General features: G+C 45.9%; 1 protein-coding gene and 1 long non-coding RNA gene across 10 annotated transcripts; one reads left to right on the top strand and one right to left on the bottom strand.

Annotated features, from left to right (window-relative positions):
* Positions 1-9569: 9569 nt before the first annotated feature.
* On the top strand, positions 9570-13610 carry LOC121848893. Its single transcript, XR_006085029.1, has 3 exons — positions 9570-9793; positions 11396-11571; positions 13584-13610. It is a non-coding gene; the product is annotated as an uncharacterized LOC121848893 (long non-coding RNA).
* Positions 13611-24236: 10626 nt separating this feature from the next.
* LOC103186766 (uncharacterized protein C21orf62) lies at positions 24237-49862 on the bottom strand. 9 transcript variants are annotated; one of them, XM_042334670.1, is made up of 4 exons: positions 48986-49862; positions 40592-40645; positions 32113-32156; positions 24237-25082 (listed from the first exon to the last, which is right to left on the bottom strand). In XM_042334670.1, exon 4 carries the CDS (start codon positions 24951-24953, stop codon positions 24285-24287), a length of 669 nt encoding a protein of 222 aa, XP_042190604.1. In that variant the 5' UTR covers positions 24954-25082; positions 32113-32156; positions 40592-40645; positions 48986-49862; the 3' UTR covers positions 24237-24284. The 9 variants fall into 9 exon arrangements, with proteins under 9 accessions (XP_042190604.1, XP_042190605.1, XP_042190603.1 ...); XM_042334671.1 differs by lacking the exon at positions 48986-49862 and adding an exon at positions 40737-40862; XM_042334669.1 differs by lacking the exon at positions 48986-49862 and adding an exon at positions 40767-40862.
* Positions 49863-72089: the final 22227 nt, after the last annotated feature.

The raw sequence follows: 72089 nt of genomic DNA, 5'->3' as shown, positions 1-72089 counted from the left end.
TGTCACACTGACTACTGACTGTCACTAACTACTGACTTTCACTAACTAACTACTGACTGTCACTGACTGACTACTGACTGTCACACTGACTAACTACTGACTGTCACTAACTAACTACTGACTGTCACTGACTAACTACTGACTGTCACTAACTAACTACTGACTGTCACTGACTAACTACTGACTGTCACACTGACTAACTACTGACTGTCACTAACTAACTACTGACTGTCACACTGACTAACTACTGACTGTCACTGACTAACTACTGACTGTCACTGACTAACTACTGATTGTCACACTGACTAACTACTGACTGGGACTCACTGACTAACTACTGACTGTCACTGACTGACTACTGACTGGGACTCACTGACTAACTACTGACTGGGACTCACTGACTAACTACTGACTGGGACTCACTGACTAACTACTGACTAACTACTGAGTGTCACACTGACTGACTACTGACTGACTACTGACTAACTACTGAGTGTCACACTGACTGACTACTGACTGACTACTGACTAACTACTGAGTGTCACACTGACTGACTTCTGACTGTCACAATGACTGACTACTGACTGTCACTGACTGACTGACCACTGACTGTCACTGACTAACTACTGACTGTCACTGACTAACTACTGACTGTCACTGACTGACTGACCACTGACTGTCACTGACTAACTACTGACTGTCACTAACTAACTACTGACTGTCACTGACTAACTACTGACTGTCACTAACTAACTACTGACTGTCACTGACTAACTACTGACTGTCACTGACTGATTACTGACTGTCACACTGACTAACTACTGACTGTCACTAACTAACTACTGACTGTCACTGACTAACTACTGGCTGTCACTGATTAACTACTGACTGTCACTGACTAACTACTGACTGTCACGACCAACTACTGACTGTCACTGACTAACTACTGACTGTTACTGACCAACTATTGACTGTCACTGACTAACTACTGACTGTCACTGACTAACTATTGACTGTCACACTGACTACTGACTGTCACTAACTAACTACTGACTATCACTGACTAACTACTGACTGTCACTAACTACTGACGGTCACACTGACTAACTACTGACTGTCACACTGACTAACTACTGACTGTCACTAACTAACTACTGACTGTCACTGACTAACTACTGACTGTCACACTGACTAACTACTGACTCGGACTCACTGACTAACTACTGACTGTCACTGACTGACTACTGACTGTCACTGACTAACTACTGACTGGGACTCACTGACTAACTACTGACTGGGACTCACTGACTAACTACTGACTAACTACTGAGTGTCACACTGACTGACTACTGACTGACTACTGACTAACTACTGAGTGTCACACTGACTGACTACTGACTAACTACTGAGTGTCACACTGACTGACTACTGACTGACTACTGACTGGGCTTCACTGACTGACTACTGACTGTCACTGACTAACTACTGACTGTCACTGACTGACTACTGACTGTCACTGACTGACTACTGACTGTCACACTGACTGACTACTGACTGTCACTGACTAACTACTGACTGTCACTGACTGACTGACCACTGACTGTCACTGACTAACTACTGACTGACTACTGACTGTCACTGACTGACTACTGACTGTCACACTGACTGACTACTGACTGTCACTGACTAACTACTGACTGTCACTGACTGACTGACCACTGACTGTCACTGACTAACTACTGACTGTGACTGACTGACTACTGACTGTGACTGACTGACTACTGACTGTGACTGACTAACTACTGACTGTCACTGACTAACTACTGACTGTCACTGACTGACTACTGACTGTCACTGACTGACTACTGACTGTGACTGACTGACTACTGACTGTCACTGACTGACTACTGACTGTCACTGACTGACTACTGACTGTCACTGACTGACTACTGACTGTCACTGACTGACTACTGACTGTCACTGACTGACTACTGACTGTCACTGACTGACTACTGACTGTCACACTGACTGACTACTGACTGTCACTGACTAACTACTGACTGTCACTGACTGACTACTGACTGTCACTGACTGACTACTGACTGTCACTGACTGACTACTGACTGTCACACTGACTGACTACTGACTGTCACTGACTGACTACTGACTGTCACTGACTGACTACTGACTGTCACTGACTGACTACTGACTGTCACTGACTGACTACTGACTGTCACTGACTGACTACTGACTGTCACTGACTGACTACTGACTGTCACTGACTGACTACTGACTGTCACTGACTGACTACTGACTGTCACTGACTGACTACTGACTGTCACTGACTGACTACTGACTGTCACTGACTGACTACTGACTCCCAGTTGGTTTGTTTTGCACAATGTTTGACAGACACGAACCATTCCCCCTCTCCACCAACATCTCCATTTACAGCATCAAAATACAGTGCAACCGCCACTGTCCTTCAGATGAGATGCGAAGCCGAGATATTTTGCAGATGTTTGAGGTGGACTTCACACATCCCACAGACCATTGGGAAACAGAAGGGAGTTTTCTCTCCCCTCATGTCTTGGCCAATACTCCTCCAAATACGCTTGGTTAGTCACTTCATGGCTGTTTGTGTGCGAATGGCTGCCTCGTTTCGCCCACAACATACTTAACAGTATATTCTGTGAAGCATTTTGAGACATCGCGATGATGTGACAATAAGGATCTAAATCAAGTAGTAGTAATCTTTGCATCTTCACAGGATGCAAATACCTCATTCATTCACAGCTGTGAGGGTGAGAAAATATGAAGCTGATTTTTGAAGGCTGGCAATGATTCTGAAAGTAGACTATTGTGTGCCATTAATTTAGAAACAAAAATTGGTAAACAGAACAAAAATTCCTAGAGAAGCTAGGATTATTCTCCTTGGAGCAAAGAAGGTTAAGAGGACTTGATAGTTGTTCGGATCTGGAATGCATTGCCTGAAAGGGTGATGGAGGCCAATTTGATAACAACTTTTAAGAGATAATTATTTTGGGAGGACAAGTTTGCAAGGCTATGGGGAGAGAGCGGGGCAATGGGATTGAATGGGAACGTGGAGCAGGCTGGAGCCAGCTGAGCGGAGGGAGCGGGCAGGTTGATAGGGGGTTAGGAGGTCGCAGAGGTAGGGTGGGGTGAGGCCGTGGAGGGCTTTGTAGGTGAGGACCAGGATCTTGAACTGGATCCTCTGAAGGATAGGGAGCCAATGGAGTCGGGCAAGAATGGGGGAGATGGGGTCCTGGAGTTTGGTGCGGGAGAGGACACGGGCTGCAGAGTTCTGGATTATCTGCTGCTGTGGAGGGAGGAGTTGGGAAGGCCGACAAGCAGGGCATTTGCATAGTCGAGCCTAGAGGTGATGAAGGCATGAACAAGAGTTTCAGCGCCTAAGGGGTGAGGTAGTGGCGGAGTCGGGCGATGTTACGGAGGTGAGGGAAGGCAGAGCGGGTCATGGCTGGGATGTGGGGAAGAAAAGACAGTTGAGGGTTGAACAAGACACCGAGGTTCCTGACTGGCGGTGAGTTGAAGTGAGCAGCCATGGAGGTTGATGCTGCCAGAGCCTGAGGTGCTGAGGCGCTGGCGCGAGCCAATCAGGAGGGCCTCAGTCCTGTTCACATTCAACTGTAGGACATTTGATCTCATCCAGAACTTGGTGTCTGACAGGAAGTCTGTCAGGACAGCAGTGGTCCTGGAGTCAAGGGTGGAGGCAGAGAGGTAGATTTGGGTGTCATCCGCGTACATGTGGAAGTTGACCCCATGTCTGCGGATGATATCACCAAGGGGGAGCATGTAGATATTAAAGAGGAGAGGGTCAAGGACAGAGCCCCGGGGGACGCCAGACGTGACAGTGCGGGGGCTGGAATACAGAATTGTTGAAGAACAAACTGGGAAGAATCCCTGCACCCAGTGATTGGTCTGCCCCTCAACTCCTCTGCTGGGACATGACAATTAATCAGTCCTGTAGCATATTGATTAGAGCACTCACCTCACAAGCGAGAGGACCCAGGTTCCCAGGCTGGACACAACCTGTTTCCTTACTCCACATTGCTCTGTTTGCTTAGCAGTATGTCGGAAATGGGTTATTAGACAATTGGCAAATCACTTTCTGTGGGTAATAATCACTAAATAATTTTTAAAAATAAGAATTTGATCATTCAATCCATGACTGTTTACAGGGCATTGCTGTGCACAACTGATTGCCAAGTTTTGCCCACAAAATATACAGTCAATTCACTTTACAGTATATTCTGTGAAGCCCTTTGAGACATCCTAATGGCATAAGGCACTATATATCAAATGCAAGGATTATTATTAATACTATTATTATCCTCCCTCTACTTTATGTAGTTGCTCCGTTGTGTCTGGCAAATAAATATGATGATCTGTCACCCTGAATAAACAACTATAACCTTTGTTCATTGGAAACATAATTGAAGTTGCTACTCCTGCAAAGTAGCTTGCATCCTCTTTTTACTTCTCTCTCCATCTGTACCTCAGAAGAAAAACAGCCTGCACTCTGGCTATTTTTGTGTTGCCCTGGTTTGAACGTTAGCATTGACATGGGGCCACTCCGATCAGGTACTCACCCTGGCTGAAGGTACTATGTTACAAGATCAACATTGTGTTTACAAGATCACAAGATTGGTTTGGATCAAGGAGGCCATTGGGCCCATTGATTGCATTCCTCCAGGTGTCAGCCTGGCTCAATTGGTAGCACTCTCACCTGAGTCACAAGGTGGTGGGACATCACGCCTCATGTTGGGACTTTGAACTCATCTAATCAAGGCTGACACTCTCATGACGTGATGGGAGTGTGCTGCAATGTTGGAGGGGGCTGTCCTTTCAAATGAGACACTGTTTCAATGCCTTGGTACGATGTGAGAGGTGCTGTACATCTGAATCCATTAGAATATACAGCACAGAAACAGGCCATTCAGCCCAACTATGCCGGTATTTATGCTCCACATGAGCCTCCTCCTACTCTTCCTCAACTAAGCCTTCAAGCATAACCTTCTATTCTTTTCACCCTCATGTACCTATCTAGCTTCCCCTTAGATATATCTATGCTATATAAATGCAATTTGTTTGTTTTGTTCCAGATTTTAAAGTTCCTGTGGCACTCCTCCAAAATAAATGTTTCTTCTGCCACAGGTTTTCAGGACAGACATTGGAAGTATTTATTTACCCAGAGAGTATTTAACAACTGGAACAGGAAGGGAGGGTGAGGCAAGGTCAGTGAACTCATTTAATGTTGTGATGGGACGATGGTAGTGTGCATATAATAATAATTATTCTTTCATTTGATACAGCATCTTTCATGTAGAGCTGATGTCTCAAAGCACTTCATAGGATACAATACAACACAAAATGACATTTGTAAAGCGCCTTTCACATCGGGAGGACGTCCCAAGGCGCTGAACTGTCAGGGATTAGGATCCGAGCGGGGGGTGTGGGGGTTGAATTCAGGGAGGGTGTAGGGCAGAGAGGGCAGGAGGGTGGCAGAAGACACGGTTGAAGAGGAGGGTCTTGTGACGTTTCTTGAAGGAGGCAAGGGAGGGAGCGAGGCAAAGGAAATGTGGGATAGAGTTCCAGAGGGTGAGGGCAGAGAGGCTGAAGGCCTGACAGCCGATAGTGGGCTGGCCGGGCTGAGGACATGGAGCCTGCTGAGCAGAGCGAGCGGACAGGTTGATAAGGGTTGGAGAGGTAGCAGGGGGCAAGGCCGTGGAGGGCATTGAAGGTGAGGACAAGAATTTTAAGCTCGATCCTCTGAGGGATGGGGAGCCGGGGAGCCGGGTGAGGGTGGGTGTGAAGGGGTAATGGAGCCTGGTATGGGAGAGGACCCAAGCTGCAGAGTGAGTTCTGGATGATCTGTACCTTGTGGAGGGAAGTTGGGAAGGCCGACAAGCAGGGCGTTGGCATAGTCGATTCTGGTTGTAATAAAGACATGTATGAGGGTTGCGGTAGCCTGAGGGGTGAGGTAGTGGTGAAGTCCAGCAATGTTGGATTTTGTAGGTGAATGTGTCAGACAATTTGATGAAAGCAACATCTCACACACAGCCATGGGGTGAGTGACTGATTTTATCTGAGGGTTTCTTAATGTTGAGGAAACTTTATTTCAGAGAAACGTCACTACTACTACAACAACAACAACTTAGATTTATATAGCTCCTTCCACTCCGGACGGCGTTTCAGAGCGCTTAGAGAGTGTCTGCGGTTGGTGTGTAAGCACAACAGATTTGTTTGAAACAATTCCTGTAAAACCACTTCATTTTTTAAAACGTAATTTATTTGTTTCGCTCTCCTCACCCTCCCGCCAGCCATTTCATGGAATCCTGTAGCTCAGTGGTTAGAGCACTCGCTTTGCAAGTGAGAGACCTAAGTTCAATTCCAGGCAGAGGGCGAAACCTTGGGCAAGTTTCCTTACTCCACACAGAGCCTAATAATAATCCCTCCAATAAAACCAAAAACAATAATAAAAATTGGTCATTTTCAATCTACGACTGTTTGTGGGACATTGCTGTGCGCAATTGGCTGCCGCGTTCGCCCACAAATATACAGTCAATTCACTTTACAGTGTGTTCTGTGAAGCACTTTGGGACGTCCTTCCGACGTGAAAAGCGCTATATCAAATCCAAGGATTATTATTATTATTTCCACCTTTAAATTAATTTCCTTTCACAGGAAACGGTCTTTGTTAATCGTTCTAGCAGAGATTGAAGGAATTGCTGTTCTTTAGCAGAATGTACAGAGGAAATGTGACCTCAAAGTGCACATATTTGTGCGACAGTTCATTTGCGTAATGAATCCTTGCATTTGATATAATGCTTCACGTCTGCAAAAGTGTCAAAGGACTTCACAGTGAATTCAAGTGAATTGACTGTGTATTTTGTGGGTGAAAAGTGGCAGCCAATTAGGCACAGCAGACAGTTGTGGATTGAAGTGACCAATTTATTATTATTGTTTTTGAAGGAATTATTACCTCTGGAAAAACATTCCGCCAACTGACTAACAAACCGGGTTCCTACTTACTGATAGATAAACAGAGGCGTGTGTGCGGAGTAAGGAAACTTGCTCAAAGTTTCGCCCTGCCAGGAATTGAACCCAGGTCTCTCACTTGCGAGGCGAGTACTCAAACCACTGAGCTACGTGTACAAATAAGTGGAACTTCAAATGTGTTTGAGGGAAGTCAATACTTTGAGACTGTCATTGCTGTGTCAAAGGTTCTTTGAATGTGGGTTGATGTGGTTCACTCACAAAAAGATGTTCTGGTAAAACTCTGTACAATACATAGCTGCTTTCCTGTCCTGTGTGTTCTTTATGGGTGGCTGAGGGCTTAAACATGTGCTAGTTGGATGGCAAATGACCAACTAATGACTCTACTCCTTGGTGGGGGAAGTAAACAGGAGTAACATGTTTGGCGGAATTGATTGTCGGAATTGAATAAATCCAGTGGTTGTCCAATTCCTGAGCCAGGCATGTCTGCAGTACTCCAGGTCACTGCTGATGACAGAACAGCTACTATTATAATAATAATCCTTGCATTTGATATAGTGCTGTGGAGTGGATTCCTGTAGTGTAGTGGTTAGTGCACTCATCTCGTAAGCGAGGCACCTGGGTTCGATTCCCAGCAGGGCGAAACATTGCGCAAGTTTCTTTACTCCACACGCCTGTTTACCTAGCAGTATGTAGGAACCCGGTTGTTAGTCAATTGGCGCATCACTTTTCCGGGGGTAATAATTCCTTCCAAAAAAAATTGGTCACTCAATCCACGACTGTTTGTGGGGCACTTTTTTGTGCTGATTCAAGCCTGTAAAGTAACGGTGAGATGCAATCTCAAAATAATTTGTACTTGTGACCACACATCAAAAAACATCTTGTGGTTTAATCAAGAAATCAATTTGTGTCGGTGCAGTTTAACAGTTCAGCGAATCTGCTCACTAAGCAGCTCTCTTAAATACTTTTGGTGTCTCAATAACACATCTTTAAGAGAAGATTTTTTTCACGTTAAAGGAGAAAATTGCAGCCGGCTTTAAGATTTGGATGATCGAGGTAAGGAACGAAATGGTGAATGTGTTTTGAGTGGAAAACGTGTTGAGGTTGGTGTGGAACTCTAGTGAAGCCTCTCTTCGCTGTTGATGAAACTGGCTGATTTCTACTGCTCGACATCTCAACATTCAAAGCAAGCCAAAGCCCTAACATGTAGGTGGTCCTAGCTGGAGAAGCCGTGGGAAAGTCTGCCAGATAACAATATCATTGGCAAGCTATGAGGTTTTAACTGGTTAGACTCCAGCAGTTACCCCAATGCACACTCTGGGCTCCCCCCAAGCCTTGGTTCTTGCCAACCTGTGCCTAGTACTTTTTTGAATTAGCTAAGCAGGATGCAGGGAGAGAGTGAGAGAGGGTGAGAGAGAGAAAGAGAGAGTGCACATTCCATTCCTACAATGTGTCTCTGGGATTTTCCATGTGCAGATGGGATGCATGGAATTCTGAGTTTGGTTTGGAGACTCTTAAGCAATGGTGATGGGTTTCCACATGTGTCCGTAAGGAAAAGGTGGCCTGAATTCAATGAAAATACTGACAGTCAATGATTTCCCTCCTGGTTGCTCAATGCTTTTATTTCCTCTAGTTGGTTTTTAGTTGCCTTGTTTTTCTTTGTTGCAAGACTGAGAAGAAGTTTGAAAACGACAATATAGTATATTTAAACCATGTCACCAAATGACGTTACAAATAAAGTTTCTATTTTGTTTCAGAGTGGAAAAAGGAGAGACAGGAGCATGAAAACTGTTCTGTTCATTGCTAGTAGAATGTTTGATGTTCTTTGTCTTTTGTATGTTCAGCAGCTTTTCAGCTCTGGTAAGTAAATAATGCTTACCTGCTTGTAAAATAATAATACCAATCCTTGCATTTGATACTGTGCCTTATATATTGGGAGGATGTCTGAAAGCGCTTCACAGGATTCACTGTAAAGTGTAGTGACTGTGTATTTTGTAGGCAAACACAATGGCCAGTTTGTACCCAGCAATGTCCCACAAACAGCCACAAAGTGAATGACAAATTTTATTTGGGGTCAGGTCCCGGGATAGAAAAACTCCTGCCATGGCCATCCAAAAAGGCAGATGGGATTAAATGAATTAAAACAATTCAATGATGTTCATTGAATTGGTTTAATGTCCCATCTGAATAATGGCACCTTCAACAATGCAGAGCTGTATTCGAGAGTCAGCCTGAACTGTGTCCCGAACTGGAACTTGTACCCACAATCTTCTGACTCAGAGGCAAGAGTGTTACTGACTCAACCACATCTTAATATGCCAGTAACTCCTTATGGATTCCCAGAGCAAGTGCAAAGCTCAATAGAGCCCCTCTATATCCTTCTCCAAGACATAACGTATTTCTACGTGTAGATGGCATGGATGGAATCCTCTTAAACATGTGTCAGACACCCGGCTGACCAAAACAACATGCAAAACACAGTCCATTTTGACTTTATATCTCTTACTGTCAAGTTAATAAAGAAAGGGAGGACATTGAAAAGTGCTTTTGCGTAGCTTACTCGCGAGTACATAAAATGCTATCTGATATTTGTGCCAACGGTTAATATAGACGTTCTACTTTCAGGGACAGCTGACCTGCCGCCACCTTGCAATGTGTCATTTGTGTCTGAAAACTTTCAGCATGCTCTGAAGTGGGAAGCCGGGGACCCTGGTTCAGTTGCTACAAACTACACAGTGGAATATATATCTTTTAAGTATGTTTTCTATAATTTTTGTCCCCATTTTGCAAGGCTATTTCTGTATCAGAATTTATTTTGTTTTGGTCAGCCTTGTGTCTGTCCCATACAGAAACCTATCATCATGCTTAAGATGTTCCAAACGTAAGAACATAAGAAATAGGAGCAGGAGTAGGCCGTTTGGCCCCTCGATCCTGCCCCGCCGTTTAATCAGATCATGGCTGATCTTCTAACCTAATTCCATTTACCTGCTATATCCCCATATCCCTTAATCCCTTCAGTTTTGAAAAATAAAAAATATTGTTTTAAAGTTTTGAAAAAATCCCTCAAACCTGACTGAGGGGTCCATATATATGTGTGTGTCACATAGTAATAAATAATAATCTTTCCATATGATATAGCACCTTATCATGTCTTAGAGATGTCTCAAAGAATATACTGTAAAGTGAATTGATTGTGTATTTTGTGGGCGAAACGCAGCAGCCAATTGTGCACAGCAGTAGCCCAGAAACAGCCGTGGATTGAGTGACCAAATTATTATTTTTATTTATTTTGAAGGGATTGTTACCCCCAGAAAGAAATCTGCCAAACAACAAATAGCTGGGTAAATAGAAGTGTGTGGAGTTAGGAAGTTTCCCTAAAGTTTTGCCCTGCCTAAGAATTTGACCCAGGTTCTCTCAACATATCTCATTTTGAAAACACGTGTGTTGGTCACATGGAAATTTCCCTGTGTTTGGGATGGAATGGGCAGCCGCTGGTTTCATCCATTACATTTCTAATCCCTGGAATTCCCTGTCTCAACCCCTCTATCTATCTTATCTATCTTTAAATCCCACCTGAAGACCTCTACCACTGGTTCTACAGTGGAGGAGTCCTGCAGCACACCGCCCAAAAAACTTTTGGTCACTCAATCCACAACGGCTTGTGGGGCACAGCTGTGTGCAATTGCCTGCCCACAAGATTGTGTCCCTGATGGCTCTTTGAAAGAGCTGCCCAAATCAATCCCACTCCCCCACTCTCCCCATAGCCCTGCAAATTTGTCCTTCCCAAATATCTATCCATTTCTCTCTTGAAAGTTGTTGTTGAATTTTCTTCCACCCTTTCAGGCAATGCATTCCAGATCCAAACAACCTGCTGTATGAAGACATTTCTCCTCACATGCTCTACCCTCTGGTTCTTTTGGCCACTATTTTAAATCTGTTGTCCTCTGGTTCCCGACCCACCCTCCCACCAGTGGAAACAGCTGAGGTCTAACCAGTGTTTTATAAAGGTTCATCATAACTTCCTGACGTTTGTATTCTATGCCCCTATTTATAAAGCCTAGTATTCCGTATGCTTTTTTAATAGCTTCATCTATCTGTTCTGCCACCTTTAAAGATTTACCTGTGTGGACCCCTAAACATTTAGAACATTATTATTTATAATTATTATTACAATCACCTCCTCCTCCCCCTTCTCCCCTATTTGGCATCTGACCCCACCACCGTGTAGCGCTCCCAGGCGCTATCCTGAGTGAAAGGCGCCATAGAATACAAGTTATTGTTGTTCATAGATCTGATTTCAAACGTGGATGAGTTTTGATGCTTTTTTTTACAAATATTATATTTTCAATCCAAGCAGCAATGGAAACGAATGGCAACCAGTACACCACTGCTCTCATACCCCACAACAAATGTGTGATTTAACAGAAATATTTCCAGCGATTTTGAATACTTATTGCATTCGAGTTAAAGCGGTTACAGAGGCTGAGGACTCCAAGTGGATTTCGACGGATGAATTCCAACCATGCAGGGATAGTGAGCTTTTATTCTTTATCTTTACCATCGGTGGCCACACTTTCACCACGCCCTGAAACTCTGGAACCCTATTCCTCTATCCCTCCGCCTTGCCCCTTCCTTCTATCTATTGACACCTGATCATGTTTTTGGGGTCAGCCACATGTGTAAACGCATCACTGTTGCTTAAGAGTATCCAAACCTAACTGAGAGTTTCATGCATCCCACCTACACATGGGAATCCCAGAGCTAGATTGTTGGAATGGAATACGCTCTCTCTCTCTCTCCCCCCCTCTCTCTCTCTCCCCCTGGAAGGACTCGTCCTTCTCACCTAATTCCAGAAAGTATTAGGCACAGGTTGGCAAGAGCGAAGACTTGTGGGGAGCCCAGAGTGTGCGTTAGGGTAACTGCTGGAGTCTCACCAGCTAAAACCGTATACCTTGCCATTGATATCACTGTCTTGCCAAGATTTCCTGCTGCTTATTCAGCTAGGATCACCCTAAGCCATTAGGGCTTTGGCTTTGCAGAGAGCGACCTGTCTACTTTCTGGAATTAGGTGAGGAGGATGCATCCTTCCATAGAGAGAGAGTGCGTATTCCATTCCAACAAAACTAGACAAGGAGCGACCTGTCTAGTTTTGCCAAGGATTTTTCCAACAGCCAGCTCAAACACAGGGAGATCATAATTACCTCTATATACCCATCCACTTTGGCTGCAGGGTTATCAGGAGCTGAGTAGGAGGATTCCATGCCCCCAGTGACTGGTCGACCCTTCCAGATCCTGCCTATGAGCCAGGCTGGGCTGTGCTGCCATCAGCAGTGAGTGCCCTGGAATACTGTGGACCCAACTGGCTCAGGAACCAGACTAGAGACCGGTGCAGAGGGCTGGGTTCCAACATTCTGTTTCCAAACATGTCACCTTAGAGCCAGATCAGCCCCAAGGAGACCCCACTTACCTTCCCCCACCCCCTCACCCCCCCTCCCTGAAGGAGGTGGATGCCTGTTTAATGGGTAGTGGATCCAGCTTATGGATCAGGAGCTCACTGGTTTGAATCCATGTCCATGGTGAGTTTACTGGTCTTGCCAGGGCTGTATGTTGAAGCTAATATGGCTTCCCAGCCTTCCTAGGGTTAACAAGGGCAAAACATGTTTGAATTGAGTTTCCTGTTTGAACCCTTTAAAGAACCCTCTCTTCTGGTCCTGTGTGTGTGTGTGCGTGTGTGTGAGTGTATGTGGCAGCTAGCTTCAGGCTTGGCTGATGCTCTCTGAGGTGGAATGTCCTGCCAATGCTCACACTCTTCCTCTGTAGCTCCGCCTTGCCCACGCTGGGATAAGGCGCTATATCAAATGCAAGGATTATTATTGTCATGCTAACAAGCTAGGCATCGCGGCTCATACACTTCCAACAAATCTTTTTCACCTTTGTTCACCTAGATGGACTAGAATCATAGAATATTATTTGGCCCATCGTGCCCGTGCTGGTTCTTGAAAGAGATATCCAAAATTAATCCCACTTTATTTCTTGTAACCTTTCAAGTGCAGATTCTCTTGTTTGGTCAGTTGGGTGTCTCACTTATATACAGAAACCCATCACTATATTTAAGAGTATCCAAACCAGATTCATGTGTATGGCCATTTATGAACAGCATATTTAAGAAATATTGGGGGGGGGAATAAAAACATATTCCAAAGAAATATTAATTATTTTATTCTTCTGTCCATTTCACATTTGCGTTGTATTTCCATGGGGCACACAACTCTCTATCGCTTAGCTTGGATAGGGTAGAAAATGTGCAGTCACTACACCTGCTATGCACAATTGGCTGGGTTTTGCCTACAAAATATCCACTTAAAATAGCCTTTACAGTATTTGCAACGTGATAAGGCACCATATCAAATGCAAGTATTATTATTTACAGTAATTCTGTAAAACACTTTGAGAAGTTCTCCTGACGTGAAAGGCCCTACAGAATATAAAATGCAAGGTATTATTACTCCAATATTGCAACTAATGGCTTTAATTTTCTTCCACAGCAAAACTACGTGCAGCCAATGCTCATCTTGTAGATCGCAACGGAAATCTTCAGATTCGATTTGACTTTGCTGAACTACCTCCCATTATAAAAAATGAAGGAATTGACTCTTTAATCGATATCTTTGGGAAATTGAATTATTATATTACCATAGCAAAAGATGGAAAGGTAGAAAAGGTAAACAACAATAATAATCCTTGATATAGCGTCAGGAGGACATCTTAAAGCGTTTCATAGAATGTGCTGTAAAATGGAGTCACTGGGTATTTTGTGGGCGAACTTGGCAGCCAGTTTGCCCACACTAATGTCCCACAACAAGGTTAACAACAACTTACATAGCGCTTCTCATGCAGGGTAGGGTCCCAGAGCGCTTGACAGAGGCGGAGCACGACGCTGAGCCGGGTGGGAGGGATAGCAGAAGAGTATTGCTGAGTTTTGGAGGGTAGTGGGTTAAAGTGCAGCTACCGATGGCGGAATGGAGGTTAAAAGAGCTGATGGCTATTTTAAAATTAAGATTGGAGCAAAACAGCAATCAATGAGTCAGGATTTTAGATGAGGACAATTTTAGAACAACAACAAAATTACATTTGTATAGCGTCTTTCATGTCAGGAGGACATCCCAAGGCACTGGACAGTCAGTGTTTCGGATCCGAGTTGGGGGTCGGGGATGATGGAGGGCAGGAGGGGAAGCAGGGTGATCAAAAATACAGTTGAAGAGGAGGGTCTTGAGATGGATCTTGAAGAAGGCAAAGTAGGGGGCGAGGCAGAGGGATTGCAGGATGTTACGTAGGTGGGAGAAGGCAGAGCGGGTCATGGCACGGATGTGTGGTAGAAAGGACAGTTGAGGGTCAAACACCAAGATTCCAGACTGGCATGGTAACTTTACCAGTTAGGCAGTGTGAGAGGTACGATCTGAACCATTCAAGGATAGAACAATGAAGGTTGAGGTGAGAGGCGAGGCGGTGGATGAGGATAGAGTGGTCAATGTCCAAGGCAGTAGAGAAGTCAAGGAAGACACAGAGGCAGAGGGAGCCCTGGTCGAAGATGGCCAGAATGTTATTTGTCACTTGGACCAGGGCTGTTTCTGTGCTGTGGGTGGCATGAAAACCCAATTGGAGTGGTTTGAGAAGGGACTGGCGGGAGAGGAAGGAGTGAAGCTGGGAAGCAATGACTCATTCCAGGACCTTGGAGAGGAAAGGGAGGTGGGAGATGAGGTGATAGTTTGAGAGCACAAATGGGTCCAGGGAGGGTTTTTTTAAGGATAGGAATATTGACAGTCATCTGTAAAGGGGTGGGAATAGTACCAGTGGACAGGGAGAGGTTTATGATATCTGGGAGTAGAGGGGCAAGGAGGTGGAGCAGGTGGTCAGTTTCATGCGGGTTATAGTGAGAGAGGAGTGAGCGACAGGTTCGAAGCTGTAGAGGGAGGGATGGGTGAGGGCCGGGGGTGAGAGGGAGAGATGGGAATGGGGTAAGAGACGGAAGGGCAGAGGTAGCTGAGAAAGTCCAGCATCACCTTGCAGTTGGCATTGGAGGTGAGGATGGGCGAGGCATGAAAGGGTGGGCGGAGGAGTCGATTGGTGGTGGAGAAAAGGAGCCTGGGGTTGTCCTTGTCTCCAAGATTGTCTTGGAGTGGAATGACTATTTAGTGGAGGCGAGGGCAGAGCGGTAGAATTTGATAAGGTCCAGCCAGATCTGCCGATCGACTGTTAGGTTCGATTTACCCCCTTGCTCAGTGTCCGCTCCCGTCATTGTGCAAGTTCTTTCATATTTTTGTTTGTGATGAATGTATACTAATCCTTGCATTTGACATCGCACCTTATCAGGTCGTTGAGACGTCTCAAAACGCTTCACAGAATATATTGGAAAGTGAATTGACTGTTCACATTTTGTTGGCGAAAACCCGGCAGCCAATTGCGCATAGTATTGTCCCACAAACAGTCATGGATTGAGTGACCACATTTTTGGGGCAGGGGGAGGAGGGATTATTACCCCTGATCCGCCACTCAACTAACAACCAGGTTCCTACTTACTCCACATAGAGGCGTGTGGAGTAAGGAAACTTGCTTAAGGTTTGCCCTGGCCGAGAATCAAAGGATTATTATTAGAAGAGGCATTGACTAGCTTCTGGTGAAGGAGGTCACAGATAATAATAATAATAATAATAATAATAATAATAATAATAATAATAATAATAATAATAATAATAATAATAATAATAATAATCCTTGCATTTGATATAGCGCTTTTCACGTCAGGAGGACGTCCCAAAGCGCTTCACAGAACACACTGTAAAGTGAATTGACTGTATATTTGTGGGCGAACGCGGCAGCCAATTGCGCACAGCAATGTCCCACAAACAGTCGTAGATTGAAAATGACCAATTTAATTATTGTTTTTTTTTGGTTTTTTGGAGGGATTATTATTAATATGATACTAATCCAGGGAGGCTAGCAAGGGCATTCCAGATATCAACCTTCCAATTTCACTAATTATATAAAAATTACATCACTTCTATTTTCTTCTCTATCAGTACAGAGATCTGCAAGGCTCAACGGATGAACAGAGTGTATCAGAAAAGGTTGAAGATGTAGAAGCCAGCACAAATTACTGTGTCACCATCAAAATATTTTCTTCTGACAAAAAAAATTCTGATCCCTCGGAAAAGAGATGTCTAGTCACGCACCCTGCGATGGACAGTGGAGGTATTGAATAATGTCTTGAGCTCCCTGGACTCAATCTTGCTGTCCTGTGTTTGTTAAATTCCTGCATGTCCCTCATACCCTCCGTTCCACCATCGGTGGCTGCACTTTCAGCCAATACGTCCCAAAACCCTGGAATACTCTTTCTCTATCCCTCCGCCTTGTTCCTTCCTTCCCCATCTTTAGTTATGCCTGAAGACTGTGCCTATGGTCATCTCCACCCGCTTTGGTGTCGTGCTCCGCCACTGTCAAGCGCTCTGGGACGCTATCCTGTGTGAGGAGCGCTCTGTAAATGCAGATTATTAAAAATTCTGCAGCTCGTGTGCTTTCCTGCTTCATGAACCAATCACCCCTTTTCAGGCCCAGCTTCACTGACTCCCCATCCCTCAGAGAATTGATTACAAAACCTCCACTGTCTTGCTCCACCTCACCTCTCCAACCTCCTCACCCCATATCAGCCTCCCCCACACTCTGGAAATCTATCCCGCAATTCCTCCTCCTCACCCGTCTAAAAATACCGTCTAAAGACCTTCCTCTTCGACCGTGCCTTCGACCACCCTCCTCCCTGTCTTCACCCTTCACCCCTCCCGACCCCAACTCCCAGCTCGGATCCAAAAACTCATGACTGTCCAGCGCCCCGGGCTGTCTTTCTGATGTGAAAGGCGCTGTACAAGTGTAATTTGTTGTTGTTGTAAAATTGTGAAACTATGTCATTTTCAATCACTGCTTGGTGAGCTAGCACTGCAGCTTATCCAGGTAGGATCATCCTACCCATTAGTGCTTTGGCTTACAGGATTAATAGGAGCTGAGTGGAAGAATCTCTGCTCCTAATGACTGGGCTGCTCCTTAACACCCTGCCAATGAGCCAGGCTGGCCTGCTAGTCTGTCAACAACAGTACCTTGGAGTACTACAGTCCTGTCCAGCTCAGGAAGCAGATGACTGAGACTATCACAGAAAAACAACTCAATTTTCCGTTATTTCACTGCCAGGCACGTCACCCCTTGGAGCAGCTCAAAGAAACACCATTTACCCTACTTTCCCTCTTTCCTTGGTGACAAACAAAAGATTGGCTCCTATTTAGACGAATAGCCAAGAACCAAGAATTCCTGAGCGACAACTCAGCATTACTGAGTGTAAGAGCATTACCACTTTCTGTGTTTTGTTGTCCACAAAATATACACAGCCACACTTTACTGTATATCATTTGAGTCATCTTGACAATGTGATAAGGCTCTACCACAAAGCGCATCGATTATTATTACGCTTCGAAGTAACTCTTAGGATAAGGAATTTAGGGGGAACTTCTTCACACAGTTTGCTGATAATGTGGTGCTCTCTGCTGGAAGCTGTGTTTGAAGCAAAAAACAAAAATGTATTTAAGAGAACTTGATGCATACTTGAGGCGGAAAGGAATAGAGGGGAATAGGAGAGGTGAGGCCTTGTGTGGAGTATAAACACTGGCATGGACTAATTGGGTTAGTCCAAATGGCCTGTTTCAGTGTCGTATCACTCTATGTTGTCGGCAACATTTTGATGCCTTCAGACGGGATAATGTGTTACATCAAATACGAGTGCACTAAACCCTGTCTAGCCAGACAAATGTGTGTGGGATGGGGGGGGGGGGGTTGTAGGGTGGGGGGGATGAGTGGTTGCTGAGGATCCAGTCCAGCTAGAAAGAATTTCTGGCTAGATTTAATTTTAACATTATAACTGTTTGGATTCTGCAAAGGATTGGATTCTTAAGGAATAAGTTCCCTTCTGTTTGCGGGATTCAGACTGAGTCAATCCACTTGGCCACGGGAGGCCAGTAAGGACGGTGAGGTGGGCTGCCAGCTGTCTACAGCAGCCCGCGGAAATATGTTTTACAAATTTCAGTTTCAGGCCTGGCCTGGCTCGGTATTGTTGCCGGATACTCGGAGTCCGGTAAACCGGGTATAAAGTGTGCATCATACCATTATCCGAACGGAATTAACTTAAAGTGAGCTGTGTTACTGGTTTAAGTAAAGGAATGTGACTACCTCAATGCATTGCTGCCTTTTTCAGTTTGTTTCAGGGCTAAAGGTGATGAAAGCGAATCTTTGAATTGGTGTCAGCGTCCTTAACGTCAATTCATCTCTTCTTTTATTTACAGAATCGGCTCATTGGTGGTTGCTATTTGCGCTTTGCCTGATATCTCTTGGACTATTTGGACTGGCCGCCATAATCGTACTCCACAGGAGATGTTTTCTGAGTTACTTATAAACAATTAATGTGCCAGAGTGTTTGTGTGCTGGCTGCTGGGAATTGTGTGTGAAGTGCTTGGAGCGACTCTGGTTCTTTCTCCTTTTGTCCCCTATTATTCAGGTGAGAAAGCATCTGCATCTCCACCTTCCCGGGGGTGGGTGCATACATGCAGTGTTACATGTAAGAATTCTCACTGTGTTATGGAGTGGTGGGATGCAATTACGAGCTCGAACACCTGGCTTGTTCTTAAATTAATCATTTTAATTTGACACAAGCAGTGCATTATGAAACACTGCACATTTTACCTCAGAATCATTATGCAGTCCTGTAGCTCAGTGATTAGAGCATTCACTTTGCAAGCGAGAGACCTGGGTTCGATTCCAGGCAGGGTGAAACCTTGGGTAAGTTTCCTTACTCCACACGCCTGATAATAATCCCTCAAAAAAACAATAATAATCTGATCATTTCAAACCATGACTGTTTGTGGGACGCTGCTGTGCACAGTTTGCTGCCGCATTTCGCCCACAAATATACAGTCAATTCACTTTACAGTTTATTCTGTGAAGCGCTTTGAGACGTCTCAAAGATCTGATAAGGCGCTGTATCAAATGCAAGTATTATTATTATAAGTTCTGGTGTGTAAGACTTACCGAGAAGATTATTGGATGCAGATCTCAATTGAGACCAAGCTTAAAGCTTTCATAGGATCTCTCAACTTGCCCTCTTTTCCATTTGTCTAGTTTCTCCAGAGTTTTAAACACAATTTATGCGTCTAAATTTGTATGCAGGAAGAAAGGTTTTTAATTGAACAACAACTTTCACTTTGCTGCATTGCATTTTTAATGGTTGCTTTTTGGAGATCTGTTGTGTTCATATCGTTTTGTCATGGGAGCCTTTGACGTGCAAATGTGAACAGGAAGCTTGAAAAGCTTTATTAAGTGTCTGTCTGAGCATTGGAACACGAGTGCATGTGTCAGACGTCCATCTGAATTTGGGTTAGCAGAATGCAGAATTGGTTTGCTCTGACCAATACGCTGAGCTAGATAATGGAGATAGACCAGGATAAGATCTTTATCTTGTACTGAACAGTAGAACCAGAGGACACGGCCTGCGATTGAAGAAGGGTAAATTTAGAACAACTCTGCAGAAACATTACTTCGGTGATGGAATAGGCTCCCTAGAGTGAGATTGAGATGGTGGAAGCAGAAAGTGTTGATTTTTTCAAGAACAAATTAGATAGATTCCTGTTAGGAAATAATATCTCAGAGATACAGTATATAGTTTTGAACACGACATGTGCAAGCGACTGCCAGGATGGTGGAAGGAGAACTTGATGGACCTTGGTCTTCTTTCGCCAGCAATTCTTAAGTTCTTACATTCTTATGAGACAGTGCAACTCTTTGCATTTCCATTGGTCATGAACACATATATCTGGCTATATTTTAAATATCCAACATAAAGTTCATTACAAAGTTTTGTTTTCGATTGCTTTATTGTGGTGAGTGGTTTTTTTTCTCTACCCCATAAAACTTGATGGGTCTGTTGCAGCCTTGAACAATAAAGAGCAGATATGACTCATCTCCAATGCTGTATGTGTCTTAATGTCAAGTCACTCGTGACCAAAGAGAACCTCAGCCAGGATAACACTATGGGCATTACAGTTGACCTCAATGCTCAGTTCAGTGTTAAATCTCCTGGTGGAACTGTGCACAATTGAGAGTTTACCACCAAACCATCAGCCAAATTGAGCCTCAACTGAAGAACAAAGGAACATAGTGACAGAAGTAGGCCATTCAGCCCATTGAACTTGTTCCTCTACCCTCACCGAACAAGGTAAGGGTACTCCTGATTACCTGCCCAACCTTACCTACTCTTAATATCACAGAATTCTCTGCACATTCTAAATTTTAAGGCAATGATCTTAAGGCAGAACTTTGGCTTTGGCATCTTCATGGCTGTGTGTGGGACATTGCTGGCCTTCGCATTTGCACACAGTCACTGCATTAAGGATTATTATACCCTATGGAATGCTTTGGGACATCCTCCTGATGTAAAAGGTGCTATTTACCAAATGCAAGGATTATTATGATAACCTTGTTAATGCTCACCTCTTAAGTGTATTCTATTAGTTGACTCAGGAGCTGCAGATTATTCAGAACTCCTCTACTGCACCAGGCTCCTTAAACCCATCACCCCCATCCTCACCCAGCTCCACTGGCTCCCCATACTCCATAGGATTCAGTCCAAAGTCCTCGCTTTCAAAGCCCTCAGCGGCCTCCTCTCTACCTCTGTGACCTGCTAACCCGCTCCTTCTGCTAGGCAGACTCTGGCCTGTTCCAGTCAATCTCCCAACCTGCCTGCCCCACCATTAGCAGTCGGGCCTTCAGCCTCTCTGGAACTCCATCCCACAGTCACTTCACTTCACCCCCTTCCTTGTCTCCTTCAAGACCCGTCTCAAATCTTGCTCTTTGACCACGCCTTTAGTCACTCTTCTACCCCCACCCGGCTTGCCCTTCACCCCTCCTGATCCCAACCCTCAGCTCGGATCCAAATCCTTGGCTGTGCAGCGCCTTGGGACGTCCTCCCGACCTGAGAGACGTTGTGTAAGTGTCATTTGTTGTTGTTGTTGAGGGGGCACTATAGGCTTGTGAATGTTATGCAATGCGAGAGGAATCAAGTGGCTGACTTGGAAAAAGCAGAGGAAGTAAAAAACAAAAGCTGGGAGTAATATGAGAAACTACGCTCGCTCATGACTGTGAGCAATTGTTTTTTGTCACACAGACATTCTCCGAACAATGAAAGCTTTGCTATTCTTGGAGTAACCACAACATGAAGTCATGTCTGTGAGAGAAGGCATCAAAGGTTGGGCAATCGGCGTAGACCAAGCTAAACACTTCCCTGATTCAGTTGGCACAAGTAAAGTGAGTTTCTCCCAGGATCCTGGCTTAACGGTGGTCCTAGATAAATTAATCATTCGCCCCCACAATATACAGTCAAACAACTTTACAGTATATCCTGTGAACGATGTGACAGGGTGCTGTAACAATAAGAAGTTTGCTGGCTGCTGTGTGCAATTGGCTGCCATGTTTTCCCCACAAAATATAGTCAATTCACTTCACAGTATATTCTATGAAGCGCTTTGAGACATCTCGAAGGTGCGATAAGGCACTGTAACAAATGTGAAGATGATTATTATTATTATTCAGCTCTCATGGCTTTGCGCAAAATGGTGCTGTGATAGCGTGCAAACAACATCACTGATAGCAATTATTCTGCAGGATGCGTCCCTCCAGGGAGAGAGAGCGAGCGCATGTTCCATTCCAACAACCTATCTCTGGGATTTCCATGTGTAGGTGGGATGCATGGAACTCTCAGCTTGGTTTGGATATTCTTAAGCAACGGTGATGGGTTTCCCCTTGTGCCACATACCCAGCTGAGCAAACAAAAAAAAACTGAAGCTCTTCGAGATATTTCAATGTTATTGTGGTTTTTGAAAGAAATGAATTAACTTCCTCTATTAATGAGGTTGGAGTGTACGTTGCAGCTGGTTGAGAAAACCTCAGGCCTCAGTAACAAACTGCTGCAGGTGCATGATGATTACATGAGCTATGTGGGTGCAGGACGGACTGACTCAGAAGTATATTTAACAGAAGGTCTACAAAATCCAGAACTCTGCCGCCCGCAAACTCACCTGCACTAAACTCCGTAATCCCATCACACCAGTTCTCACCAGACTCCACTGGCTCCCTGTCATTGAACAGGTCAATTTCAAAATCCTCAAACTCATCTCTAAATCCCTTCATGCTCTGGCATCTCCCTACCTCTTCGACCTGCTTACTCCTCAACCCATAAACCGTTGCCTCTGTTTGATTGGTTCCCACCTTCTGCTTGACCCTCCTGCCCTCCATTCCACCATTGGTGGCTGCACCTTCAGCTGCTACGTCCGGAAACTCTGGAACACTCTCCATCTATCACCTTCTGCCTGAAGACCTTCCTCTACAGTCACCTCCCTCCCTCCTTCCAATTCGGCGTCTCGCTCCGCCATTGTCAAGCGCTCTGGGATGCTACCCTGCGTGAGAGGTGCTATGAGTTGTTTATAAGAGCACCCCATGATATCCAGGTTAACACATACCAGAGGGCAATTCTAAGTAGGATGTTTTGACCCAGAAATTGGAGTGGGCACTGCTACTGGTAATCAGAACTCTGCCATGTAGGTAATACAGACTCCAGGGAACCCTGTCCTCAAAAAATACCAAATTAGGTTAAAGTGGTGTTCCCACGTTCAGATACCTCCCCAGCTTTGCCCCACCATTGTCATTGGAAATCTTCCGAAATTCCTCTGCCTCGCACCCTCCCTCTCTACTTTCAAACCCTGTCTAATAAATAATCTCATCGGCTGCAGCTTTCCGCACCTCCCATCTTACCTCCTAACATCTCTTTCCCAGCTCGGGTTCCCACTTTGAAATGTCTACTTTCTCCTGGGTGAAAAACACTAAATAAGTACTTGTTGTTGTGGTTGTTGCTGTTGAGTGAGCATCAGAGACAACACTTTACAGTGTATCCTGTGAAGGGCTATGAGACGTCCATCCTACATGAAAAACACTATATTAAATGTAAGGATTATTCTTTCAGGATTATTAAATTAACAAAGAATCATAGAATCTTACGGCACAGAAGGAGGCCATTCGGTCCATCGTGCCTATGCCAGCTTTTTGGAAGAGCTCCCCCGTGCTTACCCCACAGCTCTGCAAATGTTTTCTTTTCAAGTAAGTATCCAGTTCCCTTTTGAAAGTTATGCTTTTTAAAAGACGGAATGACCTTCCAGGTCAAAACCAGGTGAGATTTCTTACGGTGTGAGGAGAACGTCACAGGAGGCTATCTGTTAGTCCTGTGGTTAGAGCACTCGAGAGCAAGTGGTTAGAGCACTCGCCTCGCAAGCGAGAGGACCTGGGTTCGATTCCTGGCAGGGTAAAACCTCAGGCAAGTTTCAATAATATTATTAATAATATTATTTCAATAATATTATTCAATAATAACTCCACGCACACGCCTCTGTTTACCCAGCAGCAAGTAGGAACCTGGTTGCTATTGGATTGGCGGATCGCTTTTCAAGGGGTAATAATCTTACAAAAAAAAATAATAATAATCTGATCACAATCCACCACTGTTTGTGGGACGCTGCTGTGTGCAAGTGACTGCCGTGTTTCATCCACAAAATATACAGTCAATTCACTTGTAGCACTTTACTTGTAGCTAAAGATCCTGTGGAGAGTTTTTCCTTGGCTAACACAATTCCCCCAGATAAAATTGGTTGTCCACTTCATGGCTGTTTGTGGGACATTGCTGTGCGAAATCTGCTGCCGGGTTCATCCACAAAATGCAGTCACTGCACCTTTCAGTATATCCTGCAAAGGCCATTAAGATGTCCTCTCAACACTATATCAAATGTAAGGATTATTTATATTATTTATTATCTATATATTTCTAAGACAAAAATCGGCCTTTACCAAGGCTGAGACGAGGTACAATTTCAGACCTGAGGAGTTTTCTTTTTTTAAAAAAACGCAACGGTTGAAGACATAATGTCGGAGTTAGAGGAATCAAATAACTGTTGAGAAAGTTTCTCTCTCCCTAATCCCTCCACCTTGCCTCCTCCTTTCCCTCTTTTAGATCATGACTGAAGACCATCCTCCCTCCCCCCGGCTCGGTGTCACTGTTAAGAGCTCCGAGATGCTGCTCCACCTGAGGGGCGCTATATAAACTCAAGTTGTTGTTTCTAAACATAGATAAAGGTGATGAGAGACGTGTTGGTGGCAGAGGGTAGGGTGGGAAGGTGCGGGAAGTAGTCTTCGATGTTGGTGATGTTTGGCACCGAATATGCCTTTAATTTTGAATCTCCGTTCAGCAGAGCCACGTTCAAGAACGCAACATAAAACGAGATGTCTCTGTGGCTCAGCGAGGGCAGCTTAGCCACCCCAGTGTCTGTGCTGTGAATCGTGATGTTCTGCCTCGGGTATTCTTGTGCTTTCGGATTGAAGACGCAGAGCCTCCTCAGCCCAAAGATGATGATGTACTCCGTCACAACGGCCCTGGTGCTGCACAGGGACAGCCTGAGATCTAAGACGAAGGAGTTATTGAGCAGGACACCCACCGAGCTGATATCAGACACCCACACGGCCAGTTGGGTGCTGTAGCTGAGGGCTGGGCTGGCTCGTTCGAGCTCCTTGGAGGAGATGGTGGAGCAGCAGCACAGAATGTTGGCCAAGGCCACGTTGCATTCGGGGATGCTGCTGGAACAGCTGCAGTTGCGGAAGCTGCGCTCGTTCTGAAAGATAAGCGTGAGGTTGCTGCCTTTCACTAGGGAGATACAGCAGATGCAGCAGCCCAGAGCAGAGAAGACCAGCTTGATTGAGGAGATGCCCATTTTGTGTCTACAGCATACCATCGCCCCTCTTCCTCTTCCCCCCCCACACTCTCCCCCCCACCCACCCTTCCTCACGTTCACAAGCACGGGGACTCTCCAAACTCCAGCAGAAACAGCTCCCGTCACTCCTTCCTCAGGGCCTCTGTGTACCTAGCAGTAAGTAGGAACCCAGTTGTTAGTCGATTGGCGGATCACTTTCCAAGAGTAACAATCCCTCTCTCCCACAACCCAAAAGAATTGTAGTCACTTGATATCTCAAAGCGCTTCACAGAATATACTATAAAGTGAATTGACTGTATATTTTGTGGGCAAAACGCAGCAGCCAATTGTGCACAGCAGCGTCCCACAAACAGCCGTGGATTGAGTGACCACATTTGTTTTCATATATATATACTTTCTGATCCTGTTTTGATTCAAAGGCATAAAACAGGTGCAGAAAAACTCTGTGAAGCTGTTTGAGACGTTATTTAAGTTATAGGTGCTGTATTAAACACAAGGATTGTTATTATCATATTCCATCATGGGTTCCCGTTTAGGGTATGAAATTCCTCATGATCGCAAGGCTTAAAGACCATCATTTTGAACCATATGATCTTTGGAAAATCATAGAGTTGGTGGTAATTTGGAGGCCAATATTCTCAAGAACCAAAAAAGAATGTGGAAAACCATCCATTCAATTCAAGACGTTTCCATAATCTTAAATTGTATAGGCACACATCTTGCCCACAAAATATACAGTCAGTTCACTTTACAGCATACACTGTGAAGCACTTTGAGATGTCTCGACAATGTGATCAGTGGCTATATAAAATGCAAGTATTATTAGAGCAACAACATCAATGTTACATGACACAGCACCTTTCACATCACATCAAGTCTCTAAGTGCTTCACAGAGATGCTGGAAGTCTGAGCTGTGGATGGGCAGAAACAGGAATAAGGGAACGATGGCCCAGTTGGAAAGAAACCTCTTAAAGGCAATGGTCTCCAGTCCGAGAATATGATAAATGTCTCATATTTAAGCTCTCTGGGACACTACATTAATATAAATACAAGTTGTCTTTGTTGAATTTTGAGGCTCTGCAAGGCACATACCATGGCTGGTGCTTTGCGCTCCTCTGCCAGGTTTTGCCTTGGTTGAGATCCACTAATTCAGCGTAATAATAACAATATTAACAATAATAATAATAATCCTTGCATTTGACAAAGCAACTTATCACGTCTTTGAGACGTCTCAAAGCGCTTCACAGAATATACTGTAAAGTGAATTGATTGTATAAATTGTGGGTGAAACTCTGGTTGGCGTAGATTGGCAACCGAACCTTGGAATCTTTCTGAACAGCAAATTGCATTTATAGAGCGCCGTTCCCGCCAGATGGCGTCTCTGGGGGTCGGAATGGAGCCCTGAAGTGACATTTTTACATGGAATTTCAACAGTATTTGAACAAAAAAAACAACTTGTCCTTTTCTGGTACAAATGCCTCACATTAGAAAAGACCAATTTACTGCATTTTTGTAGAAACTTCAAAAGCCTTCAAATAGTGGACCCCAACCCCAACCCACCCCCAACCCCCGCCCCCAACCCCCGCCCCAGCCCCCCCCGCCCCCAGCCCCCAACCCCCCCCCCCACCACCCCCCCCCCCCACCCCCAACCCCAACCCACCCCAACCCAACCCACCCCCAACCCAAACCACCCCAACCCCAAACCACCCCCAACCCAAACCACCCCCAACCCCAAACCACCCCCAACCCCAAACCACCCCCAACCCCAAACCACCCCCAACCCCAAACCACCCCCAACCCCAAACCACCCCCAACCCCAAACCACCCCCAACCCCAAACATAAGAACATAAGAATTAGGAGCAAGAGTAGGCCATTCGGCCCTTCGTGCCTGCTCCGCCATTCAATAAGATCATGGCTGATCTTATCACCTAACTCTGATTACCTGCCCTATCCCCATATCCCCTAATCCCTCTATTTTTCAAGAATCTATCAGTCTCAGCCTTGAAAATGTTCAAGGACTGAGCATCTACAGCCTTCTGGGGCAGTGAATTCCATAAGTTTACTACCCTCTGAGTGAAGAAATGTTTCCTCAACTCTGTTCTAAAAGGCTGACCCTTAATTTTAAGACTGTGACCCCTGGTTATAGATTCTCCTCCCGGGGAAACAGACCCTCAGTGTCTACTTTATCAGCCCTTTAAGAATCTTATAAGTTTCAATAAGATCTCCCCTAATTCTTCTGTACTCTAGAGAATACAGCCCCAGTTTATTCAGCCTCTCCTCATAGGTCAGTCCCCTCATCCCAGGAACTAACCGAGTGAATCTACGCTGCACCCCCTCCAGGGCAAGTATGTCCTTTTTTAAATAAGGACCAAAACTGCACACAATACTCTCGGTGCGGTCTCACCAAAGCCCTATACAGTTGCAGCAAGACTTCCCTACTCTTATATTCTAAACCTTTCGAAATGAACGCTAACGTTCGCCTTCTTAGTTGCTGCTGCACCTGCAAACTAACTTTTTGGGACTGGTGTACAAGGACACCCAAATCCCTTTGAATACTAACACTATCTAACTTCTCCCCTTCCAGAAAATAATCTGTTCTTTTATTCTTGCTACCAAGGTGAATAATTTCACACTTGCTAACATTGAATTCCATCTGCCACCTACTTGCCCACTCCCCGAGCCTATCTATATCTTGTTGCAATCTTTTTGCATCATCCTGAGAGCTCACTCTGCTACCTAGTTTAGTATCATCCGCGAATTTAGACACATTACATTCAATGTCCTCGTCCAGATCATTGATGTAAATGGTAAATAGCTGAGGCCCAAGCACTGATCCTTGTGGCACTCCACTAGTTACATCCTGCCAATTCGAGAATGATCCGTTTATCACTACTCTCTGCTTTCTACCCGATAGCCACTCTTCTATCCATGTTAATATTTTCCCATTAATCCCGTGGGCCTTGATCTTGAGTAACAGCCTTTTGTGTGGCACCTTGTCAAATGCCTTCCTAAAATCCAAATATACCACATCTACTGGTTCCCCCTTATCCAACCTGCTGGATACATCCTCAAAAAATTCTAAAAGGTTAGTCAAGCATGACTTCCCTTTTGTAAAGCCATGTTGACTCTGCCTAATCTTTTTATGGTCTTCCAGGTATCCCATAACTACGTCTTTTATTAAGGACTCAAGAATTTTCCCTACAACTGACGTCAAACTAACTGGTCTATAGTTTTCCCTATTTTCTCTCCCACCCTTCTTAAATAGTGGAGTTACGTTTGCAATCTTCCAATCAATGGGAACTTTTCCAGTATCCACAGACTTTTGGAAGATTATAGACATGCCATCCACTATCTCAGTAGCCACCTCCTTTAAAACTCTCGGATGCAGGCCATCCGGTCCAGGGGATTTATCGGTTTTAAGACCCGACAATTTACCTAGAACCATCTCTTTACTAATGTTAATCTCCCTAAGTTGCTCGCTAACATTGTCTTCTTGGTCCTCTATTTTTGGTATGTTTCCAGTGTCTTCTACGGTGAAGACTGTAGAAAAATACTTGTTTAATGACTCTGCCATGTCTTTGTCCCCTATTATAATTCCTCCGGTCTCTGCCTGTAATGGACCCACATTCACCCTCGCTAGCCTTTTCCTCTTTATATATTTGTAAAAACTCTTGGAGTCTGTTTTTATGTTCTTTGCTAGTTTGCCCTCGTAATCTATTTTCTCCCTCTTGATCAATTTTTTGGTCCTCCTCTGTTGTTCCCTAAAGTTCTCCCAATCCTCGGGTTTACTACTCATCTTCGCTGTTTTATAGGCTTTTTCTTTTGATTTGATACTTTCCCTAACTGCTCTAGTTAGCCATGGCTGCACCACCTTTCCCATGGCATTCTTATTCCTCAAAGGAATATGTGCTCGTTGGGAATTTTGCACTATCTCCTTGAATGTCTGCCATTGCTGGTCTACCGTCAAATCTTTAAGTTTAGTCTCCCAGTTTATTCTGGCTAAATCCTCTCTCATACCAGCAAAGTTGGCTCGATTTAAATTGAAGACTTTTGCTTCAGACTTAACTACTTCCCTCTCTAACTTAACGCTAAATTCCATCATATTATGATCGCTTTGCCCTAGAGGAGCCTTAAGTTCCAGTTTGCTGATCAGCCCTGTTTCATTACACAAAACAAGGTCTAATATGGCTTGTTCCCTGGTCGGCTCCTCAGCATATTGATCTAGAAAATTATCTCTAATACATTCTATAAACTCCTCTTCTATGTTACCTTTCCCAATTTGGTTGTCCCAGTCTATGTGCAGGTTAAAATCACCCACAATTAGTGTCTTTCCTTTGCTACATGCTCCACTAATCTCTTGATTTATACCTTGAGCGATACTTTGACCACTGTTTGGGGGTCTATAAACTACTCCCACTATAGTTTTCTGCCCCTTGAAGTTACGTATCTCTACCCATACTGACTCTACATCTTGCTTTTCAGATTTAAAATCTTTCCTCTCTACTGTTTTTATCCCATCCTTTATTAGCAGGGCCACTCCCCCTCCTCGTTTACCACATCGCCTATCTTTCCTATATACCACGTAGCCGGGAATATTCAGTTCCCATCCCTGATCACCCTGTAACCATGTCTCGGTGATGGCTACTAGATCATACCGGTTTGTCTCTATTTGTGCAACTAATTCATCTATCTTGTTACGAATGCTTCGTGCATTCAGATATAGCGCCTTAATTCTGACTTCCGGCTATTAACCCTATTCACCAGCACTCTATCACTGTACTTCCTTTCCCGGCTTGACACACTTTGCTCTTCTCCCTTGTTAATCTGCTCTCTTGCTTTTGTTGATCTCAAGTTTAACTGTGGTGGACTATACTTTACTATGTTTTTACCTCCCCCCCCCCTTAGTAGTTTAAAGCCCTTTCTACCTCCCTATTTATTCGCGTAGCCAGGACATTTGTCCCAGCCCTATTTAGGTGGAGCCCATTCCTTTGGAAAAGCTCCCATCTTCCCCAATACTCGTGCCAGTGGCCCATGAATTGGAATTCCTGCTCTCCGCACCACTCTTTTAGCCAGGCATTCAGATCTATGATCTTCTTTTGCCTGTACCAATTAGCTCCTGGCTCAGGTAACAGTCCCGATATCATCACTTTGGAAGTTCTATTCCTTAGTTTAATTCCCAATTCCCGGAACTCGCTCCTTAACTCGTCCCTACTGGTCCTACCAATGTCATTGGTCCCTAAATGTGCCATTACAATTGGATCCTCTCCCTCATGCCTCAAATTTATCTCCAGCCCGGCAGTGGCAGTGATTAAATTAACTGTCAGGAAGACAACAGAGTCTTCTTGTCTCCCTGCTACAGCTACAGAAAACTGTATCAGTCCTCCCGACTGTCTCATCCCCAATAAGAATTACATTTTTAACCTCCTGCACAGGAGTGTTGGGGTCAGTTTGCCCGTCTTCCTCACAGATTTCCTCATCCACACAGGTTGCCAATATTTCATACCTGTCAGACAAGGCTAAAGTCTGGGATTCTTCAGCCCCTCTCTTTCGGGAACGCTTGCCTGCCCGCCTGACTGACTGTCACCCAGTCATGTCCGTCGCTGCTATATTCTTCTGCCTTGGGACTCAGGGGAGTGTCCGGCTCCAGGATAAAGCTGTCCAGGAAGTTTTCTCCATCCCTAATGCTGTGCAGCGTCTCCACCTGAGACTCCAGCTCAGCTACTCTCAGCTGGAGCTCTCTGATTTCCAGACACTTGCAGCAGACAAAGTCACCCGGACTTAAGGCGCCCTCCATTGACTCCCACATGTGACAGACCTCACAGTTTACCTGCCACACCATCTTCACAAACTTTATATAGATACAAAGATATATAGCCTGCCCCCACTTCCCCCTCTGCACTAATTCCCACTCTCACCTAATTCCCACTCTCACCTAATTCCCTCACACTCTGACCTCACTCCAGACATAACTCACTCGAGTGAGGCTCTCGCAGCTATCTCCTATTTATACTTTCTGGGTGCAACCCATTTCTGATTTGCTCAGCAGTGATTTGGAATTAACACCTAAACAAGTGATTAATCAATAAGTTAATTTAATCAATAAGTTATTTGCTATTGGTTCGGCTTAATTGGCTACAGCTGCTCCCTGTAAAGTTACCCCACAAGACCAATGTACCAATGGTATCAGCAATTTTAAATAACACAAGACTTAAAACAACCACAACAACTACTACAACCATCCTCAACCCACCCCCACCCCAAACCAAAACCACCCCCAAACCACCCCCAAACTTACCCCCAAACCCAAACTTACCCCCAAACCCAAACTTACCCCCAAACCCAAACTAACCCCAAAACCTCCAACCCCAAGCCACCCCCAACCCCAAGCCACCCCCAACCTCAAATCACTCCAAACCCCCAACCCCAAACCACCCCCAACCCCCCAACCCCAAACCCACACCCAACCCCCACATCCCAACCTCAAACCACCCCCCAATCCTCAAACACACACCCAACCTCAACCCCAACCACCCCCAAACCCCAACCCCAAGCTCCCAACCCCCCCAACCCACAAACCCCAAAGCCCAAACCACCCCCAACCCAACCCCCAAACCAACCCCAACCCCCAAAACAACCCCAACCCCCAAACCAACCCTAACCCTCCAACCCCAAACCTCAACCCCAAACCACCCCCAACCTGAACCCCAAACCACCCCTAACCCCAACCCCAAACCACCCCCAAATCCCAACCCCAACTGCAAACCCTGACCTCAACCCCTGACCTCAACCCACCCCAACCCTCAATTCCAACCTCAACCCACTCCTAACCCGCAACCCAACCCCAACCTCAACCCACCCCCACTCCCCGAACCCCAACCCCATCCCCAAACCACCCCCAATCCCAAAACCGGAACCCCGAAACCCGACCCCTAAACCCCAACCCCCAAATTCCAACCCCAAATCCCCAAACCCCAACCCACCCCCAATCCCCAACCCCACCCCATCCCCAGCCCCAACCCCTAAGTTAATTTTGAAATTTGATATGAAAGAAACACATGGTAACTTAATGAGGTCTTGCAAATGGAAGTAGGTTGTATTTCGAGGGCAGTGCAGGGAGGTGGGGGGTTGGAGTGCAGCACTTGAAAACAAACGCGAAGAAGAAAAGGATTCCGACTTACGTTAAACAGACGAAACGTTCGACTTCTGGTCAGTTGTCACCCGCCTGTTCAGATAAAACAACAGAACAGCTTTGTTAAGGGATCAGACCCGAAGGATAATTCTCCACAGTTCCATCTGTTTCTCGCTCTTTAATCACTGCTTTTTCATTGCAACCTGCTGGTAACTGGCTTAAGTGTCCACTGTATAACGGGTCAAGATGGTTCCAATTACTTTGTATGTTGGTTTCTGTCCTAATCTAGAATTTTCTCTGACCTTGAAATTACTGCAAAAAAACATTTTTTTTATATGTACATGGAGCACAGGTGTGAGCTAAACCAATAGATCTATCTGCCTTCATTTCTTTTTATTTGGGGAAAAAAACAGATTTCTGGCACTGTCTATGATGCATAGAGATTTTGGAAGCAATGCTCATTTCATCAATGGGCGCTTTGAGCAACTCCAGCTGTTGATCTCAGTTCTATGGCTCCTGGATTCCTGGCAACCACATGGCCAGGACTCCAGGGGAAGAGAGGAAATCAGAAGCATGAGCACATGAACTGAAAATGACCCGCGCCTCTGAAAGATGTGACTTCTCTTCAAAATGGGAGTCAATGTGGATAAACAATTTTAACAGGTGGGGGGAGGGCACGTTTGGGGAATACTGTACAATCATTTTATGGTTTTGTTTATTGTGTGTCAGCCTGCCTCAGTTGGTAGCACTCTCGCCTCTGAGTCAGAACAGAAGGTTGTAAGTTCAAACTCCAGATCGGGATTTGGAATTCATTTTCACAGCAAAATACCATACAAAATGACATTTGTAAAGCGCCTGTCATGTAGGGAGGACATCCCAAGGCGCTGAACAGTCAGGGATTAGGACCCGATCAGGGGGGTGGGAGGAGTGCAGAGAGGGTAGGAGGGCGACCAAAAGCACCCGTCGAAGAGGTGGGTCTTGAGACGGGTCTTGAAGGAGGCAAGGGAGGGAGCAAGGCATAGGGACTCTGGGAAGGAGTTCCAGAGGGTGGGGGCAGAGAGGCCGATGGTGGGGTGGGGGGCAGGCTAGGTGGGGGAGATGGAGGAGGCCAGAGCCTGCTGAGTAGAGGGAGCAGACAGATTGATAAAGGGTTAGCAGGTCGGAGAAGTAGAAGGGGGCAAGGCCAGGGAGGGCCTTGAACTCAATCCTCTGAGGGATGGGAAGCCAGTGGAGCCGAACGAGGGTGGGGGTAATGAGGATTCAAACATATAGTCTAAGCTGATGCTCCAATGGAGTGCCTTGGGAGGTGCTGTCCTTCGGATGAGATGTTAAACTGAGGCCTTATCCACCTGTTCAGGTGGATGCTAAAGATTCCATAGAATTCCTCAAAAGGGGAAAGGTGTCTCTCTCTCTCTCTCTGTCCCAGTGTACTGGTCAAACAAATTCTCAGAATAAAACTGATCACTCACTCCATGGCTGTTTGTGGGGCATTACTGTGTGCAAATTGGCTGCCCACTTTACAGTATATCCTGTGAAGAGCTTTGGGGTATGCCAAAATGTAAGAATTATTATTATTATTATTTTTATTCTGTTAAAAAAAACCCTACAACAAATTTAGAAACATAAAGCATTTTTTCCACTCATCCTTCCCAGGATAGCCATTGCGTGGCCAAAATATCCTCATAGTTTTAAGATTGAGACCACCACCTTAAAATTTAATTCCAGTCTTAATTTGGACACCGAATTTCTGTAGTTCGTTCTTTCCTGTCAGCGAATTCAGACTGAATTCAAGATCGCTTTCCAAAATTATAATAATAATCCTTGTATTTCAAAAAGCACCTTATCACATCTTTGAGATGTTGCAAAGCGCTTTATGGAATATACTGTAAGTGAATTGATTGTATATTTTGTGGGTGAAACGCGGCAGCCAATTGACCACAGCAGCGTCCCACAAACAGTCGTTGATTGAGTGACCACATTTTTTTTAAATTTAAAGGAATTATTACCCCCGGAAAAGTGATCTGCCAATCGACTAACAACCAGGTTCCTACTTACCGCTGGGTAAGCAGAGGCGCATGGAGTAAGGAAACTTGCCTAAGAGGTCCTCTCGCTTGCGAGGTGAGTGCTCAACCAGTATGCTACAGGATACAACATTCAAATTCCATTTAAAAACCTGCCTCTCTCTGATCGCACTTTCATCACCTCCTTCTCTATCCCTATCTACTTTAGGCTCCGACCTCGTAAAGTGCTCTGAGATATTCTCCTCCCTACGTGCAAGTTAGCATTGAGTTGGAGAGCCACAATGTGAGTTGGGACTTGAATCCACAAACCTTCTGACTTAGAGGCAGGACTGCTATCAACTGAATGAGTTTCTTCTAAGAATTTACACAAATTTAGAAGAATTTAGACTTCAAAGATAAGACTGAATTCAAGAATTTGACAAATTCTGCACGCTTTGAAATGCTAAGGAAATAGAGCCAGTCAGAATCTCTACCACCTACAGAGAGCTGAAACAACTTCCATTAGAAACCATAACAAGCCCACGAGGATGAAAGTGAGTTGAGTAAAACAGAAACAAAGATCAAGCGTTTCATCCTACAAAATACATAGTTTGCCTCGTAAGCGAGAGGACCTGGGTTCGATTCCCAGCAGAGCGAAACCTTGGGCAAACAACTCCTTTGTTTACCTCACTGTAAGTAGCAACCCGGTTGTTAATCGATTGGCGGATCGCTTTCCGGGGGTTAATCCCTTCAATAATTAATAAATACGTTNAAAAAATATTATTTAAAAAAAATTTTAGGTCATTCAATCCATGACTGTTTGTGGGACACTGCTGTGCGCAGTTGGCTGCCACGTTACACCCACAAACAATTCATTTTGCAGTATTTTCTGAGAAGCGCTTTGAGGCGTCTCAAAGCTGTGGTGAGGCACTATATCAAATACAACAATTATTATTATTTATAAGGTTATCTGAGTGATACAGCGTTGCATTGCTATTTCTCCAGTTCACGAAATGGGGCTGAAAGCACAGAAGGTCACATGGAGGTTTTACAAATGGAACAGCAATTATCCAGTTTGACGGAGGGCACCTCCCCAGTGCTTTGTGGAACACAGTGAAAAATCTGATTTTGTTATTCACCGGCTGCTTTTTTTTTCCTCTTGGAGGCTGTTAAGCACTTTTACAACAAACAGAAAAAACAATAGATGTGTTGTTTTATAAACAATAAATAATTTCTAAAAAAAACCAATTACTGACTTGAAAGTGTTCCCACAGCTGTAAGCAATTGCGAATTAATGAGTATCTATTTATGTGCTGAGACTTAACAGTTAATACATTCAAGACTGGGATTTGTCTCAGGTTAGTGCCATGAAGCAATCAGGATGCTATAACACACTTCATAAATATCCTCTGTTCTTTTGTGGAATCCTGTAGCTCAGCGGTTAGAGTGCTCGCCTCGCAAGCAAGAGGACCCGGGTTCGATTCTCGGTCGGAGCCAAACCTTCGGCAAGTCTCCTTACTGCACACACACGTCTCTGTTTACCAGCAGTAAGTAGGAACCCAGTTGTTAGTTGATTGGTGGATCATTTTTCCGGATAATAATCCCTTCAAAAAATTAATAAAATGAATCATTTATTCACTCAATTCACCACTGTGTGTGGGACGCTGCTGTGTGCAATTGGCTGCCGCATTTTGCCTGCAAAATGTACAGTCAATTCACTTTACAGTGTATCCTGTGAAGCGCTTTGAGACGTCTCAAAGACGTGATGAAACACTATATCAAATGCAAGAATTATTATTATAACATCATTGTTATTAAAAGATGTGATTTACGATTTGCAAAGCTGGTGATGAACTGTCTCAGCCCTATAATGATCTGGCGGGATCTCCAGGCACACAGCTCTGTTTGCTTGGGCTCAAACCAGAACTCACTGCTCTGTTTTCCTTCAATTAATGGAGTTCTGTTTTGCTGGGTCTGCTTCATTATCGCCATGGTGATCCTCGCGCCACAAGCTCCTGACTGTCGGACAGCGCACTTTCCTCCGCGCTCGGGCTGAGATGAGCGGCCACTTAATCATTTATAAAATGATCCCAGTGTTGCGATTCCATTAATGTTTAAACTTGCTCCAGTCTCTTAACTTCACCTCAAACTAACAGTCGGTTCACTTTACAGTATATCCTGTGAAACGCTTTGAGCTGTCTCGAAGGCCTGATAAGGCACTACATCAAATGCAAGGGTTATTATCTTACCTTTATTATTATTAATAATATGAATAATAATCGTTCCGTTTGGTACGGCGCCTTTCGTGTCGGAAGGACGTCTTAAAGCGCTTCACAGGATTTACTGGAGAGTGGAGGGGTTGAGTTTTTGCACACGAACCCGGCAGCTAATTTGCAGACAGCAACATCCCACAAAAGGTCACAAAGTGAATCTCGGATTTTATTTGGGGAAGGTTGTGGGTTGGGTTATTGGCCAGAACACTGGGAGAAACTCCCTTCTCCAAGACCAACTGTCTCATGATATTCCCACAGAATTGTGGAAAATTCTTCATATTTCCTGATTTCTTGTTGCAGCTGTTGTCTGTTGCTGAACGTTCCCAAGGTCTCTCAGCAATGCTCTTTAAGAGCTTTGAGACTCAGAGCGTGCACAACTGTGGCAAATTCTAAAATCCAGGCTTCAAACTTAATTGGAAAAAATCATTTTGGTAAAGAAATGACGAAAAGATTGCCATCGGAGTAAATAACAGACTCCATAACCTGTGGCAACCCCCACTTCTATTTCTTCATCATCTTCTTCATAGCACTTAGTGTTGGAAATGTGTAGAAGATGATCTAGTAAAATGCTGCAACAACAACAACGACGACTTGCATTTACACTGCGCCCTTCACATGGTGCAGCTTCTCGGAGCACTTAATGGTGGAGGAGCCGGAGGGAGGAAGGAGGTGACCGTAAACACGGTCGAAGAAGAAGTACTTCAGTCCTGATCTAAATGATGGGAAGGAGGAGGCAAGATGGAGGGACTGGTGGGGAGAGAGAGTTCCAAAGCTTCGGGGCGCAGTGGCTAAAAGCACAGCCGCCGATGGCGGAGTGGAGGGGACGAGTGGACAAATAGGAGGCCAGAGCCAGCCAAGCGGAGGCAGCGGGTAGTGTGGGAGTGGGGGGGAAAGCAGGTCAGAAATGTAGGGAGATGCCAGGGCTTGAAGGGATTTGTAGACGAGTGAGAATGATCTTGAAATCGATCCGTTCTGTGATAGGGAGCCGGTGGAGCTTATCTTAGAGGAGATAATACTCGATTTTAATTTTTTTTAGGTATGTATCAGATGTGGGGGAAATGTCATGTTACTTTGAGGCAGTGAATGCCTGTGAAGGGGGTTGAACACAGTGTGATTTGCCAACACCGCGTTGGAGCCAGATAACTAAATACCAGAACTATCAATAACAAGTACAGGTCTCATTCAAACCCATCCAGAGCCCTCGCAGTGAGGTTCAGCTCATCCTGTGGAGTAGCTTAATTAAAAAGCCCTGATCCAAAGCATATTCAATGTGGTCTGTGTGTTTCCCTCTGTGTGTGAGAGAATGTGGAGAGACCACGGTTGTCAGTCTCTAGACACTCTTGCGTAACGGAGATTGAATTAATTAGCTCCTGTGGGGGTTGGAGAGAACGTGTGGTGACAACAGATAATTCTTTTGGTGCTTCGCTGACAGTTGACACAATATCAATGACACTGAAATCCAATCTGTACAATGTTCATAGTGATATTGAGTGCCTGGACAATATCCATAGTTATATACAGCCATTACCACATAGCGTATTGGTTAGAGCACTTGCCTCACAAGCAAAAGGACCCGGGTTCAATTCCCAGGCAGGTCAAAACCTTAGGCAAGTTTCCTTACTCCACACCCACCCTCTGCTTGGCAGTAAGTAGGAACCGGGTTGTTAGTCGATTGGTAGAACGCTTTCCAGGAGTACTAATCCCTTTGTGGGACGCTGCTGTGTGCAATTGGCTGCCACGTTTCACACACTAAATACACAGTGAATTCACTTTACTTCACTTTATTCTGTGAAGCGCTTTGAGACGTCTCAACGACATGATAAGGCCTTATATCAAAAGCAAGGATTATTATTATTATTGTTGCAGGAACAAGTTGAATAAGCAATTTATCTGAAGGCTGGGAGGAGAGCCTTTCTCATTTCACATACGATTTTCTAACATCCACCTCATCAAGCAGACATCCCGCAGGTTCACATCTGAGTCGTTGTATATACCTCCAACAGTGCAGCCCTCCCTCCACACTGTATCAGCCATGGGTTCAGAGTCCCGACATGGGGCACCAACCTTCTTGCTCCCTGAGAGGTGAGAGTGCCACCAAAGAACCAGATTTCTGCAATGAGAAATCACTGAGGTAATTAATACCAACCACAAACTCGGAGCCAACATCAACACTGAACCCACTGTCTCCCGAGTGGTTTAACCTTTATGAGCTAAATGTCAAAACGTCTCTTTCAACTTTCACAAAAAAAAGAGTTGCTTAAAGACACAGCATCTTGCTTGCTCCAGTTTACGCAGAGCGGAGGGTAAGGCACGGAGCTGACAAGTTGAAAAGCCGTTTGAGTGCATCACAGGATCTATATGTAGTAACTCTACAGAGACATGTTGTGATTAGCTGAATGTCAAACCACCTGAGGTTTTTAGAAGGTGTGGAGACCTGTAGCTCAGTGGTTAGAGCACTCGCCTCGCAAGCGAAAGACCTGGGTTCAATTCCCGGACAGAGCAAAACATTGGGCAACTTTCCTTACTCCACACGCCTCTGTTTACCCCGCAGTAAGCAGGAACCCAGTTGTTAGTCGATTGGCGGATTGCTTTTTGGGGGATAATAATCCCTTAAAAAAAATAATAATTTGGTCACTTCAATCCACGTCTGTTTGTGTGCAATTGGCTGCCGTGTTTCACTCACAAAATATACAGTCAATTCACTTTATAGTGTAATTTTGAAGCACTTTGAGACGTCTTAAAGACGTGATAGGATGCTGTACCAAAACAAGGATTATTATTATTAAGGCAATAATAGTTTTTGAAGATGATTATATTTTTGCCCTAAAATATAAACTGTAATTTAATCGGGTGCTTGGTTTGCATCCGGAGTGGCTGATTTGTTAGTGAACTGACTGAAAACACACACAAGCTACATATATGGATGGGCATCAGTTAGCTGAATGTTATCCAAAACAACTTGACAGTAGGCAGCACCTGATGCATTTTATAAGGCGTGGAGTCTTGTGGCGGATTCGTTAGAGCCCTAGCCTCATAAGCAAGAGGACCCAGGTTCGATTCCCGGGCAGAGAGAAACAAGACTTTGAGACATTAAACTGAGGTCCTGTCTACCTGATCAGGTGGACATTAAAGATACCATTGCACTATTTAAAAGAGAGGGGAGTTTCTCCGAGTTTCCTGAACAACACATCCCTGGATAAAATTGGACATCCATGGCTGTTTCTGGGCCGTTCCTCTGCAAAAAAAAACTGTTTGTGGGACACTGCGGTGAACAATTGGCTGCCGCTTTTCACCCACAAAATATACGGTCACCTCACTTCACAGAGTATCCTGTAAAGCCCTTTGAAGCGTCTCAATGATATGATCAGGAGCAATATCGACACAATTCCTCTGGGCAGAAAGGGCTCCAGTTCACCTCCCTCTGAGATCCCATTGCTCAAGCCAAATTTCAACTTCCGCCACCCTTCATGGCAGTTAGCACTTCAAGTGGGACATTAATAATAATCCTTGCCTTGTCATGTCATTGAGACATCTCAAAACTTTATTCTCCCAGCAAGGACAGACCAATTTATTTGTGATAAGGAAACTCCGTTCAGCATCTTGTTGAGAACTTTCTGACACATAAAATCATCAAGTAATTGCTGTTTTAATGAGTAATTTCCCACAGTTAATTTCTTGCGTTGAAGAAAATAGCTTATGGTTTTTTTGACGTTTGTTGATAAGGCCCAAAGGAAGGTTTCCAGCAATAAAAACCTAAGGATTTGCTGGTGAAAGAAGACCAAGGTCCATCTAGTTTGTCTTCCACCATCCTGGCAGTCACTTGACATGTTGTGTTCCAAACTATATACTGTATCCCCAGATACTATTTCCTCACAGAAATCTATCTAATTTGTTCTTGTAAGAATCGACACTTTCTGCCTCCACCATCTCCTTCCGGAGCCTGGTTACTTCTCGCTCACTTGCAGATTTGTTCTGAATTTGAATCATTTCAATATAATGGAGAAACTTATTCAAGTCACACACAGCATAAGAAGGAAATCATTGGATCCAGAAGAAACAACAACAATAATAATTTGGTCCCTCAATCCACAACTGTTTGTGGGACGCTGCTGTGCGCAATTGGCTGCTGCGTTTCACCCCCAAAATTCAATTCACTTTACGGTATATTCTGTGAAGCGCTTTGAGGCATCTCGAAGACGTGATAAGGTGCCATATCAAATGCAAGAAATATTATTTTATTTATTATTTTGCTTACCTTTGTCCCCTGATGTTTCCTCCCAGTCGGCGTTAGTCGGTGCAAAGCAATTTCCTGAAATGGATTGATATATAAGTATAAAAGGCTCTGTATCAAAGGCAAGGACTGTTGTTGTAAAAGCATTGCAGAGTCCAGTGGCAATTACCTCGCAGTGCTGTGCGCCTATCTCACATACCTTGCTCTATCTCGCATGCCTCGCACGCTGACAGTCAGCGAAATGTGTCTTTGGGATCTTAGACTCGCTGTGTTCAGTGATTCCTAGAAGTCGTCACCCCCATTCTGTTGCCCAGGCAACGGCTTTGAGACGAACGGCAGCTCAAGGTCCGAGATTTAATTATTAACACAGCGGGGTAATAAACACCCTGCAGTTATTCAACCGCTTTAAACTCCCCCAAGTTAACATTCCCACAAGTTGTTTTAAAACTGCAAACTTTTAATTCCAAAACTTCTTATTCCCTCAACCTCTCTTTTTAATAATAATAATAATAACCCTTGCATTTGATATAGTGGCTTATCACGTCTTCGAGACGTCTCAAAGCTCTTCACAGAATATACTGTAAAGTGAATTGACTGTATAGCCAATTGCGCACAGCAGCGTCCACAAACAGTCGTGGATTGAAGTGACTAAATTATTATTATTTTGAAACATTTTAATTTTTGAACGATTATTACATTTCGTCCTGCCAGGCAATCGAACCCAGATGTTCTCACTTGTGTGTCGAGCGCTCTACACTACAGAACTCCACACCCGGGTATTTTTACAGAACTCATAATACTGATCAGTCATTGAACTTAGTCCTGTAACTGGAAAGCACTGCATCGCAAAGGTGAATAGCAATGAATTTTACAGTGTTGCCTAATTAGTTCAGGCAACATTTCATTATACCCTTCGGTTTCACTGCAGTGTTATCAGATTTTCATTGCATCTAATTACAAGGTGTAGCTCAGTAGTTGGAGCACTTGACTCGCAATTGTGAGGACCTGGGTTCGATTCCCGGGCACGGCAAAACATTGGGCAAATTTCCTTACTCCAGCAGTGAGTAGGAACCCGGTTGCTAGTTGATTGGCAGATCGCTTTTTTGGGGGTAATAATCCTTTCAAAAAATAATAATAATAATTTGGTCACTCAATCCACGACTGTTTGTTGGACACTACGTTTCGCCCACAATATAACAATAATCCTTGCATTTGATACTGCCCTCATCATGTCTTCAAGGCATCCCAAAGCTATACTACACTGTAAAGTGGATTGACTGTATATTTTGTGGGTGAAACGTGGCAGTCACTCTCACTGGGGTGGCGTCATGTCAAAAATATGCTGGAACTGGGCAGTAACCAACCGCTGGGCGGAGATCCTGAAAATCACTGCCAGCAGCCAACGCTTGAAGCCGCTCACTCGCTCGCTCTCTTCACAGGAATCTTCCAGCCTCTCCATTTGGTCATTTAATATCAATTCCATTTCACGTGGCACCTTGTCACACCACACACAGAGAGAGAGAGAGATGAGAAAGAGAGAGAGATGAGAGCAAGAGCCTCGCACATTGAGTGCAGACACTGTTATGTAAAGCTGTTACTCAGCAGCTGATGTGCATCACCAACAGTAAAGTGAGACAAACGACCCAACGTAACCTATTTTTCTGGGATGGAAGAAATATTGGCCAAGATCCGAAATCCCACCTAGTTCCTGCCCGTCTGACTGTTTTCTCTGAAAATTTAAGACGGCGCATAGAATTCTTAAATCCACCATTAATTCAGGAGTTACGTGAAGCCTGAATTGAAGCATTTTCCATGATTTTGACTGATCTTAAGAGCCCCCATCACCCCAGCCCTCGCCAGGCTCCACTGGATCCCCATCACACAAATTTAACTCCGTACCCCATCACCCCAGCCCTCGCCAGGCTCCACTGGATCCCTATCACAGAACGGATCGATTTCAAGATCCTCTCACTCGTCTTCAAATCCCTTCAGGCCCTGGCACCTCCCTTCCTCTTCGACCTGCTTTCTCCCCACTTCACTACCCGCTGCCTCCGCTTGGCTGGCTCCGGCCTCCTGTTTGTCCCTCGTCCCCTCCACTCCACCGTCGGCGGCCATGTTTTCAGCCACTACGCCCCGAATCTTTGTAACTCTCTCCCACCACGACCCCCAACCCCTCTACCTTGCCTCCTCCTTCCCCTCTTTTAGATCAGGGCTGGAGACCTTCCTCCTCGATCGTGTTCACAGTCACCTCCCCCCCACCCCCCCACGCTTGGTGTCAGATTCCGCCACTGTTAAATGCTCCCGAACGCTGTCCTCATGTGAAGGACGCTGTATAAATGCAAGTTCTTGTTGCTGACTTGCCTCTTTCAGCTCACTTTTGGTCATCTTGTTCCACTTTCTCCTCCCCCCCCACCCTCTTCAACTCCCCCCCCACCCCCACCATCATCCCCATCAGCTGAAGAGCCCAGCCAGCTGTGTAAAGTGCCTTGAGACATCCTTGCGAAAGACGTTATATAAATGTAAATTATGTTGTATCTTTGACCTTAAGACAATTAGTTTGGAGGCTAGAAAACACTGCCGATGCTGGAAATCTGTATCAGATACAGAAGTCGCTGGGATCACTCAGCAGGTCAGGCAGCATCTATGGAGAAAGGAAAGTGAGTCAAAATTTCGACCCGAAATATTGACTCACTTTCCTTTCTCCATAGATGCTGCCTGACCTGCTGAGTGTTCCCAGCGACTTTTGCTTTCTTTCAGTCTTAAGGGCTGGGTAGAAGTTCAGGCCCAGGAGAACTCCCAACTCTTCATGCAACACAAAGTGTCCGTCAATGGGATCTTTCACATTCGCCCGAAACAGCCTAAGGAACCTGGATTTAACATTTCATCCAAAGGGCCGCACATTAAACACTGCGCTGCTCCCTCTAGCATCGCCCTGTTTGCCCTCGAGATGATGAGCTCATTCATGTCCTTGTGGGCTTCAACACGTAAGGACTTTTGACTCCGAGGTGAGATTGCTACTCAATCGAACCCAAACTGAAACACATTGGTGCTGCACAGCTTTATACTGAAAACCAGGAAAGCGGGGTGGGTGGGGGGGAGGGAGGGAGGGAGGGGAAAAGAAAGAAATCAAAGACTAAAGAACAGTTCGAACACAACCCCACTTTTTTATGCTGGTTTGCTCGTTTTCAAGATCCTCCCATTCATCTTCAAATCCCTTTCATGCCCTGGCACCTCCCTACCTCTCTGACCTGCTTACCCACACCCCCACTCACCCCCCCACACACAACCCACTACGGTTGTCTCCGTTCGACTAGCACTGGTCTCCTGTTTGTGTCTCGTGTCTTTTAGCCATTACGCCCCGAAACTCTGGAACACTCTTCCTCCATCCCTCCGCCTTGCCCCCTCCTTCCCCCATGCCTGAAGAACGTCCCTTCCACCAGCTCAGCATCGGGCTGTAGGTCGTTGCCCTGCATGAGGGGCGCTATAGAAATGCAAGTTGTGGTTGGTGTTCTTTGCAGGAGCACTGCTTAACAAACTTATTGCGTGTTAAGTTCCTCAGTTTAATTCACTCCGGGCTCTGGGTGGAGAGTTCAGCTCACAAATCTAAGGTTGACACTCCAGTGCAGTATTAGAGCAGTGCTGTTGCCTGAGTTGTGTGACCGCTGATGGCGGAGTGGAGGGGACGAGTGTGATGGGGGGGACAGAGTTTAGTGTGTGTAATGGGGATCCAGTGGAGCCTGGCGAGGGCTGGGGTGATGGGGGCTCTTAAGATCAGTCAAAATCATGGAAAATGCTTCAATTCAGGCTTCACGTAACTCCTGAATTAATGGTGGATTTAAGAATTCTATGCGCCGTCTTAAATTTTCAGAGAAAACAGTCAGACGGGCAGGAACTAGGTGGGATTTCGGATCTTGGCCAATATTTCTTCCATCCCAGAAAAATAGGTTACGTTGAGTCGTTTGTCTCACTTTACTGTTGGTGATGCACATCAGCTGCTGAGTAACAGCTTTACATAACAGTGTCTGCACTCAATGTGCGAGGCTCTTGCTCTCATTGCTCTCTCTTTCTCATCTCTCTCTCTCTCTGTGTGTGGTGTGACAAGGTGCCACGTGAAATGGAATTGATATTAAATGACCAAATGGAGAGGCTGGAAGATTCCTGTGAAGAGAGCGAGCGAGTGAGCGGCTTCAAGCGTTGGCTGCTGGCAGTGATTTTCAGGATCTCCGCCCAGCGGTTGGTTACTGCCCAGTTCCAGCATATTTTTGACATGACGCCGCCCCAGTGAGAGTGGGAGGTGAACACAGACACCTGGCCCCAGACAGGCTTTGAAGAGCGGAAATGCTCAGAGCAAACTTAAACTGCTAAAACCTGGTAAAATAATAATCCTTATGTTTGATATAGTGCCTTATCACGCCGCTGAGTCATAATAAGTAATAATCACGTGTCTGCCCACATACAGACAAGTGCCGCGGCTGCTCTGTAACCTCCACTTTAACCAGTTATAGATATGGTAGTTACTATTTTTTGTTAGTGGTCGACTGTCCTCCCATTTAGCTGCTTACCACCTTCAGTTAGTTAGTGACTGTGCATTTTCTGTTAGTCATTGACTGTCCTGATTTCTAGTTAGTTAGTTAGTTAGTTAGTTAGTTAGTTAGTTGGTTGGTTGGTTGGTTGGTTGGTTGGTTAGTTAGTTAATAATAATAATTCTTGCATTTGATGTAACGCTTTATTACATCTTCGAGACGTCTCAAAACCCTTCACAGAATATACTGGAATTTGTAGTGACTGTGTATTTTGTGGGCTAAATGCTGAAGCCAATTGCACACAACAGTGTCCCACAAACAGCCAAATTTCTATTATTATAAATAGTTATTGACTTTGCCTTTTATAGTTAGTTAGTCAGTGACTGTCTGGGTTTTCCAGTTACTATGTTTAGTAAGTAATTGACTGGCTGTATTTTTTGCACCGCTGAATCCTCTCTGCCTTAACGCCAACAATAATCCTCACAGTTAGAGAAATCCCGAATGTAAAAACTGGCTGCAGTGCAGTGCTTTTGTGGAGAGAATTTTCTGCTTGGTAATCGGAAAGATTCATCACTCCACTGTAATTCTACGTGGGTCAGTATTTCCATGCAACAAATATGAACCAGTCATACACCATAACCCACCTCTACAAATAAGAATAGCAAAGGTGCATTGCCTTCCTCATCAAATGTGCATAGGCCTTCACTCTACATGATTCCACACTGCACAGTAATAATGCCATATACATGACCAGCATTGCATAGAGTACCATATTGCACAGTAATAATAATCCTTGCAATTTGATTTAGCGCCTAATCATATCGTTGAGATGTTTCAAAGCGCTTCACACAATATACTGTAAAGTGAGTTGACTGACTGTATATTTTGTGGGCCAAACACATCAGCCAATTGCGCACAGCAGTGTCCTACAAACAGTCGTGGATTGAATTACCCTTTTTTTAAAGGAATTGTTATCCCCAGAAAGTGATCCGCCAATCGACTAACAACCGGGTTCCTACTCACAACAACAACAACAACAAAAATTACATTTATAGAGCGCCTTTCACGTCGGGAGGACGTCCCAAAGTGCTGAACAGTCAGGTGTCGGGGCCCGAGCATGGGGGAGGGGTGGTGTACGGGTGAGGGAAGGTAGAGAGGTGGGAGAGAGACCAAAGCACGGTCGAAGAGAAGGGTCTTGAGACCGGCCTTGAAGGAGGCGAGGGAGGAGCGAGGCGAAGGGATCCAGTTACTATGTTTAGTGGGATGGAGATCCAGAGTGTGGAGGCAGAGAGGCTGAAAGCCCGGCCACCGATGGTAGGGTGGGTCGGGCGGGAGACATGGAGCAGGCTGGAACCCGCTGAATGGAGGGAGTGGGCAGGTTGGTAGGGAGTCAGCAGGTCAGAGAGGTAGGAGGGGGCGAGGCCATGGATGGCCTTAAAGGTGACGACAATTTTGATCCTCTGGGGGATGGGGAGCCAGTGGAGTCGGGCGAGGGCGGGAGTGATGGGGTGCGGAGCCCTTGTGCGTGAGAGTACACGAGCTGCAGAGTTTTGGATGATCTGCAGTTTGTGAAGGGAAGAGTTGGGAAGGCCGATGAGGAGGGAGTTCCCGTAATCAAGCCTTGAGGTGACGATTGGGTGGGTGAGGGTTTGGGCAGCCTGAGTGGTGAGGCAGTGGCGGAGTCTGGCAATGTTGCGGTGGTGGTGGTAGGCAGTGCCGGTCATGGCGCGGATGTGGGGGAGAAAGGACAGTTCAGGGTCAAACAAGAAACCCAGGTTCCTGACTGGTTTAGTGAGATTAAGTGTGCAGCCATGGAGGCTGATGCTGCCAGCGCCCGAGGTGTGGAGGTGGCGCGAGCCACTGCTAGTTAAACAGAGACATTGGGAGTAAGGAAACTTGCTGAAGGTTTTGCCCTGCCCGGGAATCGAACCCGGGTCTTCTCTCTTGTGAGGAGAGGGCTCTACCCAATACGCTACAGGACTCACATGTACAGGTGCCTAACTCAGCACTGTTATAATATAATATAATATAATATAATATAATATAATATAATATAATATAATATAATATAATATAATATAATACATTATATTATTTGCATAATGTCAGGTGTCATTAGTATCAACCTGACTGAGTTAGTAACACTTTCACCTCAGGAACCAGAAAGTTATGGACTCAGGCCCCATGTCAAGACTTTGAGTCCATTGTCCTATAGCTCAGTGGTTAGAGCACTCACCTCGCAAGCGAGAGAATCTGGGTTCAATTCCGGGCAGTGCGAACCGTTGGTCAAGTGTCCTTACGCCTCTGTTAACCTAACAGTAAGTAGGAACCTGGTTGTGAATCGATTGGTGGATCGCTTTTCCTGGGGTAATAAACCCTTCAAAAAAGAATTAATGATTTGGTCACTCATTCCACGACTGTTTGTGGGATGCTGCCGTGTTTCACCCATAAATATATAGTCAATTCACTTCACAGTATATCCTGTGAAGCATTTTGAGATGTCGCAAAGACCTGATAAGAAGCTATATCAAATGCAAAGATTGTTATTATTATTGTCTAAGGTGACTCCCCAGTGAATGCTGCACTGCTGTCCTTCAGCTCAGATGTTAAAACCAAGATCCAGGTGGATGCTGAAGATCTTGTGACAATATTTAAAAAGAGAAGGGAGTTTCTCCTGGTGGCCAGGCAAACCAGGTAAAAAATCACCTTCACCTAATACCTGTTTGTGGGACATTATTTTGTGCAGATTGGTTACTGTAGTCACAGCTCACAGTAAAATCCTATGGAACACTTTGAGCTATTTTGGCAACGTGATAAAGTGCTATCTCAAATATAAGGCTTATTGTTACTGTTACTGTAAAGTGGGGAGGCGGTGTGTGGGGAGGGGGAGTGTGAGGAGGGGGTGTGTGGGGAGGGGGTGTGTGAGGAGGGGGGTGTGGGGAGGGGGAGTGGGAGTGTGAGGAGGGGGTGTGTGGGGAGGGGGAGTGTGAGGAGGGGGAGTGTGGGGAGGGGGAGTGTGAGGAGGGGGTGTGCGGGGAAGGGGTGTGAGGAGGGGTGGTGTGAGGAGGGGGGTAGTGGGGAGGGGGGGTGTGAGTAGGGGTGGTGTGAGGAGGGGGTGTGTAAGGAGGGGGCTGTGAGGAGGGGGAACTGTGAGGAGGGGGGCTGTGAGGAGGGGGGGCTGTGAGGAGGGGGGCTGTGAGGAGGGGGGGAGTGGGGCAGAGGGGTGGAATTACCATTGTACAATAATCACCAAAGGGTAAGGAAATACAATAGTAATAATAATAATATTTCCAATTGTGGAGTTTATAATTAATTTTAAAATAAATTGCACCGAGTGTTATAATAATAATCTTTGCATTTGATGCATTTCCGTGTCATGTCTGAGACGACCCAAAGCGCTTCACAGAATATTCTGTAATGTGGTGCATTGCTCAGTGGTTACAGCGCGCCTCGCAAGCGAGAGGACCCGGGTTTGATTCCCGGGCAGGCAAAACCTTGGGCAAGTTTCCTTACTCCACACACACACACACCTCTAATTACCAGCAGTAAATAGGAACCCAGTTGTTCATCGATTATTACCGACCGGGAATGATAATCCCTTCAAACAGACAAATGGCTGCCGCGTTTCGTCCACAAAATATACAGTCGATTCACAGTGTATTTACAGTGTGTTCTGTGAAGCGCTTTGTGACATCTTGAAGACGCGATAAGGTGCTGTACCAAATGCAAGGATTATTATTATTATCATGCTGCTTGTTGGATTTAATGCAACACCTTCAAAAACAATGTAGATCAGAAGATTACAGACTCAACCTTTACACGAACACGACTTGCAATGGTAACAGAGCAAAATGTCACTGTATTGCGGTGTGAGAGTGTTTAACAGGTAACTCACCTGGTTAGAACAGTCTGGTCCTTGTGTCTTTTGAAAGCGCTCCGGGATGCTACCCTGTGTGAAGGGCTCTATATAAATGCAAGTTGTTGTTCTTGTTGTAAAACGGCTGTACACTTCAGGCTTTTGGTAAGACACTGAAAATGCTCCATTGTTTTTAAAGCCGACTGCTGCCCGTCACAGGCTCCTGACTCTGAGCGCACGGATGTTCTATTTGTACAAACGGGCTTCCCTCCCGCTCGTGCCTTCAGCCTCGAGTGGAGTCCTGAGTGACCAGTGAGCACTTCACTGAAGAGTTAGTTAGAACCTGCCTCGGTTTACCTCAGCCGGCAGCTATTCAAGCACCAAACCAAACCGAGCTGCTGCAGGCGTGACAGACAAACAGACCGTCGCGTTTCAGGCGAGAGACCACTGGCTGATAATTTTTTTTCCAACGAGAACACTTGCGTGTCGTGCACCTGCCCCACGCGGAGTGCAGGCTGCTCTAAGCTGTCTCTCGCTGGGCTCCACACACCACTCGACAAGCGAAGAGGCAAGGCATTCCACGCTAACGTCCACTCAGTCCGCAAGTGACCGATTGCTCAGGGCTGCGTGAGACCCATTCCGACAACACCCTTGAGGTTAACAAACAAGGAGAGCAAAGTCTGGCTCGGTGACGGGGTGCGACAGACCTGACTTGTCCAGACTACATGCAGCAATGCACAGTCACAGCTGGCAGACAGCTTTGCCACCGTAACACAGCAGCCAAGGCCTCTCTCATCTCTAGCACAGTGCGGGGTGGCCACGATCTACATTATCACCATACAATTTGCCACCAGCTATCTACCTGTTGTCCAATGTATCCAGTAGCAAAGGAGATTCCCCCCCCACCCCATCCCCACCACCACCCGTTGCCGTCCCCAACCCCCCCCCCACCCCCCACCCACCCACTCCTCCTCCGGTGCTGCTTTTACTTAATTTTTCCACTGAACTTAGCAAACTGAAGCCGGCTGGGAAAAAAATGTAAAAACAGGAAGTTAAGTCATGCTGAAACATATATTCCACGGTGGGCCCTTCGTGAGAAACTGACAGCTCCAGACTGAACTGTAGCTGTGGTGTGATGTGTGTTATGCTGCACGGATCTGGCACATACATGAAGGATTTCGGCACAGCGTCAGATAATAAATCTTCAGGATAAACTTGTCGAGCTCCTGCCCAACTTGACACGTGAGCTCCAGGCTTCTTAAAGGGGAAAGAGCAGACAACTGGCTGCTGCGTTTCACCCACAAAATATAACGTCACCGTGTTTTACAGTAAACTCTGTGACGTCTCGAAGACGTGATCTCAAATGCAAAGCTTATTATTGTTATTACCACAGATTCGTAGAATCTTACAGCACAGAAGGGAACCATTCAGCTCATCGTGCCTGTGTGTGCCGGCTCTTCGAAAGAGCTACCAACTAGTCCCACTCCCCCGCTCTTACCCCAGCTAGCCCCACTCCCCCGCTCTTACCCCAACTAGCCCCACTCCCCCGCTCTTACCCCAACTAGCCCCACTCCCCCGCTCTTACCCCAACTAGCCCCACTCCCCCGCTCTTACCCCAACTAGCCCCACTCCCCTGCTTTTACCCCAACTAGCCCCACTCCCCTGCTTTTACCCCAACTAGCCCCACTCCCCCGCTCTTACCCCAACTAGCCCCACTCCCCAACTAGCCCACTCCCCGCTTTACCCCAACTAGCCCCACTCCCCTGCTCTTACCCCAACTAGCCCCACTCCCCCGCTCTAACCCCAACTAGCCCACACTCCCCCGCTTTTACCCCAACTAGCCCCACTCCCCCGCTCTAACCCCAACTAGCCCCACTCCCCCGCTCTTACCCCAACTAGCCCCACTCCCCCGCTCTTACCCCAACTAGCCCCACTCCCCCGCTCTAACCCCAACTAGCCCCACTCCCCCGCTCTTACCCCAACTAGCCCCACTCCCCCGCTCTTACCCCAACTAGCCCCACTCCCCCGCTCTTACCCCAACTAGCCCCACTCCCCCGCTTTTACGTTAACTAGCCCCACACCCCCGCTCTTATAATAGTATAATAATAATAAGCCTTGAATTTGATATAGCGCTTTTCATGTCTTCTCGACGTCTCAAAGTGCTTCACAGAATAATAATAATAATAATAATAATAATCCTTGCATTTGATATAGCGCTTTTCACGTTGGGAGGACGTCCCAAAGCGCTTCACAGAACACACTGCAAAGTGAATTGACTGTATATTTGTGGGCGAACGCGGCAGCCAATCGCACACAGCAGCGTCCCACAAAACAGTGGGGATTGAAAATGACCAATTTATTATTGTTTTGTTTTGGAGGGATTATTATTAGGTGTGTGGAGTAAGGAAACTTGCCGAAGGTTTCGCCCTGCCGGGAATTGAACCCAGGTATCTCGCTCGCGAGGCGAGTGCTCTAACACTGAGCTACAGGACTCCACTCTTACCCCATAGCCCCTGCACATTTTTTTTCTTTTTTAATCCCTATCCCAATTACCTTTCGAAAGCTATTATCAAATCTGCTTCCATCATCCTCTTAGGCAGTACATTCCAGACCATTCTTAAATAGACCTAACAATATTCCTAACAAGTTTTTACAATAAAGAGTCAGCCCGGCTCAGTTGGGAGCCTCGGAGTTAGGAGATTATAGGTTCAAGATGCTCATCACAACCGAGCACATCTCGGGACAAGCTTACATAATAATAATATAATAATAATAATAATCTTTGCATTTGGTACAGCGCTTTATTAACTCTTTGCGATGTCTCAAAGCGCTTTCCAGAATATATTTTAAAGTGAATTATATTTTGTGTGCAAAACAATGTAGAGAGATTGGGGGCAGAGCATTGCATTGCAGAATGTGTCGCCTTTCAGATGTGACATTAATCCCAGGTTCCTTCTGCCTGTCCAGGAGGACGTTAAAGATCCCGCGGCATTATTTGAAAAGAGAAGGGAGTTTCTCTCGACTGATGTCCTGGCCGACAATCCCCCAGATAAGAACATGAGAAAATCTAGACAAAAAAAAGACCAATGTCCACCTAGTTCTCCTTCCACCTTCCTGACGGTCGTTAGCCCATATATCCCAAACTCCCTATGTGCTGTATCCCATAAAGTTGTTTCCTAAAAGAAAACTATCCAATCTGTGTGTGAAGGAATCAACATTTCCTGTTTCAACCGTCTCCCTCGGGAGCCTGTTCCACAGGTTCACTATTCGCTCACTGAAATAGTGTTTGCGTAGATTTGTTCTGAATTTATCCGCCTTCAATCGCCTCTGGTTCTATTATTCTGAACAAGTTGAAGCAGCCCGACATGATCTATATTGTTTTGCCCCTTTAGAGTCTTAAAGACATCAATCATGTCGCCTCTCAATCTTCTCTTTCCCAGCGTGAACATACACAATTTACTCAGTCGCTCCTCATAGTCCATTCCCTCAATCGTTTGGTTGCCCTCCTCTGTATCTTCTCGATTTCTCCAGTATCCTTTTTGTCCTGCGGTGACCAGAACTGTACACAGTCTCTAAATACAATCTCACCAATGATTTATACAGTGGCGGGATTACCCCACTATTTCGGCTGCTATTGATCTTTTGATACATCCCAACATCTGGTTATTCACCTTATGGCTGTTTGTGGGACATTTCTGTGTGGAAATGTCACCTCACTTTGCGACCCCCAGGCCTCTGATGTTCTGTCAGCTGCCTGTCAGACATCAGAAGCTGGATGAGCGCAAATTTCCTTCAGCTAAATGTTGACAAGACGGAAGCCGTACTCTTTGGCTCTCGTCAACGTCTTAAATCGCTTGGTTCTCATCTTCTCAACCTACCCAACCTCCCCCTAAAACTCTCTGAACTCGACCCCCAATTATCCTTCCTCCCCCACATCCGGTCCCTCACCAGCATCGCTTTCTTCCAACTCCAATGCATCGCCCGCTTCCGCCAATACCTCACCACAAAAGCCGCCGAAACCCTGGTCCACGCCTTTGTCACTTCTCGGCTGGACTATTCTAATGCCCTCCTCGTGGTCTCCCCTCCACTACCATCCATAAAATCCAGGTCATAACAGACCTCTGTCGCCCACATTCTTACCCGTACCAAACTCCGCTCCCCGATTACCTCAGTCCTTGCCAGACTGTACCTGTCGCAGAGAGGATCGACTTCAAGATCCTCACTCGTCTTCAAATCCCTCCACTCCTTTGGCCCCCCCGACCTCTCTGACCTCCTCTCTCCTCACAACAGTGCCCGTTGCTTTCGTTCCACCAGGTCTGGCCTCCTCCTTGTCCCCCGAATTCTCCATCGTGCCTTCAGCCACTATGCCCCGAGGCTCTGGAACTCCCTCCCTCCCTTCGTCTTGCTCTCTCTCTTCGTATTTTCAGATCTCGGCTGAAGACCTTTCTTTTCGACCGTGTCTTTGGTCACCTTCCTCCCCCTCCCCCCGGTCGGCCCCGGGATCCGATACTGTGAAGCACTCAGAGACGCCGTCCAGAGTGGAGAGCGCTATGTAAATCCAAGTTGTTGTTGTTGTTGAAATTGGCTGCTGTGTTTACCTACAAAATACACAGTCACTAAATGTTATAAAAAATGCTGTTTTGGATGATATGATGCGGTGCTATGTGAAATTTAAGGATTATTATTATAAAATTAGTCTTATGATATTTAATCTATTAGATGTACATTTACACGGAATAAGAAAATAGGATCTATCATAACCTTCATTGTGTTAGATCTTCCCAGCAGGAATTCTCACTCTAAGGCAGGGGAGCAATTTAGCAGTTTTGCTCTTATCAATAAAATGACATAATCACAAACCTAGAGTCCAAACTCCAAACCGTGGAGTCCTGTAGCTCAGTGGTTAGAGCACTCGCTTTGCAAGTGAGAGACCTGAGTTCAATTCCAGGCAGAGGGCGAAACCTTGGGCAAGTTTCCTTACTCCACACAGAGCCTAATAATAATCCCTCCAAAACCAAAAACAATAATAAATTGGTCATTTTCAATCGACGACTGTTTGTGGGACATTGCTGTGCGCAATTGGCTGCCGCGTTCGCCCACATATATACAGTCAATTCACTTTACAGTATGTTCTGTGAAGCGCTTTGGGACGTCCTCCCGACGTGAAAAGCGCTATATCAAATCCAAGGATTATTATTATTATTATTATTTTCCACTGCTTTTAATAATAATAATCTTTGCATTTGATACAGTGCCTTATCACATCTTTGAGATGTCTCAAAGCGCTTCACAGAATATTATGTAAAGTGAATTGACTGTATATTTCGTGGGCAAAAAGCGACAGCCAATTGTGCACAGCAGCGTCCCACAAACAGTCGTGGATTGAGTGACCAAATATTTATTTTATTTTTAATTTGAAGGGATTATTAGCCCCAGAATAACAATCGGCCAATTGACTAACAGCTGGGTTCCTACTTACTGCTGGTAAATAGAGGCGTGTGGAGTAAGGAAACTTGCCCAACATTTAGCCCTGCCTGGGAATCGAACCCAGGTTTTCTTGCTACGAGGCGAGTGCTCTAACCACTAAACTACGGGACTCCATAATTTATGTGCTGTTTGGAATGTTGGTGTCAAATTATTCTTTAGAAACTACCTTGCGGTCAGTTTTACAGTCTGAAAATAATTTTTAATAAGATACCCTTCAAATCCTTTGCCCCTCTCAGCCATGGCCATTTCCTCCAGCCCTTTTCTCTTGCCCTTACCTTCTGCTCTTCCAACTCAGCATCACCACTGATTCCTCACATCATCCCCTCGCACCATTAGTGTCAGATCCTTCAGAAACCACCATCCTCTCCCCTACTCTCTGGAACTCTCTCCGAAAATCTGTTTGCTTCACTCCTTCTCTCATAGAGCCCTGTAGCTTTGTGGTTAGAGAAAGCGAGAGGACCCGGGTTTGATTCCCAGGCAGGGCAAAACGTTGGGCAATTTCCTTACTCCACACATCTATGTTTATCCAGCATTAAGTAAGAACCCGGCATTAGTCGAATGGTTTTTCTGGGGGGTAATGATCCCTGCAAAAAAAAATAATGATTTAGTCACTCAATCCATGACTGTTTGTGGGACTCTGCTGTGTGCAATTGGCTGCCACATTTCGCCCACAAAATATAGTCAATTCACTTTACAATATTTTCTGTCAAGTGCTTTGAGACGTTTGAAGACGTGATAACAACAACAACAAAATTACACGTATACAGCACCTTTCACATTGGGAGGATGTCCCAAGGCGCTGGACAGTCAGTGTTTCGGACCCGAGCTGGGGGTTGGGGACGGTGGAGGGCAGGGGGTGAAGGAGGATGATCGAAAGCACGGTCGAAGAGACAGGTCTTGAGATGGGTCTTGAAGGAGTCAAGGACGGGGGCGAGGGGAGGGACTGGGGGATGTAGTTCCAGAGGGTAGGGGTAGAATGGCTGAAGCAAAGCCTGCCAATGGTGGGGTGGGCGAGGCAGGGAACATGAAGCAGGCCAGAGCCCGCTGAGGCAGATTGGTAGGGGGTTAGGAAGTGGCAGAGGTAGGGGAGGGCAAGACCATGGAGGGCTTTGAAGGTGAGTACCAGGATCTTGAACTGTATCCTCTGTGTGATAGGAAGCCAGTGGAGTCAGACGAGGATGGGGTTGATAGGGTTGTGGAGACTGGTGGGGGTGAGGACATGGGCTGCAGAGTTCTGGATGATTTGCAGCCTATGGAGGGAGGAATTGGGAAAGCTAACAAGCAGAGAGTTTGCACAGTCAAGCCTCATGTATGAGGGTTTCGATGGCCTGCAGTGTGAGACAGTGGTAAAGACGGGGAATGTTGCGGAGGTGGGGGAAGGCAGAGCAAGTGATGGCATGGATGTGGGGTAGAAAGGATAGTTGAGGGTCAAACAAGACGCCAAGGTCTGGACTAGCTTAGTAAGGTGGAGTGTGCAACCATGGATACAACAACAAAAATTACATTTCATGTCTGGAGGACATCCCAAGGCACTGGACAAGGCTCTATATCAAATGCAAGGATTTTTATTACTATTATAGAATATAAAATCATAGAATTATATATAGCACAGAAGGAGGCCATTCGGCCTGTGCCGGCTCTTTGAAAGAGCTACCCAATTAGGCCCACTCTTAACCCATAGCTTTGCATTTTTTTTCTTTTTCAAGTACATACCTAAGTCCCTTTTGAAATCTCATTGAATCTGCTTCCACCACCACACACCAGATCATAGTAACTTGCTGTGTGAAAAAGCGTTTCTTCTGGTTACTTTTACACCCTCAGAAGATCAAATGGAAATCGCAACTGTAAAGGTGCTTCAAAAGTGCTTTAACTCTCTCTCTCCCTTAAAAGCCCTTCTAAAATCCTATCTGTTCTGGGGCTCTGCATCATCAATGTGAAACGTTTAAAGACATTCGTTTCACGGGAATAGGGAGTAAACAAGAAAAAACTGGCAGGTTGATCAGTAACCAGAGGACACAGATTTAAGATAATTGGCAAAAAAAAATAGAGGGGAGATGTGGAGAACATTTTTTTACCCAGAGAGTTGTTACGGTCTGGAGTGCACTGCCTAAAAGGTTGGTAAAATTAGATTCGATAATAGGTTTCCAAACGGAATTGTAAAGGTATCTCAAAAGAAAAAAATTGCAGGTCTATGGTGTAAGTAGGAGCGGGGGATTGGGCCAAATCCTTCTGTGCTGTAAGATTCTATGAGAAAAGTGTCAGATAAATTCAAATTAACTTCAACCATCAAGTACAGCTGGAATGAAAAGAGCAAAAGATGTTATGGTGGGGGGGATGAAATGCCCCATCTCTCCCTCTCTCTCTCTCTCCATATATATGTATATAGACTGTGTGTGGGACACTGCTGTGCGCAATTTGGCTGCCGCGTTTCTCCCACAAAATAAAGTCACTACACTTTACAGTAGATTCTGAGAAGCACTTTGAGACGTCTCAAAGACTTGATAAGGCGCTATATCAAATATAAGGATTATTATTATTATTACTGTGTTGTTGAAAGGTTTATCACTCATTTCCATAAACAAATCTCTTTCTTCTTTTGTTCAATAAAAACACCCCAAGCCGTCTCAATCTGAACCCAACAGTGAGAGAGACCCGATTGCTTTAAGAAAATCATGACGTCTGGGATGAGAAAGACTGCTTCCATCTGTGTGGTGGTGGATTCCTTCCAATTTGCCTAATCTCCTGAGGGAGGTGAGTAAGGCCAGGCAAAATTTCAAAGAGAATAAAAGATCTGTGAAATATCTCTCTAGTACCCGCCACTCCCTCCTCCCCACCTCTGCCCCCTCCACCCTCATAACAATGATTTGATCACTCAACCCACGACTGTTTGTCGGGACGCTGCTGTGCCCAATTGGCTGCTGCGTTTTGTCCACAAAATATACAGTCACTACACTTTACAGCATATCCCATGAAGCACTTTGAGATGCCTCAATAATGTAATAAAGCATTATATCAAAGGATACATCCCAACATCTGGTTTGCTTTACTCACTGCCACAGAGTATTGTTGGGAGAGCTTCAATTTATTGTCAATTTATTTCCCAAGGTTAATAATGACATAATAGTAAAATTACATAACTTTATGTCAACATGATTTTTTTTCACTGTCGGGCTGGCTTGGTTGGTAGTACTTTGGCCTCTGGCTCAAAAAGATTGTAAGTTGAAGCCTCATGTTAAAACTCACTCATAGTTAGCACTGATATTCTTCAACACTGGGGAAGAGCTACATGGTCAAAGGTGCCGTCCTTTGGATGAATTACATAAATCACTGGCTACTTAGGTGGATGTTAAAGATCCCATAACACAATTTGAAAAGGGCAAGGAGTTGTCCTGGCCAGTAATCCACCAGATAACACTGGTCATTCACTTCATGATTGCAACCTAAATGATTGAGGGGATGGAGGAACTGGACTACGAGGAGCGATTAGATAAACTGGGCATGTTCACACTGGAGAAGAGAAGGTTGAGGGTGATATGATTGGGGTCTTTAAGATTCTGAAGGGACACGATAATGTAGACCAGGATAAGCTGTTTTATCTAGTACTGAACAGTAGAACCAGAGGATATGGCCTGCAATTAAAGGGGGTAAATTCAGAGCAAATCTGCAGAGACACTACTTCAGTGATTGAGCAGTAAACTTATAGAACAGGCTCCCGAGGGAGAGAGCGCGCGAGAGAGAGAGAGAGAGAGAGAGAGAGAGACGGTGGAAGCAGAGGGTCGATCCTTCAAAGAATAAATGAGATCGATTTTTGTTACGAAACAGTATCTCGGTATACAATGTCCAGTTTGGGACAATGACAAGCGACTGCCAGGATGGTGGAAGGTGAACTGGATGGACCTTGGTTTTCTTTGCCTCGCAAATTCCTTATGTTCTTATGTTCATGGCTGTTTGTGCAACATTGCCACATGGAAACTGCTGATCATGTTTGCACAGTGAAGCACTTTGAGACCTTTTCACGTTATCGGCGCTGTACATCAAATAAATGAATGATAATGTATTGATTCATTTACATGAAACATTTTCGGTAATAATATTCTTAAACATTTTATTTTTTTGAGAACGAAAGTGATGCGTTAAAAGCTGTGAGCGCCCCTGCTGAAACAGCTCCGAACAGCAATATTTTCCTATAGTAATGGTTTGGGATTTTGTGCGTCTTTGCCTCCCTCTAGTGCACCAAGGACAAAGCCACATCAGCCTGACCCGAATTCATCACCATCTTTGGCAGAGATGGTGCTAAGCTGAGCTCAATCTGCTCACTCACAGAGTTCAGTTCAAAGTCTCGTCATAAAACAGATGTATGATCAATCCTTAATCCACATTGATATTTTAGTCTCAGCCAGATAACAACTTGCATTTATACAGTGCCCATCTCGCAGGATAGCGTCCCAGAGTACTTGGCAATGGCAGAGCACGATGGCGTGGGGGGGTTGGACGGAAGAGGAGGGGGGGGGTGGTTGGGGGGAGGTGACCATAGGCACGGTCGGAGAGGAAAGTCTTTAAGCACGACCTGAAGATGGGGAAGGAGGGGGCAAAGTGGAGGGATCGAGGGAGAGTGTTCCAGAGTTTTGGTGTGTAGTGGCTGAAAGCTTGGCCACCAAAGATGGAGAGGAGGGCACGAGGGACATACAGAAGGGCCGGAGCCAGTCGAGCGGAGGCAGCGGGTTGTGGGTTGGGTGAGATGAGCAGGTCGGAGAGGGAGGGAAGTGCCGGAGCATGAAGGGATTTGAAGACGAGTGAGAGGATCTTGAAATCGATGCCCTTTATTTAGGGGCAGGGGGAAATCAGCCAGGTCTGGTGCTCCTGATCACTGCCCATTGACTTCTGCTGGAAAGTGTGCACTTGTAGTATTATGTGGGGGCTAAGCTCTGATGACACTCACTGCTGAGGCTGGGAGACGGAAGAATGGACACTTTTTTTGGTGAGGTCAGCTTGTGGCGGGAAGAGAACGAGTAGAGAGGAGAGTAAAAGGATATGGTGAAAGAGCAGGCGAGTGGGATTGATTGGACAGCTCTTCCAAAGAGCCGCACAGGCACGATGGGCCGAATGGCCTGCTTCTGCGCTGTAAAATTCTATGATTCTATGAGAACAGTGTCAATGCCACAGGTATGATACAACAATATACATAATATATTAATCCTTGCATTTGAAATAGCGCTTTTTATGTTTTCGAGACGTCTCAAAGCGCTTCACAGAATATACTGTAAAGTGAATTGACTGCATAGTTTGTGGGCGAAACGCGGCAGCCAATTGCCCATTGCGCACAGCAGCGTCCCCACAAACAGTCGTGGATTTGTGGAAAGTGTGGGAATGTAACATCTTGTGGAGTCCTGTAGCTCAGTGGTTAGAGCACTCGCTTTGCAAGTGAGAGACCTGAGTTCAATTCCAGGCAGAGGGCGAAACCTTGGGCAAGTTTCCTTACTCCACACAGAGCCTAATAATAATCCCTCCAAAACCACAAACAATAATAAATTGGTCATTTTCAACCTACGACTGTTTGTGGGACATTGCTGTGCGCAATTGGCTGCCGCGTTCGCCCACAAATATACAGTCAATTCACTTTACAGTGTGTTCTGTGAAGCACTTTGGGACGTCCTCCTGCTGTGAAAAGCGCTATATCAAATCCAAGGATTATTATTATTATTATTATTATCTTTGGGCAATCGCAAAAGTTACAGAATAAGCAAAGGCAATGAGACAAAACATGTTTTCGCATTTGGTGTAAGCTCAGCTTTGTTTTGGTTTCGCAACTATCAATGTATATGTTATTGTGCTAAGGAACCCGGGACCCATATCTCTTTTTATGAAAGAAACGGACATCCAATTATGGGAAAATGGAACATGTATAAAGGTCAGATGTTGTTTTTCTGTGGTGTGCAGTGTGGGGAGCAGTACCTTGGGAGAGTTGTTGCTACCGCTCTGCACCTCATATATATATGAAATAAAGCTTTTTGAATGTATACCGCACTGACTCCGTGTTGAGTTTTCAGGTCTTTAAGAGCAATCGCACATCGCAATCTGGGTTTAACAGATTGAAGTGACCAAATTATTATTTTTTTAATGTATTTTTGAAGGGATGGAAAAAACTGCTGGAAAAGTGATGCAGCAATCGACTAACAACTGGATTCCTACTTACTGCCGGGTAAACAGAGGCGTGTGTGTGGAGTAAGGAAACTTGTGTTACGCTCAATGTTACGCCCTGCCCAGGATTCAAACCCAGGTCTTCTTGCTGCCCTCATCTACACATCACATCTAGGCATGACTACGATAACTGCCTCCTTGTCGGTCTCCCCAACTCTTCCCCCACAAGCTAGGGATCATCCAGAACTCTGCAGCTCGTGTCCTTTCTCGTAGCAGGCTCCGTGACCCCATCACCCCCACTCTCACCCGGCTCCCCTGGCTTCCCATCCCCTAGAGAATAGAGTTCAAAATCCTCGTCATCGCCGTCAAGGACCGCCACGGTCTTAACCCCATCCCTACCTGCATCAACCCGTCCACTCTCTCCGCTCAGCAGACTCTGGCCCACTCCACGTCCCCCGCCCGGTTGGCCCTCTCCACCAATGGCAGCTGGGCCTTCAGCCTTTCTGCCCTACAAAATTCCATCTTACATTCCCTTCGCCTCGCTCCCTCGCTTGCCTCTTTCAAGGCACATCTCAAAACCCTACTCTTCGACCATGCCTTTTATTATTTTTTTGGAAGGAATTATTAACCCCAGAAAAGGAATCCACCGATCGACCAACAACCGGGTTCTCACTTACCACTGAGACATAGCTATTCAAAATGCTGAAGAAGGTGATAATTTAATGCAAAAATTAGTCTGGGAATAGTTTATACATTCTGGGCATTGACATGGAATATGGTTGTCTAAGTGCTCTGAGAGGCTATCCTGCGTTTATATAGACTGTTGTTCTTATTGAGAACTGTGCTCCTAAAAATTGTTAAGCTTCTAACTCCATTACTAATGTCAGACAGAGACAGGAGGCAATCCTGGGTGAAGTCACCCAGATCACTACAGATTAACAATTGTCTGTGCAAATTCTTTGGTGCAAATTCCAATACAGTAGACACAGTGCCTTTGCCCACCAAGCCATCAGGGAATCTCACATTCACACGTCCCTGCACTATTCAGTCACTGAATATCACTTCCGAGGAATAACAAAGGAAGTCGGAGTTGGTCACAGAGTTTGCAAGCTCCACTGAGATATGCGACCAACAGCAGTCGGAGTCACACTCGATTGAATCAGTTGGTTTAAAGCTGTAATACAACAATGTTGCTTAGTAAAGTTCATGCCCAGTTCTCTGCACCCCAAGAGAATGGTAATTGGGTTACAGATACAATTTAAATCCACATATGGCTGCCGACAAGTGAATTCTTTTTTAAAAAAAACACACCCAAGCAAACAGATTTTAGCGCTGTTAAAATCAGACTTGCCTGTGAAAAGGAAAGAAAATGATTTTAAAAAAAGGGTCTTGGTAACATTTTTACGAGTAGGAGGTTAATTCCAGTCAACTGCACAGCATCATCCCACCAATTCAGTCAGGATTAGGATTTGCCATAGATTTGTCTTCAGAATATAGCTTTGTAGATTAACAACAATGTACTACAAACAACCATGAAATGAGTAACCAATATTATCGAGGGGATTGCTGGCCAAAACACCGGGACTAACACCCTTCTCTTTTTGAATAATGGCCATGGGATCTATAACATGCAGCTCAACAGCCATACTCTTTGGCTCCCGTTAGTGTCTTCTGTCCTGAGGGGCTGAATTCCTCAACCTCCCCGGCCAAACCCGTGCGCAATTTAGGCGTCAGGTTCGATCCCCAGCTTTCCTTCTTTCCCCACATCCAATCCCTGACCAGCACCACATTTTTCCAACTCCGGCACATTGCCCACCTCCGTCCTTATCTCACAACTGATGCAGATAAAACCCTCGCCCACCCTTGGTCACTTGCCGGCTGGACTATTCCAATGCCATCCTCGCTGGTCTTCCCAGCTCCACCAGACACAAAATCCAATCAGTTCAAAACTCCGCCGCCCGGATACTGACCCTCACAAACCTCAGTCCCCCATCACACCAGCCCTCGCCAGCCTCCACTGGCTCCCAATCACCAAACAGATCAATTTCAAGATCCTCTCATTAATTTTCCCGTGTCCTCTCCCCCACCAGCTCCGTGACCCTATCAACCCCATCCTTGCCCAACTCCACTGGCTTCCCATCACACAGAGGATACAGTTCAAAATCCTGGTCCTCACCTGCAAAACCCTCCATGGCCTCGCTCCCCCCCTACTCTGTGACCTCCTAACCCCCTACCATCCTGTTCACTCCCTCCCCTCAGCGGGCTCTGGCCTGCTTTACGTCTCCCACCTTGCCCGTTCCACCATTGGCGGGCAGGCCTTCAGCTCTCTGCCCCCACTCTCTGCAACTCCATCTCACAGTCCCTCCGCCTTGCCCCCTCCCTCGACTACTTCAAGACCTGTCTCAAGACTCTCCTCTTGAGACAACAACAACAACAAAATTACATTTATATAGCGCCTTTCACATCGGGAAGACATCCCAAGGCCCTGGACAGACAGAGTTATGAGCCCAAGCTGAGGGTCGGGGGTGGGGGGAGGGCAGGGGGGGAAGCGGGGAGACCAAAAGCATGGTCGAAGAGGAGGATCTTGAGGTGGGTCTTGAAGGTGGCGAGGGAGGGGGTGAGACAGAGGGACTGTGGGATGGAGTTCCAGAGGGTGGGTGCAGAGTCGCAGAAGGCCCGCCTGCCGATAGTGGGGCGAGCAAGGTGGGGGACATGAAACAGGCCACAGCCCACTGAGCAGAGGAAGCGAACAGGGTGGTAGGGGGTTAGGATGTTGGAGAGGTCGGGGGAAGCAAGAACATGGAGGGCTTTGAAGGTGAGGACCAAGATCTTGAACTGTATCCTTTGTATGATGAGAAGCCAGTGGAGTCGGGCGAGGATGGGGGTGATAGGGTCATGGAGCCCGGTGCGGGAGAGGACACGGGCTGCAGAGTTCTGGATGATCTGAAGGTGTGTATGAGGGTATCGGGGGCTGTGGTGTAAGACAATGTCGGAGCCGGGTGATGTTGCGGAGGTGGGGAAGGCAGAGTGGGTCTTAGTGCGAATATGGGATAGAAAGGATAATTGAGGGTCGAACAAGACCCCAAGGTTCTTGACTGGCTTAGTAAGGTGGAGTGTGCGGCCATGGATGGTGATGCTGTCAGTGACTGAGGTGAGGAGGTGCTGACGGGAGCCAATCAGGAGAACCTCGGTCTTGTTGACGTTCAACTATAGAAAGTTGGCTCTCATCCAGGACTTGATGTCTGACAGAACAGACATTCTGTCAGGACAGCAGTGGGTCCCGGAGTTGAGGGTGGAGGCAGAGAGTTGGGTGTCGCCCACATATGTTTGGAAGTTGATCCTATGTCTGCGGATGATGTCACCAAGAGGGAGCATGTAGATATTGAAGAGGAGGGGACTGAGGACAGAGCCCTGAGGAACGCCGCACGAGACTGTCCAGGTGCTAAAGAAGAAGCCATTGGAGGAGATGAAGTGCAGGCGGTGTGAGACGTACGATCTGAACCAATCAAGGACAGCGCCATGGAAGTTGAGGTGAGAGGAGAGGCGGTGGATGAGGATAAAGTGATCGACGGTGTCAAAAGCAGCAGAGAGGTCAAGGAGGCAGAGGGAGCCCTGGTCGCAGATGGACAGAATGTTATTTATCACTTTGACCAGGGCTGATTCTGTGTTGTGGGCGGCACAGAAACCTGATTGGAGTGGTTCGAGAAGGGAGTAGTGGGAGAGGAGGGAGCAAAGCTGGGAAGCAACAACTCATTCTAGGACCTTGGAGAGGAAAGGGAGGTTGGAGATGGGGCGGTAGTTAAAGAGTAGAGAAAGGTCTGGGGAGAGTTTTTTAAGGATAGGAGTGATTACAGCATTTTTTAGAGGGGTGGAAACAGTGCCAGAGGACAGGGAGAGGTTAACGATGTCAATGAGTAGAGGAGCAAAGAGATGGAGCTGAGAGGTAAGGAGTGGGGTAGGGATGGGATCCAGGGAGCAGGTGGTGGGTTTCACACAGGTTATGGTGGTAATGAGAGAGGATGGGGAGACAGGTTCAAAGGCTTGGAGGGAGGGGCGGGTAGGGGTCGGGGTGGGAGGAGGAGATGGGGAGGGGGTAGCAGATGCAGTGGCAGAGGCAGCTGAGCGGATTCCCTCGATTTTGGATTTGAGGAAGTCCAGCATCGCCTTGCAGTTGGCATTTGAGGTGAGAATGGGCGAGGCATGAAAGGATGCCTGTTTGTGATGGAGAAGAGGAGTCTAGGGTTGTCCTTAGCCTCTATAATAATAATAATAATAATCTTTGCATTTGATATAACGGTTTTCATGTCTTCGAGACGTCTCAAAGCGCTTCACAGAATATGCTGTAAAGTGAATTGACTGTATATTTGTGGGTGAAATGCGGCAGCCAATTGCGCACCGCAGCGTCCCACAAACAGTCGTGGATTGAGTGATCAAATTGTGATTTTTTTTCTTGAGGGATTATTATCAGGTGTGTAGAATAAGAAAACTTTCCCAAGGTTTCACCCTGCCGGGTTTGTCTTTTTTGTTTTTTTTTTGTCATGGATTAGAACAACGATTTAGCGGAGGTGAGGGTGGAGCAGTAAGATTTGACATGGTCCAGCCAGATCTGCCAATCGACAATTAGGTTTGATTTAAGCCGGGTGCGCTCAGCGGAACGTGCCTGGGCTTTAAGCGAGCCGTGGTAGCTGGTGTACCAAGGTGATTTGCGTGCGTGTGAACAGTTCTGGAAGAGAGAGGAGCGAGGGAATCGAGTTTGGAGGAGAGGGAGCTGTGGAGAAGGGTGACCGAGGAGAATAGGTCAGTGCAGGAGGACGCCCGGAGGGGAAGGAGTTCAGATGACAAGGCAGCTGAGGGGAGGGGAAAAGGTGGGGGAGGATTTTTTTCCAGGGGCGGTATGAGGTGGGTTGGGTGACAGTGGGGAGAGAGATTGAGGAGTTAAGGGAGATGAAGTGATGGTCCGAGATGGCTTTGACGGTGATGGTGAGGTCTGAGACGGTGAGGCCCAGAGTGATCAACAGGTCGAGGGGGTGACCACGCACGTGGGTGGCGGAGTGGATGTACAGGGAGAGATTGAGGGAGGAGAGAAGGGAGAAATCAGCAGAAGTAGAGTAGGAGGGGGTAACGTGAAGGTTGAAATCGCCAAGGATGAGGAGGAGTACGGAGCAGAGGGAGAGGGAAGACAGGAGGGTGGAGATGCCAGGGATGAAGGTGGGGGATGGCTTGGGGTGGGCGGTAGATAATAATAATAATAATAATAATAATAATAATAATAATAATAATAATAATAATAATAATCCTTGGATTTGATATAGCGCTTTTCACGTCGGGAGGACGTCCCAAAGCGCTTCACAGAACATACTGTAAAGTGAATTGACTGTATATATGTGGGCGAACGCGGCAGCCAATTGCGCACAGCAATGTCCCACAAACAGTCGTCGATTGAAAATGACCAATTTATTATTGTTTTTGGTTTTGGAGGGATTATTATTAGGCTCTGTGTGGAGTAAGGAAACTTGCCCAAGGTTTCGCCCTCTGCCTGGAATTGAACTCAGGTCTCTCACTTGCAAAGCGAGTGCTCTAACCACTGAGCTACAGGACTCCACGGTTTGGAGTTTGGACTCTAGGTTTGTGATTATGTCATTTTATTGATAAGAGCAAAACTGCTAAATTGCTCCCCTGCCTTAGAGTGAGAATTCCTGCTGGGAAGATCTAACACAATGAAGGTTATGATAGATCCTATTTTCTTATTCCGTGTAAATGTACATCTAATAGATTAAATATCATAAGACTAATTTTATAATAATAATCCTTAAATTTCACATAGCACCGCATCATATCATCCAAAACAGCATTTTTTATAACATTTAGTGACTGTGTATTTTGTAGGTAAACACAGCAGCCAATTTCAACAACAACAACAACTTGGATTTACATAGCGCTCTCCACTCTGGACGGCGTCTCTGAGTGCTTCACAGTATCGGATCCCGGGGCCGACCGGGGGGAGGGGGAGGAAGGTGACCAAAGACACGGTCGAAAAGAAAGGTCTTCAGCCGAGATCTGAAAATACGAAGAGAGAGAGCAAGACGAAGGGAGGGAGGGAGTTCCAGAGCCTCGGGGCATAGTGGCTGAAGGCACGATGGAGAATTCGGGGGACAAGGAGGAGGCCAGACCTGGTGGAACGAAAGCAACGGGCACTGTTGTGAGGAGAGAGGAGGTCAGAGAGGTCGGGGGGGCCAAAGGAGTGGAGGGATTTGAAGACGAGTGAGGATCTTGAAGTCGATCCTCTCTGCGACAGGTACAGTCTGGCAAGGACTGAGGTAATCGGGGAGCGGAGTTTGGTACGGGTAAGAATGTGGGCGACAGAGGTCTGTTATGACCTGGATTTTATGGATGGTAGTGGAGGGGAGACCACGAGGAGGGCATTAGAATAGTCCAGCCGAGAAGTGACAAAGGCGTGGACCAGGGTTTCGGCGGCTTTTGTGGTGAGGTATTGGCGGAAGCGGGCGATGCATTGGAGTTGGAAGAAAGCGATGCTGGTGAGGGACCGGATGTGGGGGAGGAAGGATAATTGGGGGTCGAGTTCAGAGAGTTTTAGGGGGAGGTTGGGTAGGTTGAGAAGATGAGAACCAAGCGATTTAAGACGTTGACGAGAGCCAAAGAGTACGGCTTCCGTCTTGTCAACATTTAGCTGAAGGAAATTTGCGCTCATCCAGCTCTGATGTCTGACAGGCAGCTGACAGAACATCAGAGGCCTGGGGGTCGAAAGTGAGGTGACATTTCCACACAGAAATGTCCCACAAACAGCCATAAGGTGAATAACCAGATGTTGGGATGTATCAAAAGATCAATAGCAGCCGAAATAGTGGGGTAATCCCGCCACTGTATAAATCATTGGTGAGATTGTATTTAGAGACTGTGTACAGTTCTGGTCACCGCAGGACAAAAAGGATACTGGAGAAATCGAGAAGATACAGAGGAGGGCAACCAAACGATTGAGGGAATGGACTATGAGGAGCGACTTCAAACAAAGCTGAGCTTACACCAAATGCGAAAACATGTTTTGTCTCATTGCCTTTGCTTATTCTGTAACTTTTGCGATTGCCCAAAGATAATAATAATAATAATAATAATCCTTGCATTTGATATAGCGCTTTTCACGTCGGGAGGAGTCCCAAAGCGCTTCACAGAACACACTGTAAAGTGAATTGACTGTATATTTGTGGGCGAACACGGCAGCCAATTGCGCACAGCAATGTCCCACAAACAGTCGTGGATTGAAAATGACCAATTTAATTATTGTTTGTGGTTTTGGAGGGATTATTATTAGGCTCTGTGTGTAGTAAGGAAACTTGCCCAAGGTTTCGCCCTCTGCCTGGAATTGAACTCAGGTCTCTCGCTTGCAAAGCGAGTGCCCTAACCACTGAGCTACAGGACTCCACGATGAGGAGAATTTTGAGGGAAAATTTGGAGGGGTGATAGAGGGTAAGGTACTCAAAGGAGTAAGGAGATAGGCCAAGCGGGGACCGGAGATGAGAGCCACCAAGGAGGTTAGGTCATGGGGTATGATGGAGGTGTAGCCGGGTGGTGTGGCCTCATTCAGGGGGAAAGTGTCACCTGGAGTGATCCAGGTTTCAGTGAAGGTGAGAAGGTCGATGTGTTCATCGACGATGAGGTTTTGTATGATGTGTGTTTTGTTGGAGAGGGAACAGATGTTTTGGAGACGGATGCAGAGGGGACAGTTGTTGGGGGAAAGTGGAGGGTGAGGCGGAGGAATGGGGGGTGATTGATAGGGAGGGTATGGATGTGGATCAGGGAGTAGAAGTTGGCCCCTGTGGTCGGGGACTGGTGAGGCTTGCGGCGAGAGTAGGAGATAGAGCAATCAGAGTGGCTGCTGTTAGACAGCCAACAGTGACTCCCATGCCTTTGATCACCCTCCTACCCCTCCCTCTCTGCACCCTCAGCCCCACCCCACCCTCCACCCCTCCCGATCCGAAACACCAGCTCGAATACAAGGATTATTATTATTATTTAGTTGTCTGATTTCCACTCCATAAACTTGTTGGCTCATCAGTCTTTGAGATGAAGAAGTCTAGGACCTCTTCGCCCTTGGATTTGACATGAGGACAAAGGTTTCTGGGGGGGAAGGGTGCAGAGTGGGTGATGGATGGTGAAGAAATGCGTCTTTGAGTTGTTTTGGTTGTTAGAAAGGCAGTTTGGGCCTGTGAGAGGGTGAGATGATTCTCCTGACACACACACACGGAATTATATAGTTACCCTGACACACAAACACATAGAATAACAATTAGATGCCGTCTGAAGGATGGTTCTGTGTCCAATGGTGGACTGGCTGCTTTCATTTGCCCTGATATAACTGTAAAGCTCACTTCCTCCCCTCTGTAACTGGCCCCAAATAGGCACAAATTACACAAGATTCAGTTACATTCTTGGGCGTCTGAATTGGGAAGGATCAGCAGAGCCCAGATGAGCACAAGCTACAGGTTGTTCAGAGACGACCTTTTCTCTCCTCTGTGACATCCCTTCCATCCTTTGTGGGACTGGGGGAATATTGTAGAGGTTTTATTGAGGACTTTGACCCTTTTCTGGTCAGCCATGTGCCTGACACATGCGGAAACCCACCACCGTTGCTTAAGAGCGTCCAAACCAAACTGAGAATTCCATGCATCCCACCTACACATGGAAATCCCAGAGATAGTTTGTTGCGATGGAACTCGTGTTCTCTCCCTCTCTCTCTCTCTCTCCCCCTGGACAAGCATCCTCCTTACCTAATTCCGGAAAGTATTAAGCACAGGTTGGCAAGAGCCAAGGCTTGGGGAGAACCCCAAAGTGTGCATTGGGGTAATCACTGGAGCATAACTACCTAAAACTGCAAAGCTTGTCATTGATATCACTATCTGGCAAGCTTTCCCGCTGCTTGTTCAGATAGGAACACCCTACCCTTTAGGGCTTTGGCTGCAGGATTAACCGGAGCTGAGGGGGAGGATTCCCTGTCCCCATTGACTGGGCTGCCCTTCCAGGTCCTGCCGATGAGGCAGGCTGGGCTATACTGTCATCAACAGACCCTTCGTAACCCTTCATGCCCCTCTGTACGCATTCGTAAACAAGGGAAGTGAATAGAGCAGATTCCAGCCTGAACTCAGGCAGTGAAAGAGTTAACAAGAGCATCAGTCCCCACTCTCCAGCCTCGAAATAAGGAATCCTTTACCTCGAGACCCCATTGACTGACTTCACTCTGTCAGCAGTTTTATTTTATCTGTGGAGTCCTGTAGGGTAGTGGTTAGAGCATTTGCCTCATAAGCGAGAGGACCTGGGTTCGATTCCCAGGCAGGATGAAACTTTAGGCAAGTTTCCTGACTCCACCCACCTCTGTTACCTATAGTGAGTAGGAACCCGATTGTTAGTCAATTGCAAGGTGAGTGCTCTATCCAGTACACTACAGGACTCCACGTTAAACCAAGCTCCCATCTGTGTCTGTTCTGGTGAACGTTAAAGATCCCACAGCGTAACTTCAAAGAGAGAAGAGTTTCTCTCCCTGAGGTCAGATAACATTAGCATTCACTTCATGGTTGTTTGCGGCGCTTGGTTGTGCGGAGATTGGCTGCACATTCACTGAAACTCCACAGTCACTACACTGTACAGAAACGTGCAGAGCTTTGACATGTTAGAGGTGTTGTATCAAACACATAGATTGTTTTTATTTTTTCTATTTCTCAGCCCAGGAATATCATGGGCTCTTACACTCAAAACCAACGTGAAACAGAGAGAGAATTGAGACTCCTGTGAGGGTGATCATTGTACAAGGCCCTCTCATGGTCTCCTGGAGTCACAGTCACAATGAACTAGTTTCACAGGAAAAGACTAAAGGAGAGGGTTTGACTGACAAATGACTGGGAGATGCCTCTACACTAACACTGAACGTGAAAACAGTTTGGAGCAGGAAGTGCTGTGGGGGAAAATGATTTCTAGACCGCAGTCTCAGATCTGGACCGAGAAGTTAAACTGTCCCAGTTGTCTGGATTTCTGATCCTGTTATCCTGGAGTGTGGCCATAATTTCGGTCGTTCCTGTATCACACTATGATGGGAAACCCAGGAGACAAACTCCTGTTCAGAATGTCGGCAGGTTATTGCCAACAGGAACCTCAAGCCCACTTGAGGGCTCTGGCCAGTCTGGCGGAGAAAGCTAGAGGTTTGAGCCTGGACCCAACAGAGACGGGAATTAAAAGTCACTGTGAGAAACACTGGGAGGAACTGAAGCTTTTCTGTGAAAGTGACAAGAAATTGCTGTGTTCAGTTTGTAGAGATGCGCAGGAACATAGAGATCACAGCTTCCTGCCCATTCACAAAGCTGCTGAAATCTTCAAGATAACAATGACCCTCACACGGGAGAAAATCTATTCCACTTGATATTTCCAAATTCAAACACTTTTAGTCTGTGTCCAGGATAAAGTGAAATCCTCCATAGATTATGCCCCACAGAGGAAAGCCGCTGCTGTACAAACAGAAACAAAAGATTTCACAAGTTAAGGTAAGTCAACAGGTGTGGCTGTTGATTTCGGGGCTCAGGCACAGATACACACAGTCTGGAGCAGAAAATCAAAGTCTGACTGTTAAACAGGTTAGTGATGTACTTATTATTTCTCTTTTACCATGTGTACACAGTGTGATGTCTGGGCTCAGTGTGTCTCTACAGTGTGTACACAGTGTGATGTCTGGGCTCAGTGTGTCTCTACAGTGTGTACACAGTGTGATGTCTGGGCTCAGTGTGTCTCTACAGTGCGTACACAGTGTGATGTCTGGGCTCAGTGTGACTCTACAGTGTGTACACAGTGTGATGTCTGGGCTCAGTGTGTCTCTACAGTGTGTACACAGTGTGATGTCTGGGCTCAGTGTGTCTCTACAGTGTGTACACGGTGTGATGGCTGATATTTTGCTGGAGCAGGCGAGGAGTCTGCACCACATCACGGCTGAGTTTGCTAAAATGCACCGGAGCCTGACTGACAGAGAGCAGCGGGTAATCGAGAACTCAGACGGCGAGAGGAGGAGATTTTACACAGAATGGAGCCAAATCTGCAAAGCATTCAGAGCAAATTAGAATCTATTCAACAAGTTACAGAAACAGATGGAAAAAGACACGCTCACCTTTCTGCGGATAAACAACAACAACAAGATTGCATTTATAGAGTGCCTTTCACGTCGAGAGGACGTCCCAAGGCGTTGGACAGTTGGGTCGAGATTAAACTATAATTAAGTTCAGTAAAAGTTGCACACAGTCTGGAGCAGAAAACCTAAGTGTGAGTGTTAAACTGATCAGTGATTTATTGATTATTTGGTACATTCTGATAGTAACTCTGCTGCTGTGACTTGGGACAGAACTGAACCCACATCAGTCACTCCCAGGACTTGCAGTGTTCCTGCAATGCCGATATCCCACTACACTTCCGTGTGGATATCCCGGGAATTAACATTGATTTATCTGTGTGAGAATGTGATCATTTTCCT

Source organism: Callorhinchus milii, unplaced genomic scaffold (genome assembly GCF_018977255.1).
Source record: "Callorhinchus milii isolate IMCB2004 unplaced genomic scaffold, IMCB_Cmil_1.0 Scaffold4, whole genome shotgun sequence".
NCBI classification, from domain to species: domain Eukaryota; kingdom Metazoa; phylum Chordata; class Chondrichthyes; order Chimaeriformes; family Callorhinchidae; genus Callorhinchus; species Callorhinchus milii.
This window is presented reverse-complemented; position numbering and strand designations above follow the sequence as displayed.

Coding starts and splice junctions, on each gene's coding strand:
- LOC103186766 (XM_042334670.1), bottom strand. CDS start 24,953: ATGGTATGCTGTAGACACAAAATGGGCATCTCCTCAATCAAGCTGGTC.